At 42.9% G+C, this 67685-nt stretch overlaps 11 protein-coding genes, 1 non-coding gene and 2 pseudogenes across 15 annotated transcripts in view; 8 read left to right on the top strand and 6 right to left on the bottom strand.

The window, feature by feature from the left end:
* LOC127776714 (protein MODIFYING WALL LIGNIN-2) overlaps nucleotides 1-2262 on the top strand; it is a 2850-nt gene extending 588 nt beyond the window's left edge. Inside the window, exons 2-3 of the mRNA XM_052303237.1 lie at nucleotides 934-1136; nucleotides 1727-2262. Of these exons, the coding sequence (XP_052159197.1) occupies nucleotides 934-1136; nucleotides 1727-2045 (522 nt within the window). The 3' untranslated portion in view covers nucleotides 2046-2262. The remainder of the gene's footprint in view (nucleotides 1-933; nucleotides 1137-1726) is intronic.
* On the bottom strand, nucleotides 2182-4319 carry LOC127776715 (gluconokinase). The gene is made up of 4 exons (XM_052303238.1): nucleotides 3830-4319; nucleotides 3424-3466; nucleotides 2928-3007; nucleotides 2182-2808 (listed from the first exon to the last, which is right to left on the bottom strand). The coding sequence occupies exons 1-4, from the start codon at nucleotides 3858-3860 to the stop codon at nucleotides 2372-2374; spliced, it is 591 nt and encodes a 196-aa protein (XP_052159198.1). The 5' UTR covers nucleotides 3861-4319; the 3' UTR covers nucleotides 2182-2371.
* A 468-nt stretch (nucleotides 4320-4787) lies between these two features.
* On the bottom strand, nucleotides 4788-8025 carry LOC127776713 (uncharacterized). The gene is made up of 8 exons (XM_052303236.1): nucleotides 7727-8025; nucleotides 7072-7180; nucleotides 6634-6749; nucleotides 6405-6524; nucleotides 6204-6293; nucleotides 5829-5962; nucleotides 5341-5605; nucleotides 4788-5024 (listed from the first exon to the last, which is right to left on the bottom strand). Exons 1-8 carry the CDS (start codon nucleotides 7976-7978, stop codon nucleotides 4872-4874), a joined length of 1239 nt encoding a protein of 412 aa, XP_052159196.1. The 5' UTR covers nucleotides 7979-8025; the 3' UTR covers nucleotides 4788-4871.
* Nucleotides 8026-12774: 4749 nt separating this feature from the next.
* LOC127775795 (uncharacterized) lies at nucleotides 12775-14570 on the top strand. 3 transcript variants are annotated; one of them, XM_052302091.1, is made up of 3 exons: nucleotides 12775-12979; nucleotides 13195-13446; nucleotides 14061-14570. In XM_052302091.1, exons 2-3 carry the CDS (start codon nucleotides 13358-13360, stop codon nucleotides 14404-14406), a joined length of 435 nt encoding a protein of 144 aa, XP_052158051.1. In that variant the 5' UTR covers nucleotides 12775-12979; nucleotides 13195-13357; the 3' UTR covers nucleotides 14407-14570. The 3 variants fall into 3 exon arrangements, with proteins under 3 accessions (XP_052158051.1, XP_052158049.1, XP_052158050.1); XM_052302089.1 differs by having other exon boundaries at nucleotides 12783-12979; nucleotides 14025-14570; XM_052302090.1 differs by having other exon boundaries at nucleotides 12784-12979; nucleotides 13294-13446; nucleotides 14025-14570.
* A 13-nt stretch (nucleotides 14571-14583) lies between these two features.
* LOC127776229 (pentatricopeptide repeat-containing protein At1g08070, chloroplastic-like) lies at nucleotides 14584-16113 on the bottom strand. The gene has a single exon (XM_052302589.1). It carries the CDS (start codon nucleotides 16111-16113, stop codon nucleotides 14584-14586), a length of 1530 nt encoding a protein of 509 aa, XP_052158549.1.
* Nucleotides 16114-16751: 638 nt separating this feature from the next.
* On the bottom strand, nucleotides 16752-18091 carry LOC127777806 (uncharacterized). The gene has a single exon (XM_052304426.1). It carries the CDS (start codon nucleotides 18089-18091, stop codon nucleotides 17024-17026), a length of 1068 nt encoding a protein of 355 aa, XP_052160386.1. The 3' UTR covers nucleotides 16752-17023.
* Nucleotides 18092-24019: 5928 nt separating this feature from the next.
* On the bottom strand, nucleotides 24020-25311 carry LOC127775787 (ADP-ribosylation factor-like). The gene is made up of 5 exons (XM_052302082.1): nucleotides 25133-25311; nucleotides 24933-25023; nucleotides 24692-24807; nucleotides 24473-24598; nucleotides 24020-24385 (listed from the first exon to the last, which is right to left on the bottom strand). Exons 1-5 carry the CDS (start codon nucleotides 25184-25186, stop codon nucleotides 24203-24205), a joined length of 570 nt encoding a protein of 189 aa, XP_052158042.1. The 5' UTR covers nucleotides 25187-25311; the 3' UTR covers nucleotides 24020-24202.
* Nucleotides 25312-25781: 470 nt separating this feature from the next.
* Nucleotides 25782-25853, top strand: TRNAD-GUC (transfer RNA aspartic acid (anticodon GUC)). The gene has a single exon. It is a non-coding gene; the product is annotated as a tRNA-Asp (tRNA).
* Nucleotides 25854-28025: 2172 nt separating this feature from the next.
* Nucleotides 28026-33516, top strand: LOC127776653 (ruBisCO large subunit-binding protein subunit beta, chloroplastic). 2 transcript variants are annotated; one of them, XM_052303147.1, is made up of 15 exons: nucleotides 28026-28102; nucleotides 29100-29324; nucleotides 29420-29545; nucleotides 29978-30115; nucleotides 30222-30317; nucleotides 30487-30729; nucleotides 30820-31054; nucleotides 31182-31351; nucleotides 31628-31705; nucleotides 31830-31901; nucleotides 32048-32152; nucleotides 32326-32418; nucleotides 32496-32588; nucleotides 33041-33164; nucleotides 33266-33516. In XM_052303147.1, exons 2-15 carry the CDS (start codon nucleotides 29106-29108, stop codon nucleotides 33277-33279), a joined length of 1806 nt encoding a protein of 601 aa, XP_052159107.1. In that variant the 5' UTR covers nucleotides 28026-28102; nucleotides 29100-29105; the 3' UTR covers nucleotides 33280-33516. The 2 variants fall into 2 exon arrangements, with proteins under 2 accessions (XP_052159107.1, XP_052159106.1); XM_052303146.1 differs by having other exon boundaries at nucleotides 28026-28107.
* Nucleotides 33517-43507: 9991 nt separating this feature from the next.
* On the top strand, nucleotides 43508-48045 carry LOC127776655 (uncharacterized). The gene is made up of 2 exons (XM_052303148.1): nucleotides 43508-44416; nucleotides 46400-48045. Exons 1-2 carry the CDS (start codon nucleotides 43959-43961, stop codon nucleotides 47697-47699), a joined length of 1758 nt encoding a protein of 585 aa, XP_052159108.1. The 5' UTR covers nucleotides 43508-43958; the 3' UTR covers nucleotides 47700-48045.
* A 9200-nt stretch (nucleotides 48046-57245) lies between these two features.
* Nucleotides 57246-58167, top strand: LOC127777846 (SKP1-like protein 5). Its single transcript, XM_052304467.1, has one exon. It carries the CDS (start codon nucleotides 57416-57418, stop codon nucleotides 58034-58036), a length of 621 nt encoding a protein of 206 aa, XP_052160427.1. The 5' UTR covers nucleotides 57246-57415; the 3' UTR covers nucleotides 58037-58167.
* A 2777-nt stretch (nucleotides 58168-60944) lies between these two features.
* Nucleotides 60945-61802, top strand: LOC127775532 (SKP1-like protein 20; annotated as a pseudogene).
* Nucleotides 61803-61868: 66 nt separating this feature from the next.
* On the bottom strand, nucleotides 61869-64170 carry LOC127775531 (uncharacterized). Its single transcript, XM_052301782.1, has 2 exons — nucleotides 63995-64170; nucleotides 61869-63268 (listed from the first exon to the last, which is right to left on the bottom strand). The coding sequence occupies exons 1-2, from the start codon at nucleotides 64051-64053 to the stop codon at nucleotides 62098-62100; spliced, it is 1230 nt and encodes a 409-aa protein (XP_052157742.1). The 5' UTR covers nucleotides 64054-64170; the 3' UTR covers nucleotides 61869-62097.
* A 989-nt stretch (nucleotides 64171-65159) lies between these two features.
* Nucleotides 65160-66725, top strand: LOC127777684 (uncharacterized; annotated as a pseudogene).
* The last annotated feature ends 960 nt before the right edge of the window (nucleotides 66726-67685 follow it).

The raw sequence follows: 67685 nt of genomic DNA, 5'->3' as shown, positions 1-67685 counted from the left end.
TTGGTTGATTTTCGCTAGAGCTAGTGCTGCGATCATGTTAGGTGTAGAATGGATGTTTAGTTCAATCTGATTCGACTAGTGCGTGTAAAATTATATGGTTGAATCAGAATCTGTCCAAGTTATTTCCTTTTCTGGCAATGTTCATCTTGTTTGTCAGGATATAGCACTATTAGTCTACTATATATGGTGAAGCTTTACTTATTAGAAATCTTTAAACTCGTTATTCTACTGTTCTTTTACTCTTGACAATGCGGCTAGAACAGCTTAATTAAGGAGTTATCACTTATTCAGTGGCTAATCATTGTGAAACTCATTACAAACCCTAGTGCCTGTAAGCACATTGCAGATATTTTCCTCTTTGAGGCTTGAGGATAGACTAATTTTGCACTGAAATGCATGTAAAATCATGCCGCGATGTAGGAATATAAGGTGGTACATGTTTATAGCTTTACATAATGCAAATGCAAACCTCAAAAGTGTCAAGGATCTTATGCTACGCAGAAAGTTCTTCTGACTGCAAGTGAAACTTTACTATAGAATTACTTAAAAAACAAACAGACTGGACATATTAACTGCGGGGCTGTTTGGCAGCGCTTGCTGCAGCTGCGCTGCACGGACGGTTAGAAGAAATATGAGTTCGGTTCCTTTAGTAGCTGGCTGTGGTGCAGCCGCAGCCAGTGCTTCTGAACAGGCCCTGTAGTATTAACTGTTTCACTATGTATGATCTTAGATTTTACATATAGATTCTTGCAATAACAGTCATACCATCGCTAAAGCAATATATAATTATCATGTCCCTTACTCTTTTTAGAGTGCTAGATTGTAATAATTGGCTGTGGCTCTTCTAAGCAAAGGCTGGGATGTTCTATTTCATTATCTAAAAAAAATAATTATCATGTCCCAGTTATAATGCACATTGCTTAACTCATGCAGGTTTCAGATGTGCAAACTTCTTCTCCAGGTCAATGCATATACCCAAGAAGCCCAGCCTTAGCCCTAGGGTTAATATCTGCGGTTGCTCTTATGGTCGCCCAGTCTATTATAAATACAGTGGCTGGTTGCATCTGTTGTAAGAGGCATCCAGTTCCCTCAGACACTAACTGGAGCGTAGCTCTGATCTCATTCATCGTGTCTTGGTAAAACTCTACCCTTGATGTTTATTGTGTTATTTTACCTTTTTCCTCTATCTTGATGGGTTTCAACTTATCTTACCGATCTAAGAATTCTGAATATTATTATGTTATGTTGAACCTAACTTAGCCTTGACAGTTTGTTAAACAGTTTTTATGGAAACAAGGGATCTTGGTTGCCAAATGCGTTGGAGTTCTTGACTCTATCATTTTGGCACTACAAAGGTTCCTTGCAGTTGATGCCTTTTTTCAGTAGTCTTTATTAATGTGTGTTTTTCTGTGAGATAGCGTACTAGCATTAGGCTGCTGTTTGTTTTATTCTTTGCAAGGAATTCATATGAGTGGTTCACATGATGGCTAAATAGAATAACTTTTGCATAGATTTCAAGTGCAATTAGTAATGTGAAGTGCAATTCTACCTTTTTCTTGGAACATCTTTGGGGGGTTAGCTGTGCTTTATTCTAAGGTAGGGTTCAGATCAGAATGTTGTGGCTTATTTTGCGGAAGTCCTGATTCCTGAATGCTATATTTTAGCAAAATACTCTGCTATTTGTTATTTGCCATAACGTCGTCCTGGATATTGTTACATTCTGCAGGGCCACTTTCATAATCGCGTTCCTTCTCCTACTGACCGGAGCTGCACTTAACGATCAACGGGGTGAGGAGAACATGTACTTTGGCAGCTTCTGCTACGTTGTCAAGCCAGGGGTCTTTTCTGGAGGGGCAGTGCTCTCACTTGCCAGCGTGGCACTGGCAATAGTTTACTATGTTGCCCTATCATCGGCGAAAAGTCCACCAAATTGGGGTCCCCAGCAGAACCAAGGCATCGCCATGGGCCAACCTGTGATCCCTCCACAGAGCAGCGAACCGGTGTTTGTCCACGAGGACACCTACAATCGGCAGCAATTCCCATAAATCATGATCTGTGCAAGCTGTTTCGAGGGCCATTCTGATACATTATGTTTGGTTTGTATAGGCCTCCAGGTTAGAACAGTAGCAGTAACAATTGTTGTTAGGTAGAGTCATGTTTTTTGCTTTCTTCTTCCCCCTCTTTCTTGAGCGCTACTGTCGCATGTTCTGCTTCATCACAGCGGATATTCGATTTTACATGAACTGGGCAATGTTGAAGAAAGCTTGAGTTTCTTGCTGTTTGCAAATTCTGAAGGTTTTACATGATAATTGGATCATGGATGTGGAATTACAATCTGTCTTACACCTGTGGGAACTTGATGAGCAGTCATTCAGCACACAGTGGATGCTAGCTGCTCCCTGAACCGAGCAATGGTGTCGTGGACGATGGCGTTGGGGTGCACCATGGCATCGACCACGGTGATCCCCTCCGCCTCATCGATCTGCAGCAGGTCGAGCTGGCTCTGGAGCAAGCTCGCCGGCATGAAGTGCTCCCCTTCCATTGATCTCCTCCTGATCCTGTCAGCAATCACCTCTGCTGATGCCTCCAGGCACACAAACTTCACCCTGCAGCTGGAGTAGCTCCCTGAACCTGACCTGAAGCTGCAGTCTCCTTCCCTGAGGATCTCCCTGTACTTCTGCTGCAATGCTGAGCAGCTGACGGCGACGTCCTCGCCATGATCCAGCCGCTCCCTGACGGCGTCGCGGAGGGCCTCCAGCCACGGGATGCGGTCGCCGTCGGTGAGAGGGATGCCCTTGCTCATCTTGGCTGTTGTCAGGGACAGGGAAGAGCAGAGAAGTTCAGAAACGAAAAAGGGAAATGTAGGTTGGTTGGTTGTGAGATGATGAATTCTTCAGAGAAGTATATTGATCTTGATCATGCCAGACCTTTGTTTGCCTGAGAATGGTAGTCGTCTGCTTCGATGAAGCTGCAACCTAAGGTTTCAGCAAGCAGTGCTGCTACTGTCCTGCGAATTCACAGTGAAATGCTAAATTCATAAGAAAATGTCATAAATTTTGCTGAGGACAAAAAAAAAATGAAGTAAATTCAAGATTTAAAGCTGAACAGTACTATTACAAAATCTGAATGTAGGTTTGAAAGTCACATCCTAAAACCAAATCTTCAGCAAATGCAGAGGTTTTCTCCGAGGAAAAGACACAGCAACATCCATTTGACATCACAATGTTGAATTGTTGACAAAATGCATATCAGTGTACTGATAATGTCTCTTTCTGCTTGCTTCTATTTAATGTGCCTAAAATTGACCAACTTGACCATAATATTAAGCATGAACTGAGCTGAGGACTTGAGGTTGGTCTAAAACAACACAATCAGTTTGAATACTTGACAGGGTAATCAGAAAGAAAGAAGTAATAATCTTACGATTTACCGCAGCCACTGACTCCCATGATCACGATTGCCAAACCTGCAACCCCAGATGTTGAACAAAGATGAATTAGCAGACACCCAAGCTCTGCTGATTACGATTAGTACTTGTAATGATAATCCCATTCCAAGCAATTCCTTGAATTAAGCATTAACACTTCAAAAAGAAAACATCAATTCAGAAATCAACACAGCACCTATTCTGTCAGACCAAAATCACAGGTATGGTCGCAATACATGTTTGGGATCCATCACTTCAGTTCGCAAGAACAAGAACATGGTGAACATGCACATGAATAACAGGAAATCTGAACCAATTCGGTGCAGCGAAATTGCGAGAAGAAACTAAACAGATCAAAAGAGTTAAAAACGAAACAAGCACGCACTGATCCTGGTCACTGACCTGGTCGGTGCGTGAGATCGGAGGCAGCCATAGATGAGCTTGGTGGTTCGTCTCGATCTGTTCCTACGACAAGGAGTACGACAAGAGCGTACTAAACCTGCGAGTAAACGAGGAAGAAGACGACAGCGGCGGCGGCAACAACTCTACCTTGGCTTGATTGCTCTTCCTTTATTTTATATCTCGAGATTGAAGAACAAAATCTATCATTTTTTGGGAGAAATTTATTTAGTCTAGTCTAGAAATTGACTTGCATGAACACTGCAATTTGGCATTTTTGACGTAGTGAGTACTATGGTCATCCTCATAAAAATAAGGAGAATTTTTCACGAATCCAAACATAGAAAGATAAGATTGTTTTAGGATTGGACGGCGAAGAAAGAGACTTGAAGCGAATTGTCGTCTGATGACTAAAACTAACAAAGATGAGACGTAGACGAAAGCGTCTTCAGTTCAAAGCAAGACCACCTGACATTTCAACTTTCAGTTCACCGTCACTTTAGACTGGGACCTGGTGTTTCCAAAGACTCTTTTACAGTTCATTCATGTCCATGCTGTCGCATTGTTGTTGCTGCTGACTCAGAGCTTATCACACATCCTTATCCAAGAGGAACATTTGTAGTATCAACAGAAATCATCTTTCAAAGGATATTGTTGTTATACAGGATCCTCCCAAGAAAATGACAACTTTCTATAGAGAAAAACAAGTTAGGACGAGAGTTGGTGATGATGGAAATACCAACTTCTCTCAAGTCTTGGTTGATTGGATTCAAGTTGATGCTTTCATGTTCCTCTAGCTCAGCAAAGACCTTGGTGGTTTCTACTGAACTTGTTTCTGGTCTCTGAATCTTTCAGCATTGCTTCTGGTTTCTGAAGCAAGGAAGAAAAAAGCTGTTGCTACCGGTGAGAACAAAGATGTTAAGATGAACTCAAAAGATGGGGGCAAAAACAGAATCCGAGATATACATAATCACATACAGTACCAAATTCATCTGATCTAGTAATGTAGTCACGTAAGAACATGCAAACAGCTAGGTAACTATGGCTAATTTCTGAAAACCCCTGAATCCTGAAGTGTTTTGCAATATTCTGAGATGACAGGAGATTTCTTCACCATGTCCCAGATCTTCGCTGAGCTCCTCAACCAGTCACGCTCGGTGAGATTCTTCGAGAATGACCTCGATGGCCTTGATAAGATCTGCACCCACAGTAATATCCACAACTAAGTGAATTGTGTCCAGAGTAAACGTAGTACTCTGAAAAGAATCGTTTATTCTGCCTTTACATCAGAATCAGGACAAGAGTCATCATTGTGTTCAGGGTCAGTTCTGCACCATATTATTTTTATTTTTCCATATACCATGATATGCATCTATCGATTAATAAGGATATGCAGAACTATTCCTTTTCGTTACTTGGGAAAAAAAAGAATGCGAAGTGCTAATTCTGTTAAAATATGAAAGAGCTCAACCTGCTGAGCGCCAACAACCAGTTAGGTAAAGCTGCAAGCATACCTGATCACGAAGCATCCCTAACATGGATGGACATGTCCGATACTCAAAATTTGTTGAGTTATCAGGTGTTCTTAATGGAAGAAGATATATGTCCTGCTGATTGGAGCTCAGATCCTCAATCTTCATGCTTGAAGGAACTGAGGAGTCAGAAACTTGAGGTGTTGCTCCAGAGCTTCCAATGCTAAAGGAGGAGGACTTGAAGTGTTTTTCAAGAACCCTCTTCAGAACCATGAGCTTTGAAGGAGAAAAGTCTTGTTCCCGCAATCTGTTCAGTTAGAAAACCACACCATTCTAAGATTATCAAATTAATTGGTATAAAAGATTGGATTGTAGAATTAAATGCAAAAGTGTTGTGTTCATATCACAACAACTAACTTCACTGCCAAGATACCGGAAACAACAAAAGGATCTCTTTGTTCATCAAAAAAGAAATGAGCATATGATAACATAAGAAAATGCAAACAAGCATGAAACTGAGCAGTGTTCACCTAGCATGCACAAAACAGAGATCAGCTATGTAATCTTCAATGCCTGATTGGTTATCATTTTTGTTTTCCTTGTCTTGGGTAGTTGAGGAGGTCAATAATGATGGATCAGGTATGTTGTGCTTCAGTAAATCAACCTGCAAAAATTGTATTAAATCACCCTTTCAACTTTCTGCCATTGGCAGAAACTAAATTCATCAACACAGCATAACCACAAATTTTCATAAGTACAATATACTAATACGGAGTTTCAGGTCTGAGCTCTCTAATACGCTGGAGGATATAAATGTGTTCTTAACTATTCACTGTAAGAAAATGTGATCAAGTGGTATGGATGATAAAAACAAAGGCATAAACAAATATAGACAGACAACTTACCGTAAGAATGAGGTCCCACATGGACAGGTCATTAATCCCCTCCGATACAACCAACAAAATATTGCAAACAGATGCCAAGAAAACACCAAGCTACAGCAATTCCTTGCAGAACAACATAAAACACTGATCAACTATTCGGTACTGTCAAGCTCAGTTAGCAGTGGGTACAACCCAGTGCGAGAATTGAAGTATAGCATTTACCTGGATTCCCATTAACTCATGAGCCAGGTCTCCTGATAATGGATCACCACTGAGGATAGGAATTGCGGATGAACCATCTGGCTTCATCATATCAATTAGTACGGAGGGACTGAATACTGGCTGCAAGACAAAAGGTGATTGTTTTTTAGAACGTTACCAGCAATATGTTTAACAGCTCTGGCATTTGGAACATTGCATAGCAGAAACTGAGTTAAATAACTCTTATCACCTGAGTGTCTAGAAGTATAACCCGTTCATTAGAGATCCTGATATCAATGCCAGCAGTACAGTGCTTAGCCATTGCTTTGATTTCCTCAGTTTGTGTAGCAAAAGGAGGAAGCATTCCTACAGGCAATACTCAACTAAATGAGCTTCGGTTTGATCTAGGTGTCCACATGGAACAAATTGCTAGCCAAATTACAACTCTTCACTACGCTTTTTCAGCAAGCCAAAAGACACAAAAGAGGTTAGGGGAAAATTGATGTATGGAAGAAAAACAGAAGCTTAAGGACTTAATAGAGTGCATATTATCAACAGCAGAGTGCATCTACAAAATAATTCTGACAAGCGCATGTTTTGTTTGACACATGAAAGTAACAACAATGAATTGAACTGAAACTATTGGAAGACTGAATGCTGAAACTATTGGAAGAATGGATGATTGTACCAGGTGAGCTTCCATCATATCCATAAAGCTCGTTCATGATGGTTGACTTGCCCACACCAGTTGGACCAATTACTCCAATCACCATGAAATCATTGTTCTCAGTCAAATACTGAAAAATATAGGCCCCAAAAGAAACATGAAGATCTCGATCAATCACCGGTTTGACATTTCAAGAACTCTAGAAGTTATGTTATACACAAATACTTTCATCAAAATGTCGCAAAATATCTGAATGTTTTGAGGGATATATCTACAGATACTTTTAAATAATCTTGTCATCATTCAAATCCAGTTTCATGCACAAACTGTAACTTTTGACGTGCTAGACAAAGGTCGCATTAGCATATATCATATTACTGCAAGATTTAAGCTTTATCATCAGGGATAGTATTAGAATGCATCTCAAGAGAACCTAGGAAACCATGAACTAAACTGTATAAGAGCTACGAGCCTACAACTAACAACTGCATTGAACAATGGATTATTGCATTAACCAGACACAAAAAAAAATTGTCAACTGAATCTACTTATAGGATCTCACACAATTTTATCACAATGCTTGCATCGAACCAGTAAGTAAACCCTGAACAGCAAAAGGAAATGAAAGAAACAAGAAGCATATCCTCGTAGCAAAGCCACTTGAGGACGCACGCACCGGGAGGATCTTGTCGGTGTGGACCTCCCACGCGTCGGAGACGAGGCTGAGCGAGCCAGGCTGCGTGGCCTGCCGCGAGCGGCCCGCGCCTCCTCCGCCGCCGCCGTCGTCGTCGGCGCCGGAGGACGAGGGGGGCGGAAGCGGGGGCTTGGCGAGAAGGATCTTGGGAGGGGGAGGCGGAGGCGGGTGCGAGGAGGAGGAGGAGGAGCCCCGGTCTCCGACGCCGGCGAGCGGCGGCGCTCCGGCGGCCATCGCGCGCGGCGTGCTGCTGCTGCTGTGGGCGTCTCTAGTTGAGGAGGAAGCCGTCGCTTAATTAATCGGAATAAGTTCACTTGAGGTCCCTTAACTTGTCAGCGAAATCCGGTTTTGTGTGGGCCCAACTGTCAGACGCGGTACTAGGAGGCCCGGCCCAGGTAAGCGTACTCTTTGGGCCATCCTACTGGGCCAGATTTTTTTTCTATACTCTTCTGTTTATTTGTACCGTGGTAGACCAAGAAATAAACAGAGAAATTTTTACTACGGTCATGAATATCCCGTCCGTTCCTCCGGAGCATTTTATGTTTTGCAAGTACTTAAAATTAATTTTTATTCTTTTTTAAAGTTATTTTATTAGTTAAATTTTGAATTTTGATTACGTGGATTCTCCTCCTCAGCAGCCCATTGGCTGAAAACGCTTGATTTCCATGTATGAGAATCGGTCTCATAGGAATGTTTATTTTGGGTATAAAATTTGAATACTTAAAAATGCTTAGTATTTAACATTTCGATAAAGATTCACTCGGTCTTTCAAATTTTGGTCATAATAATTTCTAAAATGCTCTTGTAGCACAGTAATAACACTGTTAACAGTAGTAGTGCAGGTTCAGCCATGTTGCTCCACGTAGGAGTATGTTGGTGTAGTAGGGTGCTGGGACCGAGACAGCTCATCGTTCCCCTACCTCTCTGCTGCATTCTGGAACCCTCTCTCTCTCTTCCTGTGACCCACAACACTCCAACCAGAAAGGCAGAAAGCAAGCAAAAGGATAGGAAGGAGCCAAGAACACCAAGAACTTGTTGGAGCTGAGACAGCAGCACCAAGCAAGAAACCGGATCCAATCCATCCATCCATCCATAGGTAATGATCGTCCCTTATTACCTTCCCTACTTCTTTGAAATCTTACTGTCTTCAATTGCTCTTTTGCCCGTGAAGTTGTAGCAGTTCGCAGTTTGTCTGTTTCTTGGGGAGTGAGTGTGTCGATCCCTAAAAAGTTCATCTTTTTTTGCCCCCTTTCCCACGCAATTTAGATGAACTGGTCAAGGAGAGCGCGATGATACAGCCACTGGTTGTACAAATCTGTCCCGATTCGTTCTTATGTTCGTGGTCTGTGCTGTACTAGCGCTCGTTTTGTTCAAGCGATTCAGAAAGTGACAAAACTTTGGGGCATTCTCTTCGGCCAAATCTTTTGTTTGCACCATGCGGTAGAATCTATCCTAGCTTGACGATTCTGGAGCCCTGACCACGAACTTGTAAGCGAACAACCTAGAGGGAAAAGGAAATAGGTGGTTCCGCATTGTTGAATTTTGAGTGAAAGAGTGTACCTGAGGCTCCACAATTCACTGCTGACAGCCGTGTTCAATCCCCAACATGCTAACAATTTCTTTTTTAAAAAAATGTTTGGAGAGACGTCTCTCCCTCCAAATCTCGTTTTTTTTTTTAATTCATTGCTGAAAGATAAACTGAAATGCTGCTCACATGGCCCGGCTTCTCTGATGTTCAAAATACAAAATGTGATTCTAAGTGTTCTGAGGTGGATCCCATATTCAGAAAAGATTAAGATTTGTTAACGTGGGTTGGTTTGACATGCATATTGCATTTGCTTCTTACTAGGGGGTTGGATTGTGTGAGCTTCTCTTGTTTTAGCCTTTTAGCTTAACTCACTACATGTGGTGTCCTCAAGTAAGCATCACAGTTGGGGTTAACAGTCAGATAACTAAACCGTTTTGCAGATGAATTATTTGCTAAACCAGTGGTTGTAGAGATGAACCCGATAAATTCTTTTGTAACTGAAACCGGATTGCTACTCATTTGACAACAGCTTTTTGCAACTGTAAAGGGCAGCCAGAAACAATAAACAGAGTGTGTGCAGACTTAAAACCATATTCCCTCCACTTCACATTATAAAACGTTTTGGTCTCTCCATCCCTCGTCTAGATTCACTAGCATCCATATGAATTTGGACACATATATGAAACACATACATGGATTCATGCAGAATCTGTTTAAAACCCAAAAAACGTCTTATAATGTGAAACAAAGCAAGTGGCTTAGATCAGGTTTGTTGTCTTGTGTTCAATTTTTTCAACTGAATAATAGTACTTGGTAGAAAATCTTTTAAAAAAACAATAGTACCAGGAAAGATATTATGAATGTAGGCACGGTTTTGCTTTGCCTTGTGCAAATGATAGTCTACTAATAATTCTTCCACGTAGACCATACCTAACATGGCTATTTTTTACCATGTAATTCCCTTTTTGTTGTTACAAGTAAAGCATTAGAGTGATGATATTTCATCGTTCGTGTCCGTAATCTATAGAACTTTTCAGTCTTCCCCTGATAACTAGTGTGTACTTAATTTTGTAGTTTCCAATGGCTGGCAAGTACATCGCCGCTGGTCTTGTTGGTTCCTTTGCCATCTCATATGTTTGTGATCATTTTATCGCTGAGAAGAAGATATTTGGAGGTATGGAATCTGATCCCAAGTACCCGTTTGTAAATTGACAGCACGCTTAACATACACCGTTGGCAAATCTGTCTGTATAGAGAATATGTGCAAAACAATCATCTTACTTCTTGATCAGGCACCACACCACATACCGTGTCCGACAAGGAATGGTGGCAAGCAACTGACAAGAAGTTTCAAGCCTGGCCTCGCACTGCTGGGCCACCGGTTGTCATGAACCCCATCAGTCGCCAGAACTTCATCGTCAAGGATCTCGAGTCCTAAGGTAGCACTAATCGCGCAATATGCGCCGTTGCACCCCTCAATCAAAACAAGAGCCCATTTGAAGCCACGTTTCATCTTTCATTTGAGGTGCTGATGCTAAAGCTCCTTTGCTTGTTCAGATTGTAGTGGGAGCATATATGCTGAAGGTTGCGCCGTGACTAAGATGGCGATGGCTGTGGCTACAAACTACCTACCTATGCCGTACTCCCGAACCAGTACGTGAGTACTTGGTCTCAATAAAACAGAACTATTTTGCCTAGTGCAGCCTGAACAGAACCTGAAGCATATCTGCTTTAGACATTGTCATCTTGGTGATTGTTCTTATGCAGTAACAACCTCTACTTTGTGCTTGTGCTATTGTGAGTGAATGGAACTATCTGTCTGTCACACTGGAATATGTGCCTTGTCTACTGATGCAAGAGATTTTAGGCCACTTGTGTCAACTCCAGAATCCAGGTGGCCTCTCTAATCTCAGTGTAGGTAGCAACAGACAGCATCTCGCCGTTTTCGTGAGGCTTCTTCAGTGATTCTGAAGCTTATGTGTTTTCTTGCACACAAAAGTAGATCAGCTAGCAGAAACGTGTTGCTAGTTTGGTCAAGATTTATGTGCGAAACATTTGACCCTGCTGCCAGTATTTGTCAGATGAAAACGCTGAGATCTCCTCTATCTTGGGAGATTTTGCACGCCTGATTTAACTCTGGGTCGTTTTCGTTTTCGCATCAACATTTCATCAAATACCCATCTGGGAATTTTCCCGAGCTTTGAGCTGCTTTAGAACAAGGTTCAGATGCTGATCATCAGCAGTTCAGGATGTGATCTGAAGCACGGACAGAAATTAAGAAACGAAATCATTGGAAACGTGTCAAACTGTGGGCAATACACGTCACTCACCCTGCATCGTAGTCCGTACACGATGTTTATGTACAAACTCCCAGGTAGTCATACGTGGTGCTTGCAAAATCACTGAAAAAAATCGTGACTTTCCAGGTGGCCGTCTGAATCAACAGATACTAGTTGACGTACGGAAAATAATAAAATTGAAACTGGTACGAAAACACGTCCTTGATATACCACTATTATAGCCCCATCGTTTGGCCTAAACAGCTAAATAATAAGCCAAAATTTGAATTTTTAAACTTGATTTTGAACTTGATTTTGAAATGCTTTTAACGTAATTTTTGTTAATATTGGCTTTTAAGTCATTACGAACAAACAAAAGTTTTACTTATAAATTAATTTTAATTTTTTAATAAGCCAAATAAGCTATTTTGGCTAAATGGACAACCGATGGGAGCTTTATATTCTACTAGTACAAAATTAAGGATCACTTTCGTAGGTGGTACCTTTTTCATTTTTGACTGGGAGAAAAGAGGAACAAATAAACAATACTATGTGCCTTTCAAATATAAACATTTGAGGGCATGATAGTTACAAATGAACAAAAACACACTAAATAATACTGCTCTATATAAGTATTTATGTGATCAAAATTTATAGTACCCATCTCATAATGTATAATGTTGGTTAGTTCAATGTCAACAAGTAGTAGAGGAAGTACTACACAATAAGAAGTTTTAATTTTGAGCAACGGCGTCGTACATTAAAATATGGAGGTAATATATTTTATGAAAAACTTTATGTATAAATGTTGGTTTAAAATATTAGATGAATCTATTTTTTAAGTTTATAATAACTAAAACTTAATTAATGACATTATCATTTTACATGCCATCTCCATCAGATTCCATCAGCCATTGGGACAAAAATATTAGAACGAGTATAATACTCTCTCTGTCCTAAAAAAACTTAACCTATGATGTGTCCTCTCCTAGGCTAAGTTTTTTTTAGGACAAAGGGAGTATTACACTTGTTCTAATATTTTAGTCTCGATGGCCAATGAAATCTAGACAAATGATAGTTTAGATTCGTTATCTTAGGAGGGGTCATACCTCTTTCCAGGTTTTTTTTTTTGAGGGGAGGGGGGGGAGGGACGGAGGAGTATTTGTCATTAGATTTTGTGATGGTGATAGGATGATGGCAAGAAGGGGGTGGCACCATGCAGCAGCATTCCCTAGGTCGGTCGGTCCTTCTGCCGCACCGACCATTCGACCCCCCGTCGCCACTACAAATCCACCACGCTCCCCTCCCGCGTGTCACCACGCCATTACTTGATCCTTCTTCCCCTTCATCACAGTCTAGTACGTCTTGCACCTGCATCATCTGCATTGGCAGCAGTAAACTAAGGGTGCGTTCGTTCTGAGGGATTGGGTGAGAAATGGACATCGTTTTTCCCGCATATGCTTTCTAAACTATTAAACGATGTATTTTTTATAAAAATCTTCTATAAAAAAGTTGCTTTAAAAAATTATATTAATCTATTTTTAAAATTTAAAATAGTTAATACTCAATTAATTATGTACTAATGACTCGCCTCATTTTACATATCTTCCTAATCTTTTCTATCTCTTTCTCCTCGAACGCAGCCTAACTGTGTAGTGGTAGTAACTAGTACTGATCTGAGGATAAGCTCCAGCCATTCTGAAACTCTCTGCTCTGTCTGTCCGTGCATCTTCTTCCTGCAGCCGACGACATCATTGCAAGCTCGGTAGGAGTAGCAGTAGCTCTGTTGTTCGGTTGTTCTGCTCAATGGCCGCTCGAGCACTGTCTGCTGCTGCCGCCGCCGCCGGTCGCCGGATGGCCGGACAGACTGGCTTCCCTCTTCTTGCCTCCTGCAGGTAACTGGCTATAACTGAAAGAATGGGAGCTCTGTTTCATGTATTTCTCCTGTTTTTTTTTTTCTTCTTCATTGGATTGTTTCTGCTATGGTTTATCAGTGTCCAGTACGTCAGTTTAGTGTAGGCCGTGAATCGTGATGAGCTGATGGCGACGCCAGTATCTTGCCTTCGATCCTCTCTTTGTACTATTTTTTTTTCCTCTTTGGTTTGCAACCCTCAATCGATGATAAACATGCAACCTTTTTATGTGGAACTCTGAATGAACGTTCATTTGGGCTGATGAACTCTGATAAACTCTGATGGAGAAAGAAATGAGCCAAGCAAGTTCAAGTTCCTTTGGAGATGTTTCTCTCTTCTGTTTTTTTACTGTTCATTTTCCAGACAGATCCTGATCCTTCTAGCTGTTATTTAGTTACTGCTCCATCTCTAAATCATTTGGGCTGTGTTTATGGTTTAGCTGTTGATTGAGATGTCATGTTCTTTTTAGATGGATTGAGAGTGTTGTTGTCTTGTAGAGTAGATGCCATATTTTGAGAGAAAAAGAATGTTCATTTTCTGATGAAAGTCTGTGTGAGCAGGAGAGGAGATCAAGCTCATCAGAATTACTCGATTAGCGCACAGGCCCAGCCGGAGGAGGAGCAGAAGGCCATCCACGACGGCGGCGGCGCCGCCGGAGCGCAGGTGGAGGCGGCGCTGAACCGCAAGAACGTGGAGGTGCACCCGGAGGAGGAGACGGTGGAGGACGCATGGGTGCCCGACCACGAGACCGGCGTCTTTGTCCCCGCCGACGAGGCCGCCGTCTCCGGCACCGAAAACCACGACCACTGCGGAGCGGCGGCGGCGGCGGCCGGCGGCTCGCCGTCGGTGCTTGACCAGGCGGTGTTCGTCCGCGAGGAGGACATGGAGGACGTCGAGAGGCCGGCCGTCGACATGGCCGCTGCCAATCACAAGCCCAAATGAGCATCAACTCAGCAGTAGCAGCAATAACCAATAAAGCCAAATAATGCCTTCTGAAATCTCATGTACAACTAGTACTAGAAAATTTCCAGTGAAAATCTTGCGTCGTTGGTTGTATGAATCTTGTTATCTACAGTGATCAATCGGATAATCTGTTCTTTGATGAATCTTGTTGTGGTTTTATCGGATGGAATTTGCTGGGATTGCTTTGAATTCGTGCACGACGCCGTCGATCTCGATGAGGCTGCAGCCGGGGACCTTGTCGATCTCGTTCCTCCTCATCTGCCCCCTCACCTTCACCGCCTCGCCGTGCCGGCCATTCGACGCGTACGTGTTCGACATGAGCACGTAGTCGCCGGCGTCCGCGTCGGCCACGCGCCGTCGCATCACCCGCTCGGCGCGCTCGACGTCGCCGTGCGCGCGGCATGCGGCGAGCAGCGAGCTCCAGATGAGCGCGTCGGAGTGTACTGGCATTGCCGCGATGAACTCCTCTGCCTCGTCTAGTCTCCCGGCGCGGCCGAGCATGTCGACGACGCAGCCGTAGTGCTCGATGCGAGGTTCCGGCATGGCGTTGAGTTGCTGGAGCCCCTCCTCGACAAGTCCGGCGTGACAGCACGCCGTGAGGACGCCGAGGAGGGTCACCTCGTTCGGCGTCACGCCGGCTCGTTGCATGCCGGCGAATAGAGACAGGGCGTCCTCGCCGCGGCCGTGCATTGCGAGCCCCAGGATCATGGATGTGTAGGTGTACACGTCTCGCCGCGCCATGCCGTCGAACACCTCCGTGGCCTGGTCGACCGCGCCGCACTTGGCGTACATGTCGAGCAGCGCGTTGCCGACGACGCCGTCGGCGCTGTGCCCCATCCTCCCCATGTATGCGTGCAACCACCTGCCGGTGTCCAGCGCGCCGAGCTGCGCGCACGCGCCGAGGGCGGCGACGAACGTCGCGTCGTCCGGGCGCACCGCCGCGGCCTGCATCTCCTGGAACAGCGCGAGCGCCTCCTCGAGCTCACCGGCGCGCGCGAACGCGGACATCATCGTGTTCCAGGAGACGACGTTCTTCTTCACGGGCATCCTCCTGAACCACCGGTGCGCCGCCGCCGCGTCGCCGCACTTGGCGTACATGTCAACCAGCGCGTTCCACGCGACGACATCCATAGCAACCTTCCTCTCCGCGACGCGCCGGTGCGCCTCCCGACCCAGCGCGAGGTCCCCGATCTGCGCGCACGCCGAGAACGCCGCGGCGGCGGCGACGGCGTCGATGGCCACGCCGCGGTCATCCGCCATGGCGAAGAACAGCACCACGGCCTCGTCCAAGAACCCGTGCCTCGCGTGGCCGGTCACCATGGCCGTGCAAGAGACGACGTCCCGGCCGTCGGGGAACCCGTCGACGAGCGCCCGCACGGAGGCGAGCTCGCCGCGCGCGAGGTAGAGCTCGACGAGTCCGTCACGGACGGCGCGGCGGCGGTCGAGGCCGAGCTTGGCCGCGTGGGCGTGCACGGCCGGCGCGGCCTCGCCGTGCTCCGCGGCCAAGGCCTTGATGAGAGCCCGGAGGCCTCGGGCGTCGTGAGGGGCGCCGGAATCCACGGAGACGGTGCCGTTCTTGTAGCCGCCATGGGAGCGATGAGGCGGTGGCCTCCTCGGCTTGCTGCTGCTCGCCGGAGGAAGCTGCTGCTGCGGCGGCGACGGCGGCGGTAATGGATAAGGCGCCATGGCCGGTGCCCGGTGATGAGGTGAGAATGAGTTTGGGTGGGTCAAAAAGTCAAAACATAAGTACTGACAGGTGGGGACGGATACAGGTTGGGACTTATGGGCCGCATAAGAAACTAAGGCCCATAAATCAACCGGCCCAATACATATGGGCCTCACGTGAGACGAAATCCATGAGCTACGAGCCGACTAACATGGGTCGGACTCAGGACTTCATCAAGATTCAGATGAACAGCATCGCGTTTGATTTCATCTTGATTTTCAGATAAACAGCGTCATGCTGAATTTTTACCTTCATCATCCATCTGATCCTGGAAAGCCTCAGGGCCATCGAAATCATCTTCATGTATCCAGGAATACAAAAGCATGTGCCTCTGGACATGCATATTTTCAGCAAGCTGGAAGAGCTGAAAGCCTGAAAATGCTTTTTCCCTTTGGAAGAACCAAGCTGTAAATGCATCGATCACATCCAAAAAAACATCGTTGCACACATCTCATGCATAATAAACATGTTGGAAGGAAAATCAAATTGAACGCACAAGTAATACTGCATTTAACACGGCACAGGATGCAATACCATTTTTCCCCTTCACAACAAGGTAAATATTATTTCTTGTAGAGAGATAAAACAAGGTTCAGACATTCAGAGTAACAGGCACAACAGTTTGCCTCCAGAAAACTAACCCAAATAACAAAACTACCATTACTATTATTTCTAACAGACGATAATTAAAACGAACATGGCAGTTCACCAAAAACATAAACATCCTGCAAGCCATCCCTTGCAGCCTGTTCAGAATTCAGATGCCATCATAGATATAGTAGCTTGAGTTGCAAAAGCCCTTCTGCTCTGCAGCACTTGAGGAGAGAATTTCAGCAGAAGATAAACCCAAACAAAGCTTCCTTGTAGCAGCTAATGATCGAAAGAGAGTAGCATCCTGGGCTTCACCCAGTTGGGCAGCAACCCTCTGCGATTGCCTTGATTTGGCGCCAAGGATGACACACAGTATGAATCATAGCCGATCCCTCCCCATCTCTGCGGGTTCTTGCAAGACAATGGTGGCCGTGGCCTGAAAGCCTCCCTCTTCTCATCGAAGAAGAAGGCCCATTCCTTCAACTCTTCCTCTTCCATCTTCACCCACATTGCAGGCTGGGATGACAGGTCAAGGCGGAAGGCCTCGCCGATGGAGGCGGCGAGCAAGATGAGCATGTCATCACACACCACCAGCGATGGCTCGCAGAGGTCAGGCTCCGACATCTCGACGCTCCAGACAACTTGTACTTCTTCCAGGCTGAGCTGGGGTTCCAGCTTGACGGTGTAAAGCTGCTGATACTCGAGGGCATAGAGCTGGCCTTTGAAGGGCACAAACTGCTCAAGAGCTTTAGAATTGGGCGGGCAACTGCACTGCGACCAATGGTCGCTTCCAACTCGCCATGCGAACAGGGAGTGCTTGGCCTCGACAAGGAAATGCGAGTTGTGATAATCAAGGGGAGCTGTGAGGGCACAAGAGTTGACAAAAGTAAAGAATGGGCAGGGTGGAGGTGAAACACTAGTGCCGGTGAACACGTCGACGATGGCGAAGGTTGTGTCCTTCAGCGAGGGGGCATTGCCGGAGAAGATGGCATGGCCATAAGAACAGCATTCATAATCCATCCCCGCCAGAAAATCTGGCGGAGTCACGCGGTGTATGCAGATGGTTGGCTTGGCTGGATCAAAGAGCTCCCATACTACTGGATCATCGCCAGAGGAAGCGCAGCTGCGGATGGCAAGAGGACGGAAGAGGGTGGTGCGTAAGGTAGATTTTGCAGACCTGAAGGCAGCATGCCAATTGGGGCAGGTGGCAATGAAGGCAGCAAGGTCACTGGATGAACTCAACAGAGCAAGGACACACTGCAGTAGGTCATCTGGGAGGTCTGCCCATCCTTGGAGCACTGGCATGGAGTTGGGGGTGTTGGAGATCCTCTTGCAGGTGTTTTCCATGATAGCAGGCTCTGCAAGTCAATAATGAAGTCAATGGGAGCAATCAGAACAAAGAAGTTCTGGTCAAGGACAAGCAACATAGTCCACTAATTCACTACGTCATGTGGGCGCATGAAAAAATGAGTATTAGAAATCCTAGCCACTAGAGTGACAAATAAGAAGTGGAGTACAGTGGTGCTACAATATTTTGCAATGTTATGAATGCAGTATGTAGTTACAAGACTCAACAATTGAATTCATTCACATTTCAAATAACATTGAAGAAAACGGATAGTTAATGCTTTATATCATTCTATAATATGCATGAATTTAGTATCGACACGTTGCATGTGTGTCATGTTGGTAGCAATACATCCTTGACTTTTTTATATCGTTTATAACTTAAAATATTACACACAACATATAAGTAATAAAAACCTGTATCGTTATAAAATAACTCATGTGTTTTAGCCATCAACATACATACTAAGAAAGTATGGGGTATCCCCTTCTACCTTGCTTGATCCTCAACCACAATAACTGGTCCTTTCTTTGTTCCAATCATACCAAATATCATGGTAAAAAAAAAACATATTTGATAGGATGTTAGTATTTATTATGAGAACCTAAAACATTGACAATTTGTGATACAAAATAGCCTAATCCAAAGATCACACTTTTGGTGGAGACGTATTAAGTATTAACTGCTGAAAAACATAACTCTATAAGTATCTTCAGTATTTCTAAAAAAAATCTTCAATACCAAGACATCAGTGGAAGTTCTCTTATTTGGGATTTGATTAATAGAAAATTAATGAACAAAAATTGCGTACATATTATTTTGTTGATAATCAAATATTGTCTCACCACCACCCGAGTCAGTATAGATTTTGAAGACTTATGATGTACTCATAGTCCTTAAGAATTCCCCTATCCTCCAAGATTTGAACGTACATCTTAGAGGAGTTAGCAGACTAATAAATAGAAACAACGAGACAACACAAAATGGGTGGACAAAGTACGTGGAAGAAGAAGTTTACCGATGAATGAAGATAACAACGATAGCGAGGGCAACAAAGAAGCCCCAAAATGGTTGCCGTCGATGTTAATGAGGACGTATCAAGGGTCTGCAATGGTTACGACTAGCGAGTAGGGAAGACGAAGCGGCGGCAGAACTAGCTAATGATTAGGGTATGGGGGGAACGAGGAGAGGGGATTCAATGGGTTTTATATGGTATGACATGTTAAGAGATAAGATGCATATGTCCCTCCTCGGAACCAGTTCACACACACACACACCTCCTGGTACCAGTTCACACATAGACCCTTTTCATTATTAATTTGGTAGTAAACCCTAGGCTTTGCTATTCCGGAAATTTCTTTGGTACCAGTTCACACATAGACCCTTTTCATTATTAGTTTAGTAGTATACCCTAGGATTTGCTATTCCGGAAATTTCCTTGGTACCAGTTCACACATAGACCTTTATCATTATTAGTTTGGCAGTGAACCCTAGGATTTGCTATTCTGGAAATTTCCTTGGAACCAGTTCACACATAGACCCTTTTCATTCGAAATTTCGTTTTATCTGTGGGTACCGGTAGGGAGTTCTTCCGATCGAAATTTTCAATTCATTTGAAATTTCGTTTTATCCGTGGGTACCAATAGGGAGTTCTTTCAATAAAAATTTTCAATATGATTTGAATTTAGAAAAAAAAATAGCCGTGTCAGAGTATAGAACTCCTGTAACGGGGAAGCTAAGTACTCCCCCTTTGTGAGTTCGGCCGAGGTGCAAGTTTTGAGATCGAGTGTTTGATCGCACGGTAAAGATAAACACAAGCACATATACAGGTTTAGGCCGCGGTGGACTATGGATGATTGGAGGAATTATAAGGTGACGTAGGAGGAGAAACTCAACTCCTTGCTTGCTGAATTCTCAGTGGCATGAATTCTACTTATATACATGAAGGAGAGTCCACAATACCGTTGCATGCATGGAGTGGAGCCTACTCCTCTAAACTTGATATGCTTAGTCTTGTAGGTCTTGACACTCTTCTTAAAACCTTGAAGATGTAGATATTGTAGATCTCGATAATCTTCTTGAAACCTTGAATATGTAGATCTTGTAGGTCTCAAACTCTCAATACTCTTCTTGAAACCTTGAAGATGTAGATGTTGTACATCTCTATACTCTTCTTGAAACCTTAAGTGCTTGGTGGGGCTCGCAGTGCCCCAAGCCCCCCTACGCCTTGAGCTCTCCAGGGTAAAGGGAACCCCTGCTCCCACTTCTCCGACAAGCAGAATTCCTAAAATTTTGCCAACACCGCCCCTCCCCCTAGGTTTATGCTTTTTGAAATAGTGAACCCTAGTACACCTTGTTAATGCTTTTTTTTTGTCACATCACCAACACGATTGGAGATCCACCTAAAGCCTTGTGGTGTGATAGGAGTCACCAACCACCTTGACCTTGAGAATCTCCTTGATATCCCCAACGAGCTGCTCAGCGGCCTTAAACTTGTGCTCAAATATTCTTCCATTCCGCTCTTTTCAAATGAGCCAACAAACCATCAGGAAGAAAGAATCAAAAGCGTTCCTATAGCTTGGCTGAAAAAAGCTTCGCGCTTGCTGCGAACACTCTGCTAGCTGCAAACCGCTGTGGCCCAGCGGGTCAAAAGCCGCATTAGGACTAGAGATGGCAATGGGGACCCGATCACCGATTCCCCGCGGTGAATTCACACATTAGGGGATGGGGATGGTTGATATCTACTCCCCATGGGGGAACTAATGGTCCAAAACCCATCACCATCGGGGATGGCGGGGCGGGGACGGTGCACCATTCACCGTCCCCGTCCCCCGTGGTGACCCGCATCCATAGTAGCTAGGGACCTATTTTAGACTTTATAGTCGTTTTGGCCCATAAAATTGAAGCCTAATAACCATGTATATATATATATTCTAACCCTAATCCTTCCTTTCCCCTCTCCACCGCATAGCACAAGCCATCTCCCTCTCCACTCTACAGCGCCGCCGCCGCTCGAGACGCGTGCGCGCCGCCGCGGCATCTCCTCGCGCGGGCGAGGTCCCGACGCCTCCGGCCGTCGTCACGACGTCCGCCGTCTCCAGCCGTCCTCAGCTCCTCGCGCCCACGGCCGCCTCCAGCCCTCATCGCGCCGCCCAACACCTCTAGCCCACATCGCGCCGCCTGCCGCCTTTAGTCGTCGTCGCGCCTCCCGCCATCTGCCAACCATGGCTTCGGCGTCACTGCGAGATCGATCGATCGATGGAAACATGGCCTGAGCCGTCTCTCGCAGCGTGTGCCGCCTCCTGCTGTCCTCACGCTGCACACGCCGTCGCCACTCGCCACTCGCCAATACGTCGTCCGCCGTCCCTTCTGGCCTTCTCTGATTCTTTATACGGGGGTAACCACGGGGATTAATTCACCGCGTAGTGACGGGGGTGGGTGAAATGTTGCCCCGTGGTGATTAACGGGGACGGGGATGGTAAAATTTTTAACACCGCGGGGACGGGGACGCGGACGGGAGCCCCGACGGTGAATTCCCCGTTGCCATCTCTAATTAGGACAATGGTATTCTTTGTCATGCACAGCAGATCTTGCAAATAACGTCAGGTTTAGTTTAGTTTCAAGGATTTCTGAACCAGCACAGTTACAACAATTGGTTTCTACTCTGTATCCGCTAAAAACTTATGGGCAGCTGCTTCCAAGCGTAAATGGGGGAAAAAACTTTTTGTGTGTCTTGCAATTCAGAGATTGAATGTCTACATCTGAAAATCTAAGCAAAGAGTGGTCGATTTGGTCAAGTTCTGGTGGCTACAAAACAACCAGATGTGTGTCATCAAACAAGAAAGGTGCAGAAGAACATCTCAAAATGTTAATCATATGTTCCTAAGGACATAAGAAATCTGCTTTTGATAGGTGCAACAGCTTTTTGTTGGTCCATTTGGCTAAACAGAAACGGGGTAATTTTTGACAACAAGATGGTGACTTCTCCTTTGCAGGTTATTGTTTTAGTCACCCGGTGGCTATGCATCTGGTCTATCCACCACAAACCAGGTCTTTAGGATACTATTGTGGTGGTATCACGTCGTTTGGATTAAGTGGCACGGGAGTTTTTTTACCCTGGAGCATGGGTGGTGATCTAGTCTACGGCTTGATAGTCACTAATTTCTTTGTTTTGTGTTGAGGGTCTAGTTAGATCATGTTTTGTAGCTGTGTGCATTTCATGCAGAGGCCGGGAGTGAGCTCAGTTAGAATGTATCATCTTGTTGTATTTGACTGAGTTTTAATAAAGCTTCCATTATCGAAAAAGAAGAATATCTCGAAATTAAGATGATCATGCATTCCACATAGAAGGCGATGGTCGAAAAATCAATGGAATAGTTCAGAGAAATCACCTTTTGCTCAACCACATCAAAGCTTTTTGATTATATCCTGATTGCAGGTGCATTCCCTTCGTCCATGTGAGCAATTGAGCATATATCGACACGACATGGCCGTTTTCTGTCGAAATAATGATCTGAGAGCAATCTATTAGTGAGAAACATAAAGCACGCAACCGATGAACGCACTGATCTTCAGCAAAGTGTATAGTTGAAGAGCTTTTCACAACTAAAAGAGCACAGCTGATTCACAAACATACTGAAATCAACTCAACTGGATATATTGCAGAACAGTATATGTTGAGTTGGGATAATACCTCCCCTCATTGAAGAAGAAGAAGAAGGTGCATTTCTCCAGTTTGGGATTCCTTCTCCACCTTCACTCGCGTTGCAGGTTCAGCTGATAAAGAACGGCGGAAGGATCCCGCGAGATTCTTCGACGAGGACCCGGCCACACTGCCGAGGAAGAAAGATCTTGCGCCATGGCTGACGCATCCAAGAACCAGTGGTGCCTGACTGCCTGGAATGGCCGGTGGTCACCATCCCATCCCATAATGCCCTTGTGCTCAACAAACAGCGCACTCGCGGCGGAGCGCCTCGGCGGCTCGGCGCCCTCAGGATGCCGTAGTGGACGGACGGCCGCGGTGGCCGGCGAGGCGGCGGAGCTTTGGCTGTGGGGTTGAGAAGCGGCGGGTGGACAGGTGGGGGCCAGAGGCAGGGCGGTTGACCTAGTGCGAGGGATTCGGAAACGAAGGTGGTACAAGCGGACGGAGGTGCCCCATGGCGTCCCTGAGGCTGAGGGTGGTGGCCGTCGCCGGCCAGGACGCCGTCGCCGGTGAACGCGGAAGCCCGGAATCTCGGCCCGGTCCAAGCCAAAAAAATATATGGGCCGTACGTAGGCCGGAGTCACATAAATGGGCCGCACGTAGGCGGCACTAGAGATGAAAACTGTTGGAATTGTTAGCATATCTTTCGAAATTATGCTAGATTGATCGATAATTAACCATATTTACTATTTAAACTACTCAGTGTTGATATTTATATGATGGAAAAGAAATTAAAAAAAATTATAAATAATCAAAAACAGCACGGTCGGAAACAGTGTTAAGTCGAACGGGAATTTTCGTGACCGTTTTCACCCGCGCCACTCTTCCGTCCGCGCTGCTGTCTCCATTTTCCAACTCCGCGCGCTGGTTGTTCACAATTGCTAACTATTTCTTTATGAAAGACATACCTGAAATTCTCGATAGATCGAGCGTCATTTCTGTATAAGCGGTGAGACGTCATGGTACTGTTTTTCGATTCCATTCATGTACAAAAATTGAATTTTCTATTTTTTTAAGCATCATATTTTTATGCACACTAAATTGGTAAATGTGGTTAATTTCATATCAACCAAGAATCTCTTTTTTAAAAAAAGATGCTCAACATGAATCTTTTTTCTACCGATCTGGACCATTCTGCTAGCCGATGTACAAGTAGGTTGCTGATGCGACGACGGCATGGATGCAGCATCACATCACAAAGCTTGAGACGAATCATGGTGCAAAATCCCACTCAGCAAATTAATGGAATAGTTCTCTTACATTGGATGTGAGGATCCTCTCAAATTCCCCACAGGCACTGATTTTTCTCAATTATACTTCTGAACAAGCACAAAAAATTGGAATTGGGTTGCAGCTAGCGATCATCGATTCTTGAGAAACTAATCTCAAGACGTGAAGAATCAAGTTGCTAGAAGCGGACGGAGGTGCCCCACGTCTGGACGTCGCGGAGGGTGGAGGCCAGCCAGTCGAGGCCGCCGTGGAGGCCGTCGCCGGTGAGCGCGGAGGCTCCCTGACAGTGCCACCTCCGGTTCTTGAGCTCCTCGTACGCCCCCAGCCGCTGGCACACCTCCGACGAGCTCATCGCCCCTTTCTGCATCATGCATCCACATGTCAATTGTTGTATAACTAATCGCCATTGGCAAATTGTTCATTGATTCGTCAAGCTTTTAGCAATTACCAGGTCCTGCTTGTTGGCGAGGAGGAGGATGACGCTGTTGAGCATGAGGGGGTCGCGGATGATGGCCTGGAACTCCTCCTTGGCTACTCCTATCCTTTCCCTGTCCATCGAATCAACCACGTAGATCTGCAACTCCCCACACATTCAGTTTCAGACATTCAGATTTCAGAAGCAAAGCAATGATCGATCGAGAGAGAGATTCAGAAGATGAGATTTAACCAGGGCGTCGGCGTTTCTGAAGTATTGTCTCCAGAGAGGTCGGAGCTTGTCCTGGCCTCCCACGTCCCACACCGTGAAGGCCACGTTCTTGTACTCCACCTTCTCCACGTTGAACCCTGATGGAATTCGTTCATTTCACAGGATGAAAGAATGTATGTCTGTCAATGCAGGTCCAGGAATGGATTATGTCATGCCCATTTCGGCGATGAAATAAATGACAATGAACACGATGTATCACTACCGATTGTGGGTATGGAGGACAGAACTTCGCCAATGTGCAGCCTGTACAGAATCGTCGTCTTCCCAGCAGCATCCAGCCCAAGCATCAGAACCTGATTAAGCATCCATCAGAAGAGAAAAAAATTCTGAACCTGGTTAAGCATCAGAAAGGATGAAAAACTGAGAATGGTGAACGATTTCAGAATGCTGACATGATGTTACCTTCATCTCCTTTGTGCAGAAACTGTCGAACAGCTTCCTCAGGGACTGCCCCATGCCTGAATATGATATATGATTATGATCTATCTACCATTAGTTCTTTCCTCTTGATTAATCTCTGCTTCTTCTTCTTCTTCTTCTGATTCAGGCTGCCTTTTATTGCTTTGAGAATAGGAGGTAGTTCTCATCGTGCAAATCAGCAGATGACACCCCATTACTCCGATTGTTTTTGCAATGCGCGCGTTGCCGTTTGACTTGCACCTACCGACGAACTGAATAATAATAATAATACTTGCTTTGTGTTGCTGGGATGCTGGTCGATCTGGAGATGATGGAACCACCAGACAGCCACAACCGACAGTGTTTAATCTAATTTATTTATTGCCGGATTCTACAACATTACAACGTACCCTGTTTCAACTAGACATAGTAAACTTTTGTTTGGATCTAAGCATGGTGATTGATCATACCTCTTAGTGAAACCTTGGAATAAATTACACTCCATGCCGGTCGAACTATTAGTATTTTTACCTTCATCCTGTACAAAACTGCAATTTACTATTCGTAATCATCTGTTTATGAAGTATAAACTACACTGTGAATAAATGATTAACCGTTAATTAAAAATTGATATATTACATGATCAAGCATGGTCGTTGTAGTATAGTGGTGAGTATTCCCGCCTGTCACGCGGGTGACCCGGGTTCGATCCCCGGCAACGGCGATTTTACTCCTTTTTTTAATTTGGGCCATATTAGATTGGAGCCCATATCGATCAGCCCACGGGCCGAACCGCTATATGGCGCCCATGTTGGCCCATATTAGATTGGGGCCCATACTCCTATCGGCCCACGGCCCGAAGAGCCTTATAGCGCCCACGACAAAGCGTTGGGTCGTCGCTTGCTGCTTCTAGACAGTTCTACAACGGTCGAGGCTGCTCCGTGCTCTCCTCCGCTCTGCTTTCATTCTACTCCCCGGAAAAATGTCCTATTCACTTTGGTGCCCCTGAGTCCGAGATGCTTGCTGATTCTCCCTCTTTTTGTTTCCACAGTTTGGCTTTATTTTGTTGCTTTTGTGTTGTTATGAAAAGGATCTACTATACTTCTTTTTCTTTCCACAGTTTGGCTTTACTTTCCTGCACATTGAGTAGGATTAAAAGAAGAGCTAGTAATGATGCAATACACGTTTATGTATATTATCATATTGGGTTTATTCAAAAGAGCTAGCTGCTGCAGCGCTGCAGCAATAGCTACAATGGCTATATTAGTCAGCCAGCAATGGGCTGCAACCAACACTAACCATATGCATATGTAAAAGTATTGTATTTAATTTTATTCAAAATGCAGCCTAGCCTAAATCGCTGCCACTGAACGGTTGGCTGTGCAACACAGTCTAGACAACTGCTATTAAGAGCTACCGAACAATCATTAAGGCCCTGTTCGGCTGCACATGCTTTAACTGTGGTACAGCCAATTCGAACAATACTATGTGTCTGTAGCTGCAGCAGTAAGGGCTGCATTGTAGTGCAGCCGAGCAGAACCTAAGTGATTTTGTACCTATATACTTTTATAACTTTTGCTCTATAGTTTTTCATCGAGAGTATAAAACCTTAATAGTAGTTCCATGTAAGGTATTGAACAAGTTTAAAGATCTAGTAGAAACATTCTTAATTTAACCATACTATGAAATGAAAACCAACCGCTGGGTGTACATGTTACATAATTGAAGCTTCATACTACGAGATTTTGTACTTCTACACCTTTACGATTTAGTACGTTCTATAGTTTTTCGTTGAAAAATATTTAAACTTTATTAGTTTTGTGTACGTATGACAGAGTTTTAAGATCTTATAGAATAACTCTTGTTTTAAATAAACCCCAAACCAAACGTTGAGTGCACATGTTACATATATAGTCAAAAACAAAAATAATAAATTGAATACGATTTACAAGTAAACATAGTGTATAGAGAGTTACTAGCTCAGCTGTGTTTGCTGCGGCTGCAAAGCAATGACAACTACGGTATCAACATGAGCACAACCAATGCTAAGTAATGCAGCTGTTGCGTTTGTGTAAAAGTAGCTAGCAGAACCTAGCCATGTCGTGGGAGCTTTTGGCAGACGTACTGCTATAGCTTCTTTCAAAGTATCAAATTTCTTGTACGGTCTAAATTATCACCTGAACTTTAATAATTCATATTTTTAGATTTTATAAAATAAACTACAAGACAAAAGATAGGAAAAACAAACTTTCGAAATTCTCATTGTATGCTTCTCGGAATTTGAGCTGCTACAAACATTCCATTTTTTTGCCTATAATCGATTATCATTTCAGACTTGGAAAGGTATTATAACGGCCCATCGTCTCTCCTGCTTATTTAACAACCATTATTTTTAAATCTTATATACATATATGTGTTTGTGTGTTTTTAGCAACTTTATTAACTTTTATGTTTTTTAATTCAAATTTAAATTATGGTTAACACGCTAAAAAGAAAATGATGAACTTGTATTGTGTATCACTTTCTTCGTTTCAAATTATGAGGTGTTCGTTCAAATTTATATGGGTGTCAATAAATCTAGACGAGAGATAAATAAACCAAAATATCTTATAATTTAGAACGAAGGAAGTAGTTCACAATCAATTCTCCCAATAAGAAAAGAAGTCAATACTCATGTTTTGCATGCACGAGAGACTGACAACATGATCACACTTAGACTATGTTTAATTTCTAATATAATGCACACTTCTTAAACGGTTTAACGGTGCATATTTTTGTAATTTTTTAAATGCAATTAAACCCTTATTCAGGGGGTCAGACAGAAAGGTAGCAAGCGCTTTTGCAAAACCCTGGCGTGTATTTAAGACCTCATCCCTTCCCCTCTCCCTTCCCCCAAACCCCTCCACACCCGCAGCGCCCCAACCCAACCCTCCCCGAGGTCGCAGCCTTATCCTCTCCTCTCCCCTCCGCGAGGTCAGGTGAGCTCAAACCCTATCCCCTCCTCCTCCTCCACCTCCGCCGCTCCTCCCCGCCCCGGGGCGCTGGGTTCTCCCTCTTCCGGTGGCGACGTGGTGGGGTGTGGTGTGTTGACCCCCGCACGATTCGGTTGCCGCGTGGTTGGAGGATTCGGTGGATAGTTCTCGCCGCGCGATTCGTGGGGGGCGGAGAGCTCGAGGTCGCGCCCCCCGCTTGGTTTTGAGGGGGGCCTTTTGATGGTTGCTCGTGCGGGCTAATTTTGCGCTAGAACTGTTATATCAGTGGAAATTGTTGGTTTAGTTAGCACGGGGACTACAGAATGTATCAGTGGAAATTGTTGGTTTAGTTAGCACGGGGACTACAGAATGTTGTTGGCTCCAGCGTTCTGTTCGTCTGGTTGTGATTTTTGGCATGGGGTGTTCTAATTCAGCCAAGTAGAGTGGAGTAGGAGGGTGCATGCGATATTCTGTTTGGCAGTTGGAATGCTAGTGTTTTCATGTATGCTAGTGATGGCCAGCCATTTGAAGCTGACGTAACTGTTAGGGTGGTTGAATGGCAAACATTTAAATTTGAAGGTGTAGTTTCAAGTGCTAGAATGTATTGTTTGGCCATTCATGATATTCGAGAAGGAATCCTGGCAGCAGAGATGCTTTAGTTGGTCTCTTTTTCGTTCAGTTTTAGCTATCTCATACATATGCAGGTTATCAACTCACTGTAATATACCCTGAAGTCCAGCTGTTAATTAATCTTCTACCTTGACACTGTAAGAGATGTAGTCAATGATAATATGTGGTAATATGCAGAGAGAACACAAAACTATGTTTAGCTTGGAAAATACATTTGCACAGAATGCACAACAATTTTAAGCTCTTAGCTTTGGTTGGCAATACATGAACTTTCATGTGGGACCTCCACCTCAGCTTCCATTTTCTGAATAGAAGCTTAAGCATGCTTATGATTGTTGCTCCATGTTAATGTTGTCATTGCTGAACAGGAAATCATGGCTTCAACATTCGGTGCCACTTCTACGGTTGGCCTCATGGCTGCGCCAACCGGAATTGTATCAGACAAGAAGCCATCTTCTCTATCTTCGGTGTCATCTGTTTCTGTTGCCAGCCGACCACGCAATGCACGCCTTCAGAGGAAGTGCAACTTCAGGGTAAAAGCTGCCAAGGAGTTGTACTTCAACAAGGATGGCTCGGCTATCAAGAAGCTTCAGGTGAGCTCCAAAGTTCTTGGACACATCTTATCAAATTTTGGTCACTATGATTCTTAGCCTTGACCAGGCACTCATTAGTTATTTCTACATGTCAGACTGGAGTAAACAAGCTTGCTGACCTTGTTGGAGTTACACTGGGACCAAAGGGAAGGAATGTTGTTTTGGAGAGCAAGTATGGGTCCCCTAAGATTGTCAATGATGGTGTTACAGTTGCAAGAGAGGTATATTACAGTGTTTATTGCGTCAAATAGCATTGAATTTCCTTACAATTTGCTTGTTTGCTGTATGCTATACTTCCACAGAAAAAAAAATGTTTGTTTTGAAAAGTAAAACAGTCTGCACATTTGCTCACAAGTTTCATGCGCAAGTGTATTTCTGTTTACTATTGCTGGTTGCATTTTTGCACACCATGTTCTGTCATAATTATCTTTGTGGGTTCTAATATATGATCCTCTGACAAGATGAACTAAAGTTTGATAGCTGGTCATTGACTTAACTATAGTGATTGTGCACCATTTGTTTTAGTCATGATATAAAGAATTTTTCAATTTTATTTTCTTATTGAACAAGTCAACTGGAGGTTTCTGGATTATCTGTGTAACCTAGTTCCAGAATATGAGCAGAATTTTCAAGTAACGATCTCTATACTGCAGGTTGAACTGGAGGATCCTGTTGAAAATATTGGAGCTAAGTTGGTTAGGCAAGCAGCAGCAAAGACCAATGATTTAGCTGGAGATGGCACAACTACTTCTGTTGTGCTTGCTCAGGGGCTGATTGCTGAGGGTGTTAAGGTATGCTATTAGTTGAGACATGAGACCTCTATTACTTGTATGGTCAATCTGTTAAGAGTCGTTAATTTGTGAACTAAGTGAAAATAATTCATTTGCTCTTTTTCAGGTCGTTGCAGCTGGTGCCAATCCTGTGCAAATTACACGTGGTATCGAGAAAACTGCGAAAGCACTAGTTGAAGAGCTAAAGAAATTGTCAAAGGAGGTAAAATAATCGTCAGGCTCTAATGCTTTCAGAATGTTTTAGTTGTGGTTGTGGCAACCTGGTGTTTGTTGCAACAATGCTTAGCTAGACTGAGTCAAATCAGATGATTTATCTATGTAGTATATGCTTTTTTTTTGTTCTACTTATAAAAAACATTTTCTTGCTTTAGGTTGAAGACAGTGAGCTTGCGGATGTTGCTGCAGTCAGTGCTGGCAACAATTATGAAATCGGTAATATGATAGCAGAGGCTATGAGCAAGGTTGGCAGGAAGGGTGTGGTTACCCTTGAAGAAGGGAGAAGTTCTGAGAATAATCTCTATGTTGTGGAGGGAATGCAGTTTGAACGTGGTTATATCTCCCCGTATTTTGTAACTGACAGCGAGAAAATGTCTGCAGAATATGAGAACTGCAAGGTAGCTTCAGCCTGAGCACACATACCCCTGCTGTATGCTGCTTTAATCTGTTTCAGTTTCTTATTGCACTATGTTTCCACTATTTTTCAGCTTCTTTTGGTGGACAAAAAAATCACCAACGCAAGGGATCTTATCAATGTTTTGGAGGAGGCCATAAGAGGTGCATACCCAATTCTGATAATTGCTGAGGATATTGAGCAGGAGGCTCTTGCTACTCTTGTTGTCAACAAGCTTAGAGGGTCATTGAAAATTGCCGCTATCAAAGCCCCTGGTTTTGGTGAGCGCAAGACCCAGTACTTGGATGATATTGCCATTCTAACTGGAGGTGAGGTGGACTTGCGATCTGGTGCATTTGGTTGGGTGATCATTAATGCTGCTTATTTATGATGATTCTGGAGCATCTGGCTGGATGATTAATGCTGCTTATTTATAATGATTTTTTTTCTCTGCAGCAACTGTAATCAGGGATGAAGTTGGGCTGTCACTTGACAAGGCAGACAAATCAGTTTTAGGAACGGCTGCAAAGGTGGTCCTTAACAAAGAGTCAACAACAATTGTTGGTGATGGCAGTACACAGGAAGAAGTGACTAAGAGGGTTGCACAAATAAAAAATCTCATCGAGGTATGTTATATCTGTTTACCATGGCTAATTTGGCACAATAGTGCCTCGCAAATTTTTTTTTTTTGGCACAATAGTGGTTCTATATTCCACCATTTCTTTAATCTAGTTATAGACTGTACATATCTGGAAATGTAGCTTGATTGGTTACATGCTTCATCTGGTTTCAAACTGAAAGCTTTCTCTATTATGAGGCTGTATATTGAATGTGTTGTTTGTACAAGAAAAGAAAAGCATCAGTCCTGCTCCTGAATGCTTTTTTATCTATCCAATTTGCAGGCTGCCGAACAAGAATACGAGAAGGAAAAGCTCAATGAGAGGATTGCAAAGCTTGCTGGTGGTGTTGCAGTCATTCAGGTATAATAAGAAATGGACAGAATGCCATGTTATCTGTATCTGTTCTTTTTCTTGGTTCTTTGTTTGGAAAGATAGATAGATGTGGTTATGTGGGTCGTAATCCAAGTTTTGTTACTTTTGATAGGTGGGAGCACAAACAGAGACCGAACTAAAAGAGAAGAAGTTGAGAGTTGAGGATGCCCTAAATGCTACCAAGGTTAGTCTGTTGATATAACTGCTTTGAGATAGAAATAGATTAATGTTTGCTTCTTAAGGAAGAAAAATTGAGGTAGTTTGTTGCTCACTGAGTTGATATCAACGTTCTTCTGGCTTTGGATCTTTAAACCGCTTCCTCTTTGTCAGGCTGCTGTTGAGGAAGGTATTGTTGTTGGTGGAGGGTGCACTCTTCTGAGACTGGCAGCTAGAGTTGACGCCATCAAGGACAACCTGGAGAATGATGAGCAGAAGGTTTACAACCATGATCTACTTTATTCATTGTTTTTGTTCGAGTGTTTTATAAACCTCATCTCTCAAAAGTTCTGTTTTTGTGCCTGCTACTATGTATATGGGTTAGAAATGACTATCTCGAATTTGTTGTCCTTTCTAATTGACTTGTTGTATGTATTGCTTGAACTTTTTAGGTTGGAGCTGAAATTGTAAGGAGGGCGCTGAGCTACCCGCTTAAATTGATTGCTAAGAATGCTGGTGTTAATGGAAGCGTTGTTACCGAGAAGGTTAGATCTTGTTCACTAACAGAAAATCATATGTTCACATGTACATCTGAATAACATACAAGATGATGTTTTACCAGGTTCTCTCTAACGATAACTTCAAGTTTGGTTACAATGCTGCAACTGGACAGTACGAGGATTTGATGGCTGCTGGTATCATTGACCCCACTAAGGTCTGTTGCTCCCTATTGATTTCCGATATTTTTGCATAAAAATTTAGATTGGTGGATTCCCTATATTTTAGCTGAAATAATTATAGCAGTGTGGACTGTGCAGTTACTTTTGTGTTCACCCTTCAGTTCTTACACATACAGCCATTGTTTTGTGTTGATGTTAGTAGTTTCTAATGAAGGTTCTAGATCCAAGGCTTAGTGTTGTGGTCCTAGAAAGATTGAATTGGATGCACCATACAATTTGCTAGGTTTGATTTAGTTACTGCAAGAGAGTGAAATTAACTTTGGGAAACGCTAAAGGAAAAGCATGAACACAAGTAAAAGAACATAGAATTAGACTGTAGCCCTTGCACATGGTTGACACACTACGATTGTTGATTCCCTTTTCCCTACCATGCTTCATGAGAACTGCGATGAGCTAAAGGCTATGCTTTCCTGATGATGGGCAACAGGTGGTGAGATGTTGTCTTGAGCATGCTGCGTCGGTGGCTAAGACATTCCTCACATCGGATGTCGTCGTCGTCGAGATCAAGGAGCCTGAGCCTGCGCCCGTCACCAACCCGATGGACAACTCCGGTAAATGATATTGGCCAAACGCACTACACTTCAATTTCATGTGATCAAACACTCCCTGAACTGTTGCTAACTTTAAATCTGCTCCGTCTCTTTCTGTCCAGGCTACGGGTACTGATGACTAAGTTACAGTTACTTGTTCTCCGGGAAGGTCACTGGCCGTCAATTTTTGGGTAGTAGGCTTGAATCTGAATTTTGGTGAGATTTGAGTAGTTTCGAGACAATTTGATTTGTTCCCATGGGAAGTGAAATAAACAGGGTCACTATAGCAAAATTTGTGGTGTAACTGGAACGGCTGTCAAATTACGAAGGAAGATATTTGAAAGATTTCATGCTCTCTGGGGTTTACCGTTTACATTCATCCATTTCTGGCGTAATTTCCTACAGCATTTTCTTGGCAGGCAGGCAAAGCAGCGCAGCATGGGCAAGTCTTCAACTCTTCATGCTTTGTCTGGTGACTCGTGTGCATCACCAAATCCGTTTTCTCTAATGCTGTAAGAACACACGCAAATTAATTTTAGTTCAGTAGAAAAACTATTGCGCTCCATCAGTTCTCGTCGAGAGAGAGGTTAAAAGGCAGTCACTGAACATGGGGCCCACATGTCAGTTAGAACCCAAGAGGAGAGCTCGTCGATCGATTCCCCCGCGAAACAGAAATCTCGCTCTCGCCGCCGCCGCCGCCCCGCGTCTCCTCCTCCTCCTCCCTGGCCGGCGGCGTGAATTTGAACTACTCCGTCCGGCCAGCCTCCGCCGCTCCATGCCATATTCATCCCCTCCTTAAATCCTAGCACCCTGACACCTCCAGTCGCCTTCCCTAGCCCTATCAACCCTTGTGTTTGTGGATGGTTGGACGGATTCCATCTCGGTGAATGATCTCGCGGGATTTTTTTTTGGCACAATTGCGATCCGATCCGGGTATCCCACCGATCGACCGAAGCCGGGAGGGCACGGGCGATCAACTGGTTGGTTTATTCCGCGACCTCCACTTCATTCCATTCCACTTAATTCCTGTACGGAATTGCTTCGTTTTACTCAGTCTGGCCGATCCTAAGCATCTTTCAGTTTGTTGATCTTGATTTGTCTATGTCTACTCTATTTCGGGTTATATAAGCTGCAGTTTACCTCCCAGGATTTTTAACTGCGGCTTATGCTTTCTAGCACCCTCCGCTGTTAGCATTTGGATGTGTATGTCGTACGTGTAGCCAGTATCTACAATTAATTTCTGAGGAGATGGATTTTGGTGCTATTTTTCTAGTTAAGAGATGGATTTTGGTGCTATTTTTCTAGTTAAGCCGTCACTAGTAGGTTGTCCTTGCTTCCTGAAAAGCACCGGTAGATTGTTTGATACTTCTGATGACTTCTCCTGGTCAGTGTCTCTGAACATTGTACATGGTAGTCATACGTCTGAACTTTTTGACACAGCACATGTATTTGCTACTTGGTTTTGTTTGTTTCATTCTCCATTGCGTTATCTGCTGTCTATTGCATCTCCTGCATAATCTCACTTAATATATTACTCTACTGTTTCTCCTCTGTAGTCAACAGTATAGGCTATAGCTGTATTAACATGGTCTGTCTATCTTACGTAAGTGATATGTCGTGTTAAACATTTGTTCTTGGCGGTGACAGAACATCATCTTTGACACTTCATTGTGATCCCAATTAGAGACTAAAGGAATGCTTTCCAATGCAAAAGGTTGAGCTTACGAACGATCTTGTTTTTGCCACTAAGGAGATTCAGCTATGCTTGCCTACAAGATGATTTCTGACGGCGTTGATGTACAAGGCATTACATCAAATACTATTCTGTTTACAAAATAAAATGAAATTGATTTTCAGTAGGCGGATACTGCTGGAGTTAATTCAGTAGACTACTTGTGATATCACCAAACTGCAGAAGCACTAGTCACTAAACACAGAAAGATGTCCGATCATGTAGATTCTTATTTATGGTAAACCAATAAATCTGTACCTCTAGTTAAAGGTATATTTTTATGCCAATCGTCTAACTTTTGCTGCCCAGGTACTCCCTTAATTCCGCGAGGCAAATGTGACTACTTCCGGCATACTTGATGCCAGCCTGGTTTTAGGTCTAGTATGAGGCTTACACTATGTGCTGCATCAGCACTTAATTTAAGTCTATCTGTTCCAGATGGCTTTATGCCTCTTCTGTTATCCTGTGAACTTATGAATGATTCTGTTATCCTGCTCTAGTACTCGTATCTACTTTGTAGAAACAAAAAATTGTATTCAGTTTATCGGAATCTGGTGGTGTTGCAGGTCCGAAACAATGTGCTTGCTGATGTCACAATGTATATAGGATTGGCAACATGATCAGAGGCTATGAGCATGGTTATGTGCTGAAAATAACCTCTGTTGGTGATGGTAGGCAGTTTGATTGGGTTATTCTCCATAGTTTGTAATAGTTAGTGAAAAATAGATCAGTTGAGCATGAAAACTACGATATTATCGTCTAACTGGTATTATCTTCCAATTGCTTAGTCGCAGATATCAGTATTCTGGAAAATGGCATAAAATGTGGGCATCCAGTTCTGTTAATTGCTGGTAATATTGATCAGGACACTGTTTCAATCCAGTCCTTGTGGCCAATAAGATTGGAAGTGTATCGGAGTATGGAGACTGCAAGAATCAAAAACCTGGATGATATCACTTTCCAATTGGAGGTGATATGAGCTTCAACATCTATATACTGTTTTTTTCTTTCAAGAATACAACTCTATGTAATGTGAATAGTCAAGTGAGATACACTCTAACCCCCCCCCCCCCCCCCCCCCCACACTCTTTCAGTCAGATTCTGTATCTATATTTCTCAATTTCTGATCTTCCTGCTTGCACTTATTACTACGATTGGCATGCAGGCTGAAAGTGAGCTCAAAGGAGAAGAAATTTTGGGTGGAAGATGCTTTGAATGCAATGGAAGTGTTATGGTTGGTACCCACTATAGTCCATATCAGAAGGTGAATGTTCTTTTTAGATCTTCAATCCATCACTCGTGGTGCATGTATTGTTCATCAGCCGTCAAATTCCCTGTGTCAGCATTTAGCAGTGTCAGTTCATATACTTCTGGCACTTTTATGAACTGCATTATTGTCTTAGTTGCACTACTTTCTTTTGTAATCCACTGCTAATTCAGTTAGTTGTTTGCTTTCTTGCTAGGATGCAGTGGAGAAAGCTATTGCTGTTGCTGGTGTCTATACTCTTTTGAGGCTGGCATCTAAAGTTGACTTCATCATAGAATCTCGAGAATGATTAGCAGAAGGTGGGTGAATGAAGCTATCATTTTTGCGACACATCGAAAGTGATTATTTATGGGTTCATCTTATTTTCTTTGGTGGAGATTATTTTCATGGTGGCATATTGTAGAACCTTTTTGGTCAATTAACAACAGATCGTATCGCCCTTCCTGTAGGTTGAGGTTGAAATTGTAAGGAAGGCCTTCAGTATAATCCCTGAAAAGGTTTGAAGTTTGAACACCATTTTAGTTACTCCAAGCATTATTAATGCATGATTCAATATTATGCGGCTGCGTAGTACTGAAAATAATACTATTAGATCTCTACAGTCAGGTTCTTGCTAATGACAACTTAATGCTGCTACTGGCAAGTACGAGGACTTAATGGCTGCTGGGACTATTGACCCCACTAAGAGCAAGTTTTATAGTATAGTCCATTGCTAGCTCTAATTCATATATAGTCAATCTAATAGCCAATTCATATAATATTTGTTTACTATACTATTAATATCTGGTCCCACCTACCATACGCACATTACGTTTTGGAGTTCGTGCTGCAGCTGGCTACAAATCTGTAGCCTGCTGCTTTTCTCTATCTTCTTTTATCTCTTTAAAATATGTTTACAGCTAGTTTATAGCCTTCTATTGTACCTGCTCTAAGGCATGCCATTATTTGATGAATTCTAGTTCCTGGTTACTGTATGGATCTTATCATTTCATTTAAGCCATGCTCAAATACTCACAATAATTTTTGTTAACTATTTTTCTCCTTTTTCTTTTATTAGTCATTTTATTTTTCATTCTGATGAGCTCATTACTCATTAGCCCCGTAGTAGTGTTTTCTTGGTCAGTTTAAGATGTTTGATAGTACGAAACATTAACCTTTCACTTACATATCCATACCCTAAATCTTTTTACTTATTATTTGTGCTAAGAGAGTTACTTTTGCAAAAGGAACATAATAGGCGGTGAGTTGAGGTGTCGCTTGGAGCATTCTGCATTGGTGACAAATTAAGACATTCCTGGCTTGAGAGTTGAGACGTGGTTGTCGACGCCATAGAGAGCGAGAACGTACACCTGGTCTTCTGCAACCTGAAAACCAATGGCAGCTAGCTCTGGTAATCTCTGCACCTGATCCCATGCACGCCTTTGACTGTGCTATCTTGCAAATCTAGCATAGGAATACCACGTTGCAGAATATGGATTCTGATTGAGCAACGGCACTTGGCTTTTCTGTGAAACTGTGGCAACTAAATCTTTTGCTTACATACAGATAGGACGGCTGCACTTAGCAACACTACACCCGTAGCTAAGTGAAGTGATTTCATGAATGGGTGTAGCGTTTTCTTTAACCTTCAGTAAAAGAATACTTGATGCCAAATAGGAGTAGTTTTCAACTTAACATAGGGATAGAAAGTAAAGTAAAATGGGGGTGAGGGGTTCATTGGATACTCAAGAGAAGTCTGTGATTATGTAAGGCCCGGAATTTTAAACAGGTGCGTGCGCATTTGGCTTGTCACACACACATAGGATGCCCCCCTCTGCTTGGCTGCGTGTTCGCTTGTTTCTGCGTGCGCCTGCACAGCTGCAAATTTTCACCAGTGCCAGCAGTTGGGAGGTAGCAGTAGCAGTGGTAAACTAGCAAAGGCAAATTCACAGTGGGGGGCCTGGCTATCCATCCATCTCCTTGACCTTTTTTACCTGGAGCATGGAAGGAAATTCCAAAAACCCTCTTGAGCTCTTTCGTGCTTAGACAAAAAGAAAATACCGTTTGCTCCAAGTCCAAACCATTGTACTTTTACTGTAAGGCAACCCAAGCACACATATAGATACTGCTACATTATGTCTGCGTATGCATATAGTGACCGTTGTTTTGGGTCTTTGTGGTTGGTAACCACTCCTTGCACTGACAGTATGACTCTACTTATTAGACCTGTGCTGCCGTGCATTAGATGTAGTAGTAGTATAACGTTACTGCTAGTAGTATTTTGTTTGTGAAGGTTAGTAAAATAATTGATGGATTGTAAACAAAGTCTACCACTATAGTAGCAGTAGTAATACAAGAATAGTAAAAAAAACACAAGATCCGGGTCGGCCGGCCTAGGGGTGGAAGGTGGCCGTCCACGCTCCGTGCAAATGTGATCTTCTTCTTCTTCATCCTAGAGAAGAGGAGAGGCCAACGGCCGGCCATTAATATTCCCTCTTCGATGCCTGCATAAAAAGCTGTGTACTGTACTACTACCCTTCTCTCTCTCTCTGCCTCACTGGCACCTGTAGTTTAGCGCCGTTGCACGCTGCCTCTGTGTGTGTGACCTGGCTGGCTGGGGCTGTATGACTTTGCCTATTTGGTGCCTCGCTGTACTCTTGGGCCCGGGGTCTACTTGCGAAATTTTTTTTTAACCAAACAAGATGGAGGAAAAAGGGCAAGGATTGAGGAATATCTCTGTGGTGGAGATGGGTAATTATACTTGAATTTGCTGGTGTTTTTTTTTTCTCATTACTTTTGCACCTCCAATCTTTGCAACTTTCCTACCTTTTGGGGAAGAATTAAATGTCTGTTCAAGTCTACAGGGGAATTTAGGCCCTGTTTAGTTCACACCAAACTTTCCCTAAACTTCTAACTTTCCATTACATCACATCCAAAACTTTCCTACTCACATAAACTCCCAACTTTTTTTCTAAACTACCAACTTTCCCCAAACTTCTCTCCAATTTCAGAAACTAAACACACAGTTAGTTTTTTTTTCTATGCACAGAGTTGAATAGAAATTTCAGTTACCCCAAGATATACTATTTTACCAGCCATGATTTTTGAATCAGTAGTGCATTAGACATATCCCACCAACAAATGAATGTAGTTGTAGATTATCCCCCAACTAATAATGTGCGTGTGCAATGATTCTGTCATTTGCAAATTGCAATTGCCGCCTCAAAACGCAAATGCCAATATGTGACACCTGTGAAGTGAAAATGTTGTTGGCATCATAAAATATTTAACCAACCCCAAAGCATGGGTACCTTCTAAGTTAGCCACACAACTAATTTAACAGTGTACTGCTATCACACAGCTGTACAACTGGCATATCATTGCTATACACCAGTACAAAGTGCTCGTGCCCACCGTTTATGCTGTAATCTCTCTCAACAACTGAATAGAAAATCAACCACAAAACTCCAGCTGGTCAATTCTTAGGGATATTCTTGATGCGGCGAAAATCTCTGAAAGCCAATCTTTGGTGCCACCTGGGTATTGTGCACTTTGTACTTTGAGCTGGAATGAACGGCTTGTGTCAGTTTTGGCCGTTGGTAAGGGACAAACAATACTGGAGAAGAGTATTCATTTCCCTCCTGCAATATCTTCTCACAGTGTAGTAGTATGGTCTAATGCGATCCATACGGAATTGTACACAGGAGTACATCCACATACATAGAATTGGGTGGTGGCCCCAAAAGTACTCTCCATCTACTTGTAGTAGCCTAGTATAATACTGGAATGTGATGTTTTACTAACTTTGTAAGCAAATCATGCATGTAGCCATGTAACTTAGGCTCCTTTGGCACATGGTAATTTTCAGAAAGTTGTTACATTCATCCATTCATGTAAAATCCATGCATTTCTAGTATCTTCAAAAGGAATATATAGGAGTATATTTCACACCATTGATGTGTTTATCTTGTGTCTTACAATACTCCTACCTAAACTAGTTCAGTTGGTTCCAGCGGGGGATGTTAATACATGCCGCATGAGCTATCGGTCATGATTGCAGCCAACATGTAATTGTAATGCTTCTCCAACTGAAATTGTCGAGTTGGGAGGTGACCCTGACCTGCACAAAAAGGTGAAAAAAAAGAAAAACAATCTTGCAGAGAAAGTTCTGCAATATTATCCATCGAGCAAACCAAAGCACAGGTAGGAGAAAAACTCCCACATGTACATTACCTACTCACTACCGGCCAGATATACATATATACAGAGTAGTGTGTAGCCTGGCTAATCAATTACTAAGAGAAAAAAAAAACCTCCAATGTTGCTGCTAGCAATCTTCTACCCATGCTCATGCAAAGGACAGCTACTGAGAGCGAGTTTAGTAGTACAACCCACTACTTACTATAAGCCAATATTAAAGCTAACATGTATAATAGGTTAGCTATAAGGTTAGCTTTTTTTTTTCATCCTCTCTCTTTATCTCTCTATGAATTTAATGCTTATTTCTTGGAGCTTGTGTGGAGCTAGCTCTTGCATGAGAGCCATCACTTCCCACTTTTCTTTATCTCTCTTCCACATAAGCATTTAGCTTGTTTATAGCTCACCATTATCCTTGCTCTGAGACGATGGTTGCAAGGGAGGAGGATATGCATTGTTTTTTATCTTTAGTTTTTTCTTTAAGCAAATAGGGTAGTGTAGTACTTTGGGTCATGGGGAACAGCAAAAACAGCTGTCTGGGGTTGCATATGATTAGTAGGGCAAAAGCTAGTGAGTGTGTGTGTGAGAGAGAGAGTGTGTGTGCAAGAGGGAGGAGGGGCCTTTTGTGAAAATAATGATAAGTTTTGGGGAGCAAAAGGTGAGAGGGGAGAGGGTTTTCCAATCCAGCTTCCAAGTCAAAAGGGTCGCCCGGGAACGAAGAAGAAAGCTCAAAGCTAAGCTGGGCTGGCTGCTGCGGGCATGCCAGCATCATTGCCGCTCTTTTCTGCTCTGTTGGCATCCGAGACGCCTCCTCTGTAAAGGCACACCAAAGCTCTCTTCTTGGACCCTCAACAAAAATTCAGCAACTGCAAATACTATTAGTTATTATAGTTATGTCAGTTAGTAGTATTAGATACAGGGATCAATTATCCCTTATTTAATTCTCCCTAATGATCCTTTTCTGTGTTTTGTTTACTTTCTCTCTGGATATATGGTGTGCCATTCACAAAGTGATTGAGCTTTATTTCATTGAGGATTCTTTCCAACCTTGTTTAGGCTCTGGCTTGTTTCCCCGTTGATTGAGTTGGTCCAAGAATCAGGATATATGATATTCATGACTTACTGGAAAGCTGTTAAGCAACAGCACTAACACTGGTACTAAGCTAGGCATGTTCTTTTACCAGATCAGATAATTTTCATCTGTTTACTTTCTGTTATGTGAAAATGATCCGAGATTTATTGCTGTGGAGAGCACACAAGCTGGAAGGAAAAGATGAGTATGGGTGCCATTTTTGGGCTTGGAGGGTGGTCCTTTTCTCTGCTGTACATTTTTTTTCTACAGGATCCCTGCTGTACAATGGTAGTAGCTTCTTGCTTCAATCAGGGCAAATGGAGGACAGATTTTAGCTTGAGCTAACATGTGAGCAGGCTGCTGGCCACAGTGCATGTTTGCACACATGGTAGGCCCTTAACTGAGTGGACTGAATGGGGGTAAGGTAAGGTGAAAACCAGACTCAAATTCACTTTCATTTTTTCCAGTTCCATTGGAAGATGTTTCACATGAAATCCAACTGCATGATCCTAAAAGGCACTTATTACTCCTGTAGTACATTGCTTGTAACATCTCTAATAATGCGCGGGTCATTGTCGCCGAAATCTTAACCCGATTCCCTTTTATGTGTCTGTACTCCTATTAGTATATACTAAAACATCCATGTTGTTCATGAAAATGGCTCATTGCTGGTGACATGCTGATGATCGCATCACGGGCGTATCGCTGTCCGCAGCAATACGTTTTGATGCGAACTGAAAACATTTTATCTGTACTCGCATGCCTGCTTCGTAATGTAATGTAATGCTTGTGATGTTATGCAAGCGATGTTTGATATAATTGCTTGGTTTTATGTCATGACAGGGAAGAGAGGGAGGTGGTCGCCGTCATGGACTGATGAGGGCCGTGCGTGTTCGTTCGCCAGGCCAGGACAACCCAGCAAGCATGCTAACTGGTAAGCATCCATCAAAGCTTTTCTCTGGAAAACAAAACTTGGCCTCAGAAAGTGGGTTCTGATGAAGAAAATGGGTAGGAAAAACAGAAAAAAAAATGGGTAGGAAAATGAAAGGGGAGATGGTTGTAAAGCCCTTATCCTCCCATGGCTCCATGCCAGGGAGGCATGGAGTGATGGACACAGGTCAAGAGGAGAGGGGCAAGTGCAAGAAGGCTGTTTTCTTTGTAAACCAGCTAGTAGTAAAAACTTGCAATTCTCTAATCAGTGAGCCAGTGACCCCTCCTGGGTGCAGGTCTCCTAGGAGATAGGGCAAGGGAAATGAGGCCAGGTATCCAAAGGCCCATGTCTCTATTTACCAGGAAATGCTATGGGTCCCCATCCATGCCCCCCTAAAACAATCACTGCTTTCCTCCTGGAACAAAACATACTATTATAACTTTATAAGGGATGTAAACATGTTGTATGGTAAATTTAGCTAGCCAGACATGATTAATAAGGATATGCGCTTTACAATACAAAGGGGTGTTGTGTAGTATGAAAGATGACTATATTGTATTATAATTTGATGACATCTTTAATGCAATAGGTTTATATTTAATCATTAACAAGCACAAGTGATTATATCTATGTTAAAATGACTAGTTTTATGATCTTCTATAATCGACACGAGAAGACAGGGCAGATGTCCCTTTTGCCAACCATTCAAACTCATCTCGTTTGATAACTACAAGATTGACCAACTCTACTCTTGAACTTGTGCATATGATCCATAAAAACCCAAGCATATGTGGTGGTCACTATTCTAGAAGATACCAACCTTGTGAACTTTTTCGTCTCATGTGCTGCTAATATGCTATATACGAGCTACGTGTTGAGTACCTGGTATATTTTCACAGCACACCAATATCTCTAGTATTTCACCTCACTGCATAAAATCGCAAAACCACCAAAGAACACCCTAATACGGCTGCAGCTACCACCATAAACATTTGGCCATATGTAAAAACAAACGTCACCAAATCACAAGGGATGAAGTCACAACTCACAAGTCATAACCTCCCAGCCCAACCAAGGAGGAAGGAGGGACTTAGGCCAACTCATCAACACCAAACAGTGTCCACCCTCTCTTGGTCCCCCTAGCAGATCCCACCCCCATAAAACTGCCCCTCCATTGGTTGGCTCCATTGGCACAAGCACAAGGCCCTCCACTTCTCTCTTCACTCCCTTCCAGCTCCCCCCAAAACCCCATTTCATTCCAACCTTTCAAATCCGCCATCACCACCTTTCCCCCCCCCCCCCCCCCCCCCACCCACACACACACATACACATTGACACATAGCAGTAGTGTGTGTAGTACTAGTACAAACACACACAACACAAGCTTCTCTCTTCCCTTTCTCTCTTCCCTTCTCTCTCTATACCTTCACCATTCCATTGTGTTTGTGTAGCTTTGGTTTTGCCCAAGAAACGAAAACCAAAACCAAACCCAAGAACTCTCCTCAAAAGAACCACCTCACTTCATAGCTCTCACAAGGCTCACGCACACATAGAGCTTGTGAGAGCTTCTTCTTTCTCTCTCTCTCGTCCTTGTGGTTGCTGGTGCTTAAAGGAGGAGGAGGTGAGGAGGAGGCGCAATGTCGGAGCAGCCATTGCCGCAGCCTCGGAGCAGCATGCGGGAGGCGCTGGAGAAGGAGGACAAGGAGAAGGCGGCGGCGGCCAAGGAGAAGGCCGCCGTCCCCAAGAACGGCGGCAACGGGGGAGGAGGCAAGAACGGCGGCGGTAACGGCGGCGGCAACGGTGGCGCCGGCGCCCAGCCCGGGGAGGAGACGACGAGGGAGATTCAGGTGGTGAGGGAGGCGTACCGGAGGGAGCCGGCGGCGCCGGCGTACGTGATGCCGGAGGAGCCGCCGGCCATGGTGGAGCTCGTCGGGTGGTACCTCTACGGCTTCTGCTCCTACTTCATCACCCACCTGCTGCTCCCCGTGCTGTTCCCGGCCATCATCACCCAGGTCGCCTTCCCCGCCTCCGACTTCACCCCGGACACCAAGTACATCGTCAAGGGCGCCACCTGCTCCATCCATGAGATGTCCATGTAAGAGAGACTCAGCTCCCTTCCCTCCACTGTTTGTTCAAATCTTTTCACTTCTTCTTGGCTGTTTTCTCTTTGTTTTTTTGAGGGGGTTTGGTGGGGTTTTTTGGTTTGAGTTTTGAAGGGGTTTTCAGTTTGTTTCCTTGGTGATTTGTTTTGTTTTCTTCTGGGTGTATTTTTCTCACTCCTTTTTTTTCCTCTCTTCAAAATGGTTGAGAAAAATACTTGCATCTGTGTGAGCTAAGCTAGATTTACCAAGTTACTATCATTTTTCCCCCTTGTGTTTGCACTGGAAGTAGTACTATTAGTATTTATTCTTTCCTTTTTAGTAGAACTTTGAGCAACTTGACTAGTGATGACTCTTGCAGTGAGGTTTTTCTTCTTTCCTAGTGTTTCCCCTCTCTAGCTCCTCTTGTTTAAGACCTCTACAAGCTTATGTCTCCGCTTTTTGAAGTTTCCACCTGATGTCTTCCTAAAATATGCTTCTTGTTTTGTACATCAAACGAACAGGCATAGTGCACTTAGGAAAAAAAAACTTACTCTTTTTTCTCTGTAGTTTTCTTGCTAGTCTCTTCTCTGCTCTTGTTCTTGGTTTGAAAGTTTTGAGCTTGTTTTAACTTTACATCGTCCTTCATCTTGTGATCTGTACTCGTAGTTCTCTACTCCACCTTTTTTTAACCTCTTTTACCCACACATCTTCAAGGTACCCCAAATGTGAAAATAAACTGGTGTATAGTACTTCAAAGATTGGATTTTTCCGGGCTGCACTTTATATGTGGCGTATATGCAAAATCCTAAAAAGAAATAGCCCGTGATTCCTGAGATTCCATGTTTCTTTGCTCTCCATTATTAGCAGATAAGAGATTCTTGTGCAAAGCTCCAAAAGATGCTACTGTTTGGTCCTAGATATTGTTCAGTGAGGCTATTTCCCACATTCCACATTTCTCTTTTATTAATATATTTTCGTTTTTCCTGAGATTTTCTCTACCTAGACGCGTAATGAACTGCATCTTTTTTTGTCAGTTTCTTTTTGTTGTACTACTACTAGCTGTGCTCTTGTGACTGTGAGAGACAAGATTTCTTTGGAGGAGGATAAGGTCAAACAAGAAATCCCTAGGGGTGCCTTTGTAAATTTGTTTTAAAAATCTTCCGAACGTTGAGAAACATTAGGTGGTGAGATCGAAAATGTAGTACTGAATGGACAGTGGAAGCCATAAGTATGAAATTTATGAGGTACCCCAAGCCGAGGCCTGTGTGTCTCATTAAATATGGCCTGTGAAACTTGCTTCCATGCTTCAGATAACTAGCCATATTTCATTTCAACTACTAGTAGTACTGCAAAATTTCTTTTGTGATCCATGCAGTGCCATATACCCCTGGAGATGGTAGTAGCTCATTTCCTTGGCTGATAGATCTAGTTTGTGTAGCTGAGGGTTACATTGCTTTTGTCTCACTTTTGATAGAACCAAGAAAAAGAGTGCGCAAAAGCAGGGCCATGCTTTTGCCTATTCTCTTTGGCCTGCCCTCCTCCCTCCCTTTTATTTTTTTTCTCTTTTGAACAGGAAAAGAGGCCCCTAAACCGTTGCAATTTTGCCTTTAACCCCAAATGCTGTTGAGGGCTAACCGCATGACCAGCCAACTGGTAGGTGCACCACAGTATGGCATGCTTAAATTGCATCAGGCCAACTAACTGCCCTTGATTGCAAGGGAGATTGTTGATGCTACTTAAATGTGTCAACGTTGACACCTCAATACACAAAAGTTACCATCTTTTAACGGGTTAATCTGGTATGAACCCCTGGAATTCTAGCACGGTGACTTTCAGCAGGCAATGCATGTGCTTCTTGCAGTTTATGTTCACGCATTGTTTGTACACCCTGGAAGCTTTTACTGCATAAATTTCATAGCATGCAATGTTTACCTGTACATGTTCATGTGATGCAACCAAACCATCATGGTCACACCAAGTTTGTGAAATGTTGGCAGGTACCAGAGGCTGACCAAGCATTCGATTGCCATTGATGGATCCCGGCTGTCCCCGTTGGGCTGGAGTGGCCTATCATGGGCGATTGGAATCCTCATTGCGGCTCCGATCCTCACCCAGGCTGCACACCACCTTGACCGTGGCCAGTATCAGTCGCTCATCCTCATCGCCGCGACATCGTTTGGCTCATTCTTCTGCCTCCTCACTGGCTTCTTCAAGACAGTCTGGGTGTTCCTCTTCTACATCCTGTTCATTGGTGCATCCATCATTGTTGCTGAGGCTGTGCATACACGCAATCTTGGACTCATGATCCGTGGCCTTGCAGCACATGACTCTGGCAAGCACCTTGTCCTTCGCCGTCGTGCTGCTGCCAGTCAGCTCACCCTGTATTGCACTGCCATTGGTGGCATTGGGGCTGCGCTCATGGCTGCTTTCATGTACCACATGCTTCGGCGCACTGACCAGCTCACAGGCCTTTGGGTCGTCTCCATCTTCAGTGGCCTTATCTGGTTCATTGGTATCTGCCATGGTCTCTTCACAAACCGACCCAGCAGCTCATCGCCCACCACAGCATTTGAGCCTAACTTCTTCACCAAGCTCAGCTACAGCATGACCCTTGTGCGTTACCCACAGGCCATCGGAAGCTTGGTTGCAGTGTTCCTTTCATCTTTCGCCACAATGTGCATCTTCACCAGTGGCACATTGTATGCTATTGGTGGTGTTTGCATCAAGCCAGTCCTTGTGCTCGTGCTCTGGATACTCTACTTCCTGTTCCCGTTGATCTCACTTCCGCTGCTGCACCCAATCCAGATCATCATCCGTGCTGATGCTGTTCGCATGCAGCTGCTTGGGTTCATCATCTGCCTATTTGTGTCTGGTGCTGGTTTCTACTTCAAGAGCCACAGGTGGAGAGCCGCTCACATCATTGTGATCGCTCTTGTCCAGAGCACAGCCAATGGTGTGCTGTACTCATTTGGTCGCATTCTGCTGCTCGATGCCTCGCCACCAGGGAAGGAGGGTGCTTTTGCGGTGTGGTATGCATTTGTACGCTGCATTGGTGCTATGATTGGCTTCGCTGCTGCATCCGCTGGGCCTGGACGTGCTGGAGGATCGTTTGCTGCTGCGTTCCTAGGCAGCTTCCTCGGCATCATTGTTCTGATCTTTGGTAATGTGAGCAACATCGGGGCGCTGAAGGCTGCTGGGCATCTGAAGGGAATGGAAGACGAGAAGAGGCTGGGCATGGAGAAAGGGGAAGGCATGAGTGCGGTTGCCGATTCCGGCGAGGGAAGGGGGAGGGTATGATGATGATTAAATGGGCTTGTGGGAAGGAAAGATTGGAAAATTGCTGTGGAGGTTGTGTTTGTGAGAGGGATTTGTTCTTCTTTCTTGTTTCTTTCTTGTTCATGTTTCAGTGACACTGTTAATTCGGTGCTTTGCCCCCTGGGATGCATGATGATGATGACATAGTGGTAGAGGAAGTGTGCTAGTTGTTAATGTGTTATTCTTTGCTTGGAAGACAATTGTAACTGATGATATGGTTCTTTGTTCATCGCCACCGAAATTCTCTCTGGCAGTCATGCTTCGTGGTTGCTTTTCTGTTGAAAATGTGATTGTCAAAGTGAAATAAAACCCTTCTATAATATTTCTATTGCATTGTGCAAACAAATTTGCGCAATCTTGTCACCTGATTTCTGGAGGGTGAAATGCAAGATACTATTGTCACTATTTCCTGTCAAAACAAGAATTATTAAAAATAAGTCCGGGAGCTGGAAACTGACCTGTGTACCAGGCAAAATTGTTATTCCGGGTCAAATTCTATTATTTTTTTTCCCTGTACTCTATTTGAAGTTACCTTTGAATTTTCAAATTTGCCCAGCAGGTTCTTTAGGGTTGGGGTTTAGGGTTAAACTGAAAGAGCACTGAGGCTTAAACTGATTTCGTGTTCTTGAAACCTGGATAAGGGCTCTTTTAGAACGCAAGAGCAAGAATTTACAAGAAAACATAAAATCCCTATATAATTTCTCTATATCAAATAAAACATTAAAAAAAAACTTATGCTAGGTATGCTGGATAGGTCATGTTATATCATCCTATGTATTTTTTCTTTTTCAGTAATTATATCATCCTATGTATTTTTTTCTTTTTCAGTAAATCTCTATTCTGAATTTTTATTTGCACGTTTCCCAAGCTCTTAAACGTCATGTTTTTTAATCTCTATATCAAACGTCATGTTTTGTGTAAAATTTTCTATATAATTTTTTTAGAATATTTTTCTAAAGCAACTTTCCAACTTTGCAACTAGCTAATTCATTACTTCATATCCTCAAATAGCTATCACAGGAGTCGGATTATCCATAAATTTTAGCTATTTTATTGTTCGGATGAAAATATAGATATTATCAACTGTTAGAGACACATGGATTTTGGCATCATTTGTGATGCCATCCTAATGACTTTTCTGCCAAATGATAAGGTTTGCAGTAGCCGTTGTAAACTGTCGAACCCTTGAGGATACCCTCCATACCTTTGTCGAAGGATGCATCCGGGCTTATTTCCAGACAAATGTGATGTAATCCTTCTGACTTTATCAGCTGATCATTGCACAAAACATTGTACTTCCAACCATTTGTTTAGTGTAAACATCAGCACAAATAGTTGAACACAAGCAGTTACTAGTTCTTACTTAAAAGCTCTGGATAATTTTTTCTATGTGCATTACGAATGATGATCACCTGACACATCCCCTTTGCATGACAGGTTAATGAAGGGTTTAAGAGAACAACCTCATGGCAAAATGAAGCCTTAATTTCTCTTTCAGAGTTTGTTGGGATGAAATCAGCTTTGTACATTAAATAGTTTGTATTATTTTTTTTCTCTAAAATCATAAAAGAGTTTGTTTTTGTGTTGTGTTCTTCTACCTCTTGCAATTAAAGAAAATGTACCTGCTCAAAGAATCTCTCACCTCATCAAGACATCAACAGCAGCAAACACATCACAAACCAGGAGACGACTTATCCAAATCAACAACCAAATGGGACTGCAATTTAGCTCAAGTTGCAGTCCATCTACGGCAGAATTAACAATAAAAACAACAACAAAAAAAGAGAAAAATTTAAATAATGGTGATTAGGTCAAGAAGCATACGTACAATGAGGTTTACGGAGCCGTCCATATCAAGCCGTCTCGACGTACACATCGGGTCATGAGCATAGTAGAAAAACCCGGACCGGTCATCGAACCGCTTGGACCCTTGGTTCATCGGTTCACCGGTTGGACCGCTGGGTCAACCGGTCTAATGCTGAACCGGAACCATCATATATTATACATAACTACCTTCAAACAGGGAGCTTATGTTAGCCTAGTGGTGAGGATCACATTCTAGCTCCTTGCCAGCTAGAGTTCAAACCCCCAAAGCAGCACTTTTTCTCATTTTTAGGCAATAAAACGAACATGGGCCGCCGGAAGTGAAGTGGGCCTTAGAAGGCCGGCCCATCTACTAGCTGACCTGCCGGTTTAGTATAGCCCGGTCGCCGGTTTTAAGCAAAAACCGTCCGGTTCACCGGGTTTATACCGGTTCAATTGCATGGACGGTCTTTAGAGCAAACCGAGCCGGTGAGAGTGCTGGTTCCGGTTTTTTCCGGTTCAACCGCCGGTCCGGTCCGGTTTTTTGTACTATGGTCATGAGTAATTAGTCTCGTCGGCTGCATTAATATACTACCAGTACTACTACTAATGACTTCATTATTCTCATTGCGCATGAAGGGTGTGATGGTCAACTCGGTTAATTAATTACTATTTGGACAGATCATTTGGAGAATTTAGAAAAAAAAGTACACTATGATTTATGGGAGTTCATAAATAGTCCAAAAGTTGCTTATGAAAATACTCTATTTGACAATTTGTGCCAATTCCATAGTCCAAAAGCCATCAATAAAGTGGACTATTGTGCAAGCTCTAGATGCTTGAGTGGCCATGAAATCATCCATGCATTTTTATAATTTTATTTAGTGGTAGACTTTGGATGCGTGAAGAGCAAAGTTTATGGGGGCGTATTAGAGAAGATTAATTGTGATTTTGGGGGTCCATAACTGTGACTTTTTCCTACCCAATAAAACAATTATTGATGGCAAAGACTAAACTATAAGCCAGGGAGGCAAGTTGATCTTCCCCCCTATTATCAGGATTTGTTTTTTTTTTTTGAAAATAGAATTTGAATTTAATCTTTTTACATATATACACCCAGCTACATATGTACTAACTACAAGTAAAGTAAAGATATATACAAAGAATTTGTATTATTCGAAGCTGAAATCATGCTTGAAAATTTCTAAGTTCCAAACAAAGCCTTGGACTAAAACTCATATTAATTGTCACTTCAACTTAAAACAAAGTAGTCAAGCATTAGCTTTACAGAAGAAACATGGTTAGCCATGTGTTGATGGACCACTTGTTGAGTTGAGAATAATTATACTAGTTTATGATGGTAAGGTTGGTTAACCTACTCAAGGAGTAGATATTTATGTGGTGTTGGCATGACATATTTAGAGGCAGGGAGACAGGGAGGCAAGCAGCATGGGTTGGGCATGATGATGAGCCCCTGTTTCCTAATGTGCCTGCCCTGGTCCTGCCAGTGGCCAGTAGTAGGTAACCCATGATTTCTGTGGGTTGCACACCATTGCTTGTTTTCCTCTCATCACCTCAAGAATGGAGTATTCTTGTTTTTAAAATATCACCCTAAGTTCTTTATTATTTTCTTTGAAAAAAAGAATAAAATGGCCATGAGTTATTTTCCAATGGAGTAGTGTTTTTTTCTACTGACTCCATTTCATAATAGTGCTTGGCAATATTAACTAACTAACAAACAAATGGTTTAATTGACCACTGATATCTTTTAAACCGTTCGATCAAGTTGGATGGGACTAATATATTTAAATTTACCGTGTAACATACTTTAGTAATATGATATATTTTTAGTACTTGTAGATTTATTTATAAAACAAGAGTAGTCGAGCTAAAACAATGACAAGTTAAATTTTAAGAATTGTTACTATGAAACAGAGAAATTAGAAGAAATTCAGAAAGAGAAAGAGGGAGAAGGAGAGCATGTAGTATGATGATTGCACATGTGCAGTGCAGGTGCAGGGCCCCAGTGTCATCTCCTGCACTTCACTTGTGCCATCCTCTTCACTTGTGCAGTCTTTACTGTAAGAATTTTCTTGCAAGTTGAGAAGAAACAGACAAGGGGAGCTCTTCTTTCTTACCGTTGCCAGCACGGCTATTCAAGCAAAGTCTCTTTGACTTTGACCTCCACGCTGGCACTTGCCCTACGCTTTGCTATCCCGTCCCAAACGTTTTTCTCCTGTTTCTACATCACTCCATCAAACCGGCCGTCTAACCCTCCGAAGTACATAATCCGTACTTCACGTCGATGCCTAAAAACGTACTACTCCCCCACATTCCAATATTAATATACAACGGACTATAGGATTAGGTTTTTTTTTTTAACAGAGCAGTAATATACAAGGTTGCACTTATATTAATATGGTGGGATTAAGTATTTATAACCATGACTTAAATTGAGATGTACATAAATCATTTTCTTATAGATAATGGATTGTTTCATTAGTCAATAAAAACATCCTACACCTTTACATCAACTCATCAAGGATGCACACATGCAGTAAAAATAAAAGTAAAAGAAAGATGAAAAACCGTAGTAGGTAACATGAACATGTCATGTTGTCTAGCGATATTTTGCTCTATTACAATCATGAAGAGAATATCGGGATTATATGCTATACTTTGGAACAACGCCTTCAGAAATAAAGATCTTTTGATGATGTCAATTTCTAAAATGTATTTGAATTTAATGGCATTGCCTTCTAAAATCAAAGTGACCAAAGAATTTTTAAACTTAATTTTGATTTATTGTATTTCACCGTAGTTTATTTTTTTAGCATTGACTTTTAAACCATGAATATAAATATAAAAGCTTTATCTATAAATTATTTTTAATATCTTTGTTTGTTTTTCTATGACATACCAGCCTAGCTTAACTGCTTAAGTGCTCAACCGATCAGACACTTCGTATCCGGCTTTCTATAACAAGCAATTGTCCTTTTACCGTTTTATCTGTTCTTGCTTGTTATAGCCGTTACGCTGAATTTACCACAGGTCACTCACGTATAGATACTAATACTGTAGAGTGAGCTGTAGTAGCAGTAAACGTCGCTTAAAAGGCGGGAAAAGCTACCGTTGCAGGCAACAACACTGAACTACATGCCGGCAATTGCCTGTCTTCTTCTTGTTTTAATCATTCAATCACCTCGTCTTTTCTTGCTTAATCCATCCCTCTGGCCTCTTCTCTTCTTCACCTGCCATCCTCATTACTTTACTCCATTGCATTCTTGTTTACAAGCTTAATCACCATAGGTTATTACTAGTCAGTGTTAACTAATGCAAGTTGATAATAGCCGTTCTCTGATCGCCGGTTGGAAGGTAAAGATATGAAATTAAGGAGTTGACCGGCGCAATTTCTGCACTAGACAACAAACTGATGTTTTGGAGTCATTCATACATCAGATTATAACTAATCAAGATGCCTCTAACCCAACCAAAGCCTGCGTGTTCTCTTATCTGCATTAAGCTCTGCTTGCTTTGTTGTTTCTTTCAGGAAGAATGACGAAACTTGAGCCGGCAAGATTCCTTCCTGCATCATGTTCAGTTCAGAATTGTAGTTTAAGAACAAGTTTCAGTTGATCAGCAGCAGCATCAGCTGAGGCCAAATTCTCCTGTTTGTCAATGCTCTGGCCAACAGTTTCAGATCATGATATTATTATCTAAAAAAGATAGTTTCAGATCATGGTCAGATTTCAGAGGGTAAGAAAAAAAAAGTAAGTGATAATAATAATACAATTGGTTAAGGACAGTTTTAACAAGTAAGCTCACACCTGACCTTGAGAGCAAAAGTTCTAGAGCTGCTCTGATTCAAAAGGCCAGCCATGCTCAGATTGCTTTATGATGTCCTTTTGATTAATCAATCCAAACTAAACTGATACTAGTACTGCAAAGTCATCACCAACACGAACAAAATAAAATAAGAAACAAGAAAGCAAATTAAAGGACAGAACAGTCAAAGCGAGCGCGCCAACTCTTTTTGAACGGCGGAAAAAAGAAACAAAAACCAGCACAAAAGGTGAAGGTGGAAGATGAACTCATTCCTCAATCCTCCAGCGTTTACCTGTCGCTGAAATTGGGGCGACCCTGCAAATCTCTGAAGACCAGGATGATATTCAGATTTGTCCATACAAACTATTATATTGTTTTTGTAAAAAAAAATCAGATTAACTGTTGAATTAGATTGTGGTGGTTTCAACTTTCAGGTGTGGAGTCAAGAACAAGTCATGTGAATGCAAAGTGCCCAAAAAGCCTAGATTTGAAGTCACATAGGACACCTATCCTGAGCACTAACTGAAATCTGTTGTCACTTGATGCATAAGATTTGTGTACCCATGACAGCCAACAATGGCTGGATAATGTTAGACATATTGGTTGACATCACACCAGGCCACGAATTCCTAATCCCTAATCCTTCTTCCTTTTAGTGCCAAAGTTGGTGTAGGAGCAGTAAACAGCAACATGAGTATGTCCTAAGAATTCAGAGGTACTGTAGAAATGATTAACATATCTTCATTTATTTTACTGTTCTACTAACTTGTATTAGCTCAAATTAATGCCTAGCAATCCTTTGATGGGTTTTGCAAAAATTAAAAAAAAAACGTACTTTTTTTCTGTCCAAACTATAGTTGTTGTAGGACAATAGTTTATAAACTTTTCCTATGTGCGACATGATTATTATTTTGGAGGTGATTGGAGGTTACAAAAAAGACTTTCTCATGCAGTAGCTTTCAGTGTGAACAGTAAGAGAACTTACACATGACATCTTCCATCTAGAAGTGCAGGTATCATGAAGAAAAAAAAGGACATGGCAACAAATCCATTTATTTCAGCCAAAATAGATTATGTAAGCAGCAGCCAGCCATCTCTCTGCAATCTAGATAAGAAAAGAGAAAAAGAAAGAAAATTAAAGTTGAGGTGACAAGTGCACATAAAAGTCTTTTAAACGTCTAGATATGAAATTATGTGATCCTTTCGCATCTTCCAAACTCCAATCCGTCTCATCTGCTCCTCCTCACATCATTTTCGGTTTTCCTGTGAGCGATGCAAAGTCTACTCTTGTGTGTGCATGTGTGGAGACTCAGAGACCACGATTCTCACTGCAAATATATCATTTTCTTTCTCTCTTTTTTTTGTCACCACCGTTCAACTCTCTCTTTTTGACACAACAGCGATCTCCCTGTCGTGTTGTCAACTTGTCATTTAGGAATATGTGTGTGTGTTTTTCTTACTGGATTTCACCTATATATTTTGTTCATTATGATCTGTACTTTTTCCATGTTATCAATTTGAAGGTAGCCAGGGTTTTTGGGATTCACTGATCTTACTTACCATCTGAGTGCACACTCACAAGAACCATAAAAAGGCCCTTGCATGATGCGTCTTCCATGTAATCGAAAAAAATAGCTCCTGCAAGACGACAAACCATTTAGTTACCCATACTCTTTTCCTACATGGTATCTCCAAACCTTGTCACATAATATTTAATTCAGTTCTAGAACCGGTTGACCCCAAAACATAAAAGCGGCACCCTCCATTTCCATCTAGTGGTAGTCAAATACGATGAAAAATCTGGGTGCAGGCTAGACTTGAATTTGGACCCGGCGTACATATCTACATACAATTTGGTCAATACTCTCAATCTTTTCCATGAAAAAATCAAAACTTGTCCAACTCGTGACGACATAGAAGCTGCATCTGATGGTCACATTCAGCTGGCTGGGTCTGGAAGTACAACTGCTGGGCCAGTGTTGATTTCTTGGCACACCAAAGCCAAAGAAGGCCACAAGGTTATCTTCAAAGTCTCAAGTCTAGTCTTGTTCCATATGAACACTTGCCCTGTTTGTCATTTCTCTTTTTTTTTTCTCACTTGATGCAAATGTTGCAACATCATCAAGATGTTGAGGCCTCACAGGGCTCCAAATGATGGGGCATGCTGGAGAGAAATTAAAAGGTAAAAAAAAAAGAGAGGACAAAAGATGATGCTGATGAGCTTTATTCCAGTCATTGTTAAACAGCAACTGGCCGGCTAGGTGTGCCGTTTGGTTTTCCATATTGGCAACTAGGTGAGCATCAAGCCATTTTTGACCCAAAAAAGGGATCAAAGTGATCACATCTACATGTAAAAGAAGATAAGAGTTGTAGATTCTTACGGAGTACATTTTACTTTGGATGTATAATTGGAGTGATCTTTTTTAAAAGCATGCCTTTGAAAAAAATCTTGCTGATGAACTAGGCATGTGGTTGGTCTGAGAAACCACACATGTTTGGCTGCAAGAATACCTTTTTTTCTCTCAGTGAGATTTTTTTGTCCACATGAACTGTAAACATTGATAGTGAACCATCATTTTGAGGTCATGTTGGTTACAGGTAATACTGTAGCAAATTTTAGTTGGGCTTGCAAGAACAGGTGGTGAACATCAAATGATTAGCTTTATGAAGCTGTCTGGATGGTGAGATTAAAAATAGTTAGTAAAAGAGACAAACTTGTCTATTGTAGAGTGGATATGCATGTACTATTGATTACTGCCAATAAAAAGGACAGGACAGCCATCATAGTGGGTTAATTTAGAAGACTAGCACAAGTGCTCAGTGATTTGTTTGTGATTTTTTTTATTTAAAAAAGAAGCTGAAAGTGAAAGGATGGACACAGGACAGGAGAATTGTCTGCTACTTGAAGCCTGATAACTACAGATGCTACAAACATAGATCTTTTGGCCCAGCCCAACATAACCAACACATATGAGCTTTAGGCCCAGCCCATGTAGCCAAATAGCCCAGATGGAATAACCAGAAACTGGCTAGGCTGCACCAGTGGTCTACTCTGCTGCCAACGATTTGTCTTGTAAATTTCAATAAGAAATCTTTTACTAGACAATATTTTCTCTTGTAATCTAAATTGTAAAACAACTGAAGCTCAGCTAAGTACAAGGAGCAGCAGAGCACCTATACATTCTGCATTTATATACATGATCAGTGTGACATACCATTGCAAGAATTTTCACTGGAAATGGGTTTCAGATATGTGAACTGATGACCCACAGATAGCATAAACCCCCAGAGAAGATCTCCTAGCGTATATATTCTTCCCTAATGCGTCTGAAAATTTGATCAGAGATGCATAAAAGCATAAGAGATGCATAAGTCATGAATTTTATTTAGGCCATCTGATAATTCAGAAGGAGCATGTAGAGTTGGAGATAACTAATAGTGAAATCGAGACTAAACATATCAACAAAATAATACCTAACCCAAACTGCATGCATAAACAATATAATGGCCTGTGGAAATTAAATTCGATAACTGTATCTCACGAGATAGGTAGGTACCTGAGTGCCTGAATTTCAAATCTGTCGAAATTAAAAAAAGGAATACCCACTGATGAACACACACCTGAATGTCATATGCTCGTCAGAAATATATTTTTCCACTGCATATCTGCATTCGTCATACTGCTCGATCAGGTGGCCGGCTTACGTCATCGTGGATGCAGGATGCATATGCAGACATTGCCGGAGAAGGCAGCGACGGAGGCTGCTCGTCGCCGGAGATCCAAGAAGGCGGGGGTTCCCCTTGCGGGACTAAATAATACAATAGGAGATAATTGTAGGGACTTTTAAGAAAATAGACCAACTCCCGGTTTGATAGTGGATTTATGCATAAACACCCCTGTTCCCGTTCGAATTTACATAAGGAAACCTCCACTGAACTGCACGCAAAGTTTCAGAAACGAATTCAACTTAACAGTTGGATTCCGTTTCGAATTAACAAGGAAGCAATCGGTTCGGAATAACAGTTCAAATTAGATCCGGATTCAATTCAATTCATCATGCAATAAATATATGAGCTCATGGCCCCTGATCGGCAATCAATCACCAAACGTGGGTCGTCTCAGAGATCGATCAGCTTCAGAATTCGCCGTCGATCAATTTAGACATCTATCAGCTCGCGTGACATCATCAATGGCGGCGGCGGCAGAAGAGAAGAACAAGAAGATGATCAAGGTGATCAGCTCCGACGGGGAGGCCTTCGAGATGACGGAGGCGGCGGCGAGCATGTCGCGGATACTCCTCCACATGATCGAGGACGGCTGCACCGGCGCCGGCGGCGCCGGGATCACTCTCCCCAACGTCGCCGGCAGCGCCCTCGCCAAGGTCATCGAGTACTGCACCAAGCACGCCATCGCCGCCGCCGAAGGTAGCAGCAGCAGCCGCAAGGCGAAGGAGGAGCTGAAGAAGTTCGACGTGGAGTTCATGGAGGTGGGCATCGACATGCTGTACGACCTGATCATGGCGGCCAACTTCATGGGCGTGGAGGGCCTTCTCAGCCTGGCGGCGCAGCGCACGGCGGAGCTGATCAAGGGCAAGTCGCCGGAGCAGATCAGGGAGATGTTCGGGATCAAGAACGACCACACGCCGGAGGAGGAGGAGCAGATCCGCAAGGAGTATGAATGGGCCTTCTAGGCTATTAGGGTTCAAAATTCTGGAACGAAATTCCAGTTTTATCGGAGGGGACCCCTCCGATATAATATTATTTTAGCTGAAATTTTAATTCTTTTTCTTTTTCTTTATGTACTAGAAAAGATGTCCGTGCGTTATAACGGGTGAATGATATTTTAATCTTATTATTGTTATATGGTTTGGCTAGCGTGAAATTCACTGTAGAAATTTGCTTGGATATTTTTTTTAGAAAATTATGAGCTTTAGGAGTCTGACATTAATCTTAAGTTAGTATGTAAGTTTTTTTAAAAGATATTTTTTATACGACTTCTTTTATATTTTCAAAAGCAAACAAGCTTAAAATCCGACTCAAACACAAATATGTATTTTCAAAAGTGAACGAATTTAAAAACCGACTCAAACATGGATGACGTACTAAAATATCGGCAAAAACATTTTCAATTTTTATAATAGTAGAGATTTGGTAATATTTTATTCAAATTTGACCAAATTTTGTTCGAACTTTTGGAAATTTCGTTATATAGGCACCCTTTGCTAGAAACGCCGAAAACAAAAGATTGAACCCTGCTTTTACTATTACTTACTAACTATGTATTACTACACTCTTCATCCTAAAATATAAATATTTATAATTATGAATTTAGACATGTATTTGTTCAAATTTATTGCCAACATTATTATATTTTAGGATGAAGGTAGTACATCATACCAATTCGCAAACTACATTAGAGTTACTACCTCCGTCCCAAAATAGTGGTCGCTTTGACTTTTTTCTTGTGACATTTGACCATTCGTATTACTTGAAAAATTGGTGCAAATATATAAAAAAAGTCATACTTAAAGTGCTTTTGATAATAAGGAAAATCACAAATAAAATAGATAATAATTCTATAATTTTTTGAATAAGACGAATCATCAAAAGTTACAAACAAAAACTTAAACTTAAAGGGACAAGTATTTTGGGATGGAGGTAGTAGTTATTATTCAGAAGTAATCAGTAATTGATTTTGTGCAATTTATCACTCGCATGCATTGCCATTGCTTAATTACCTTGTCCTAATTTGTATTTGCAATGTACTTAGACTCGATATTCGATTGAATTCATGGGAAAAAAAGGATGCGCACGTAGCATCTGATCGGCAATCAATCACCAAATTAACATAGGTTATAGAGATCGGACAGCTTCTTCGCCTTCGTATCGATATTTTACGGTGCCGATCGAATAAATTATTTTAGTTAGGATTGAATAAATTATTCGGAGTCATGTGACCCCGGGTAATCGAACGTGGGAACACCACTACCCGTATCCGATGGGAAATGTAGCTCTTGATGTTTTTGGCGCCAAGATATTAATATATGGCCATTATATATCCCCCATAGAACAATCACATATACTCCCTCCGTTTCAAAATATTTGACACCGTTAACTTTTTAGCACATGTTTAACCATTCGTCTTATTCAAAAACTTTTGTGAAATATGTAAAATTATATGTCTACATAAAAATATATTTAGCAATGAATCAAATGATAGGAAAAGAATTAATAATTACTTAAATTTTTTAATAAGACGAACGATGGCGTCAAACATTTCGAAACGGAGGGAGTATAAGGAAAAAAAAATCTAATACACTTAATTGTCTCTATAGGAACTCCTAGGGGGAATTCAGTTCTAATAAATCGTCTTGGTTCCATCATAAGGCATTATTATGCTTCAGTAATAAATATCCATATAAGTCGCTGCCTTTCTTTCACTACACTGTGACAAAAATGCAAATGTTTTTTTTGCTTCTGGCAACTGTGCTTCTGTTCCGCAACTAAAGCTGTATCACTATGTGCTCTTTTATTCTGTTCTTGTCTGATGATTCTATTTTTATGGGGGAAATGAGCTGGACATGCTTGTTTCTATGGTTTACAACTGTTGTATGTCTATTTTGTTTATCTCTATTAGTATCAAGAGCAATTTGCCAATGGTCTATGTTATAATCATCATGGTTTATACATTATTTATTATTGGATTAAATTGAATGGTAATTTACTGACAGATATTTCCAACATTATAAACCCCAAGAAGATCTTCCCTGGCGCGTGTGGAAGTTTGATCAGATATTAAGCATTTTAGATAAAGAAATTAAATAATCTGGCCCTCTTCACCAACCGAATGTATCAGAGATTAGCATTTTTGGATAAATAATAAGGCGGCCGAGAAGAGGGCCGAGAAGAGGGCAGATTAGCTTACCAATCCGAACCGCACGCCTCTCATCTGACGGTCGCAGTTGAGTCGGTAACAAATTAACAAGGTGATAAGCGATCCAGATTTATGAAGAAACACCCATTCTTCTCTTCGAATTTACACAAGGAAACGAATTCATCTTAACGTACATTTGGATTCCGTTTCGATTTAACAAGCAAAGCAATCGTTTCGGAATAGCAGTTGAGATATTAGACTCGGATTCGATTCGATTCAATTCATGCAAATAAATAGATAAGCACAGATCACCTACTGATCATTGGCAATTAATCCAGGTCTCAGAGAGAGATCGATCGATCAGCTTCTTCAATAACAATTTCGGGGACGGCTAATGAGCGATCGATCGCTCCCATCCCCCCCTACACTCCTCCCCCCCCCCCCCCCTCCCTTCCCTTCTTCTCTTCCTACTGCACCATAAATTTTTAAAAAAATAAAAAAATAAGTTAGAAAAATTTATGTATAGAAATAATTAGATATATAAACTTTTGACTTATAAACATTCGCTCTACAAACTTTAGATGTGTAAACTTTAGGTGTATAAACTTAATAAAAAGAGGAAAAGAAAAAAAACATTGCCGGTAGCGATCAATAGCTCAGTAGGACTTTCGAACAATTTCTCCATGCAAATCGGTTGCTAGCTCGCTTGACAGTTAATGTCATCTATGGCGGCGGCAGAAGAGAAGAAGAAGAAGAAGATAATCAAGGTGATGAGCTCCGACGGGGAGACCTTCGAGATGACGGAGGCGGCGGCGAGCATGTCGCGGATACTCTCCTCCACATGATCGAGGACGGCTGCGCCGGCATCCCTCTCCCCAACGTCGCCGCCAAGCCCCTCGCCAAGATCATCGAGTACTGCACCAAGCACGCCGCCGTCGAAGGCGGCAGCACGGCGGCGGCGGCGGCGGAGCTGAAGAGGTTCGACGAGGAGTTGATCGACGTGGACACGGACACGCTGTACCACCTGCTGATGGCGGGGAACTTGATGGGCGTGGAGGGTGTCCTGGAGCTGGCCGTCCAGCGAACGGCGGAGCTGATCAGGGGCAAGTCGCCGGAGGAGATCAGGGACACCTTCAAGATCGCCAACGACTTCACGCCGGAGGAGGAGGAGGAGATCATCAACGAGAACGCGTGGGCCTTACAGTAAATCATAATAATTTGTTAGGCGTAGTAATAATAATTAGTAATAATAGATTTTTTTTGTTTATGCTTTTGCTTAATTATTGGTAGTATCTTTCGTAATTGAAATGTTCTCGAGTCCTAATCGATTTGATTAGTTACATTTTTGCAATATATTGTTCAATTTAACATGTGCATGTTTTGGCGCCAAGATATCTGAGACAAGGCCATTATTCCCCAGAGAACAATCATCAACAATCTAAGTCACCTTAATTAATCGTCTTGGTTGCATATATATGATGCTTCAGTAATGCAGGGAACATATGTTTCAGTACACTGCACTCAGCAGGCTGGTGTAGCAACATCAGGAGAAATTTTATGGACATGATCCTTGATCAGTATGTAAAAGAAAAAGGGCATAATCATTCATGAAACAACTCTCAGCGACATCCCTCCGGCGTCACACAACATAACCATTAACCAACGATAATATAATATTAAGGCAGCATTCACATGGTCACAGAACATAGACCAACCCTGCACAGTACATGCAAGAACCTGCATTTCTCATACTACAGATACAACTTCAGTGTACTCTTACAAGAATCCATACATATGCCACAGGTCAAGAAACCATTAAATCACACTAGCAAGTACGGATATGGCTTGTGCAACGCTGGCTAAAACTTGATGAGAACATCATTGGTTGACATCATAAATCAAACTGGGTACCACCCACATGTTGTCTACTTGAAAGTCTGGGACGCGGTCTATTCTACTAGGAACTGGCTGACCGAGCTCGACCGCAGTCCAAGGTTCACCAGAATCTCCAGATGGTTTCGCAACATAAATCCAGTTACTCTTTCCGCCCCATCTTTCAGGGCTCGTGCAACAGAATGTAGGGTCCCTCCCATCAAGGCTGACAAATAGAGCACTATTTTCCAACCTTTCCATCTTCACACACTCAACTGTTTCAGCAGAAAACTCAAGACGAAAGACTTGAAAGGTGCGAGGCAATTGGTCGCGGTCTGTTGACAAATCAACCATGAGAAGCATTTCACCACAGGCCACCAGCCATGGCCCAGAACGTGGGCCTGTAACCATTTCTTCTCGTCGCAGAACCGCTACTTCCTGTATGCTGAGCTCAGGTGCAAATTGCATGGTGTGAAGCCTGCCAAGAACATCCATCGCAAAAATCTCACCTTTGAAGAGCACAATCTGAAGAATGTGCTCACCGCCATAAACGTGCTTTGTCCAAGAGTTTGTTCCAACCTGCCAATAGAATATGGAAGACCTCGAACAAAGTATCAGATGTGAGTTGAGTGAATTAAGTGGAGCCGTAAGGATGCTGTAGTAGATATCCCTGTCGCCCATGAAGTTGAGTTTGGGAGACTTCAGCTTAGTGCCAGTGTAAGCATCAACAAAGAGGCAGTTCTTCTCATGATAGGAGAAGATGAGATATCCATATGAGCAGCCCAAATAGCGCATGCGATTTGGAGCATCTGGCGGAGCTGAACAACGAAGGGATATGTTTCTCTTGGATGGATCATCAAGCTGCCATTTGCAGTAAGATAAAAGATTGTCCTTCAAAAGGACGCGAAGGGGACAGATATTAGGTGTATTTAGTTTGAGGCAGAGAGGTGGGAAGTTGAAAGTATATACGGATGGAAAGGAAGATAGCGCAGCTCGCCAAGAGTGGCAGGTGGCACTAAAAGCAAGCAAGTCCTGGAATGAGCTAAGCAAAGCAATGATTTGGTGAAGGAGGCTTTCCAGGAGACCTGGCCAAACATGGGGTTCACACAAGGTAGAAGATGTAGGCACTGATGAGTGGCAGGTTTTCTTAAAGGGCCTTTCTGCAGCAGCAACTTCCCTGTCAAACAAAGAAAAATTCAGAGATTACTGGAGCAGAGAAAACATTCGAAGATAAAATTACTACTTCCTACTAGTAAAGATTGAGAGATAGAGTGGAGTGATATTGATCCAACTGTGTTGTTTCAGTGAAGCAATATAAAGCGGTAACTTCACCTACAGCTTCTTGAGTCATTACAGTGACCCTTATGAGTTATGACACATTGAGGCAAATAAAACTGACCATTTCATTGAACTGTAAGTCTGTAACGAACTAACGATTCCCAGAATAAGATGTGCATCAACGTCCTAGATGCCAACCAAAACAATATACGCCAGAACCACCTACAGCTTTGATATCTTAAACAATACCACAATTGTAATAATCTGTTTATATTGTGCCAAACCTATTTTTGTTTTTTTCCTCCCTTCCCTTCAAAATAAGACAAAATGGTACTTCGTATTCCACCCTCCCAAAATTAATGAAAATGTTTATTTTGACAGTATGAATATGCGGCAATACACCCTATTTATCTGGAAAAAAGATAGTGCATTTGATTAATAATTTATTAATAGATCTGGTTGGTTCCTTTGGCAGCCAACGCAGCTTCAGCCATCAGTGATTCAGTGTCAAATGCTACCATACAAGAATGTCAGGTACCATAAACTTCTTGGAACTATATACCTATAATCAACTAGAAATCTACAAAACTAAGCAAAATCGAAGCAAGAACGGAAACCAAATTACCTGTGGCCGAGAGCGCTCAGCTCCGTTGGCGGCGGCATCTCCTGGCGGCTCCCGTCCATGGCCGCTGCTGCTCCTACCACTCACTAATCCGTAGCTTCACCGGATCCGCCGGCCGGCGAGGAGACCGGGCAACCGGCGGCGGCGCGTCCGAGCCTCCGAGGCGAGGCGAAGCGAAGAAGCGGCGGATATGGATGCGTCGGCGAGGCCATGATCCATGGCCCATGGGAGGCCCAAATAATCCGCAGGCCCGTAGAACTTCGCAGTCCGGCCCAAATATTGAGTTGGGCCCATAATTTTCAGCCCACATGGAGAGACCAAACTGGCCCACGTTGAAGGCCATAAGACGAGCAGGAGAAGGGGAGAGAGAGGGCAAACCGACATCGCCGGAGAGGTCGCCGGCGGCATCGTCGTCCTCGCCGTCGCCGGAGATCGGACCTCCTCCACAAGGTCTGCGCTCTCTCTACCCTCCCGCCTTCTCGCGCCTAAACCCTGTTCCTCTTTTTTTTTTTTCTTGATACATTTCTCGATCTCTTGTGTCATCCAACCCTAACCAAGAAACGGGCGCGTTCGCTAGGGTTGGAATTTCCACTGGATTTTTGTTGTTAGATGTGCTTGCTAACAAAGTAACAACCCTAGATTGATATGGTTGATTAGGTGGGTTTATCAATCGTGTCATGTAAATCAACGTGCCTCTTCTACTTTTGGGGTTGATTTTTTTAATAGAAAAATAGTACTCTTTGGATGAGCGGTGTTGATTTTTTTAATAGAAATTTGGAAGCCAAGCATGAGTTGATTGATGTACAAATGGAGAGAGGAATCAGTACGCAAAAATACACTCAGATCATTTTTATGCGCGTTATTTGATTACACAGTACTGAAGTGCTCCATAGAAAAGCTCAAAACTGTACTATGCAGGAAAACATTTCGATTAGAGAAAAAAACTAGCCCTTTTCCTCTATGATATTGTATATTTGTATCTCCCTGAACATAAAAATGCACCTGGTTGAATTGAAATCTTCTTTCCCATTGTATAATGACTATTTAGATGTCTTCTGCATGTATTTTGTAGCTGAAATTCTAGCAGGCTTCCAGATTAGTCAGTTTCATCCTTCTAACTTGTGATCAAATTCGTTATGTGTTGCAGGGAGTTCGGCAATCTGCCATCATGCAAAGCCCCAGCAAGATCTCTGATGCCTCTGGCTCAATGCCCCCTGCCACGTCTGTGCGCAAAGGTTCCAAGAAGAACTGCTTCACTCCATTGTTCCTCTGTTGGGCTCCTTCGTCGACATTCTCGCCTTTGCTGGCACCTGCCATTCTTGGCGTGCTGCCTTCTCATCATACCCATCAAAATCTGCCTTTCGCACCTTACTCCCACCACTCCTCGTCCGACCCAATGTCCGCGTCAAATCCCCTTGTATCCCTTCTACCAGCAATGGTCCTCACAAGCTACTACGCTCATGTCAGGTCATTGATCTAGCCAACCGAAACACCCCGCTCCGCTGCCAGATTCCTCGAGAAACTCTGCAGAAGATGCTTTTTGCAGGCTCTTCTCATGGTCAACTCATATGCTGCCGCAGTGGTTACTGTCTCGTTGTTGATGTGTTCACCGGTGCTGAGGTTTCACCACCACGTCTTCCATTCAGCAAGGACCATGAGGAGATCTACTTTTGTGGCACTCTGACGGCTCCTATCACGTCACCCAACTCACATCTCCTTATCAGCAACCGGTCATCTCTGTTCGATTGGCCGGTTGGAAGTGACTCCTGGTCTGAGCTCAAGCTTCCTGTTAATCGGGTCGATCAGATTGTGGAATTCAATGGTCAGCTCATCGCCGTGATTGAATACAAGCTGTACACTTTGCAGTTGGCCCCCAAGCTTCGCCTGAAGAAGATGAAAACCCTGTGGTGGGATGACATGAGTGAATGTCCATATTTGAGACCATGGCTAGTGGTTTGCGATGGCATGCTTCTCATTGTTGACCACTACATAACTTTGTCATTTGGAGCACCAGTCAACTACAGACCGTACCGCCTGGACATGTCAGCCAAGCCTGCAAAATGGGTGGAGGTAAAGAAGCTGGAGAACTGGGCACTCTTTATCGGGGGTGATGCGAGAAGCCCGCCGTTTGCTTTCAAGAACCCGGAGCGCTGGGGAGGGAGGAGCAACTGCTTGTACTATGCTCACTACTCCCAGCCATGGAGCCTTCATGGGTTGGGTGATGATGCAGATGCTGTGTGGGATCCTACCACTGATGATAACCTTGTGTTCAAAAGAAACTGGTACAGTCAGCTGCAGGCCTTCTGGGTGTATCCAAGCATGTTCTATTCAGACGGAGACGGCCAGTGATTGGCACACGCACGAGTGCTCTGCTCTTATTAGCTTCTTCTGAAATTGCCCCCTTGTGATGTAGAGCAGAGACTTGTGCAACTTGGCCTAGAAATCTAGGAGATCCTCATGGTGGTCTTTATGTCTAGTTTAACACTTGCAGTCGTTTTGTAGTTCGGTTATTAGCTGCATTACCATCTGATAGTAGGGTGTGACTGCACTGGATGCAAGTGTAGTTAACTAGTTGTTGCTTTTCCACTGGTGATGGTAAGTAATGTTTCGTTCTGTAAGGGTTTGGAACTTTTGTTCTTCTTCGCAGCAATGGTTTGGAACACTAATGTAATGCTTGTGCACTTTGTCTTGTGATTTGGTGCTGCTCCAAATTTTCTTGCAGGACAAATAGATTTTCTTGTACTGGGATATTTTCTATGTACTTCTGAATCGGAATCACATTGGTAACTTTGATCTGTAATTTTGGTAACTTTGATCTGTAATTTTGGAGTTTCAGGAAGCAGAAAGAAGCCTCGTGTTCCGGTAATGGGTTGATAAACATATTGGGGCAATTGCAAATTTACTACAGTTTTAAATTGTTATTGTAAAACTACCACATCCGAATAGCATTCTTGCAAAATATCATAAAAACCAGAGTCTTAAGTTAGATTAAGAAAAACAATGGGCAAGTTTGCAAATGCCCCAAACGTATAAGATTTACATAAACCCCTCTCGATCAGATCAAATCCATTCCCCGAAAAAAAAAAAAAGATCAAATCCACTCAACTGCACGCGTGTGCATGTTTCAGAAACGGATTCATCGCAACAGTTCGCATTGAAATTAGACTCGGATTAGATCGGTTTCATGCAATTAATTGATTTCTCCGTGCAAACCGGTCGCTAGCTCGCTGGACAGTTGTCGTCATCAATGGCGGAAGAAGATATCAACAAGATGATGAGCTCCGACGGGGAGATATCATCAATGGCGGAGAGGGCGGCGAGCCTGTTGCGGCAACTGATCGAGGACGGCTGCGCCGCCGCCAAACCCCTCGCTGAGATGGTCGAGTACTGCGCCAAGCACGCCGCCGACGAAGCTCAAGGTAAGGAAGAGGAAGTATTAGACGGCGAGTCCAGCGACGAGGAGGAGACGGACATACTCAGGCTGGAGGCCAGCTTGATGGGCGTGGAGAACATGCTCAGCGCACGGCGGAGCTCATCAAGGACAAGGACAAGCCGCCGGAGCCGTCGCCGGAGAACGACCCCTTCCACGGCTCACAGTATACATTCATTTATTGAGCACTGCTACACAGACTAAATTTTCTTATTAACAATCATCTCAGCCATCTTATTATACAGTGAAAGCAGCAAGCTATAT

This window comes from Oryza glaberrima, chromosome 6, assembly GCF_000147395.1.
Source record: "Oryza glaberrima chromosome 6, OglaRS2, whole genome shotgun sequence".
Taxonomy (NCBI): domain Eukaryota; kingdom Viridiplantae; phylum Streptophyta; class Magnoliopsida; order Poales; family Poaceae; genus Oryza; species Oryza glaberrima.
Note: the sequence above shows the minus strand (reverse complement) of the source record. Positions and strands in the feature narration are given on the sequence as shown.

Bases quoted from the DNA above. Each gene is read 5' to 3' on its own strand.
- LOC127776715 (XM_052303238.1), bottom strand. From the start codon at position 3,860: ATGGCTGCCTCCGATCTCACGCACCGACCAG. The intron at 3,467-3,829 runs GTCAGTGACCAG...CTGGGGTTGCAG, and splicing joins CGATCTCACGCACCGACCAG to GTTTGGCAATCGTGATCATG. The intron at 2,809-2,927 runs GTCTGGCATGAT...CCCTGACAACAG, and splicing joins CCATTCTCAGGCAAACAAAG to CCAAGATGAGCAAGGGCATC.
- LOC127776713 (XM_052303236.1), bottom strand. From the start codon at position 7,978: ATGGCCGCCGGAGCGCCGCCGCTCGCCGGCGTCGGAGACCGGGGCTCC. The intron at 7,181-7,726 runs GTGCGTGCGTCC...TATATTTTTCAG, and splicing joins ACACCGACAAGATCCTCCCG to TATTTGACTGAGAACAATGA. The intron at 6,750-7,071 runs GTACAATCATCC...TATTGCCTGTAG, and splicing joins ATATGATGGAAGCTCACCTG to GAATGCTTCCTCCTTTTGCT.
- LOC127775795 (XM_052302089.1), top strand. From the start codon at position 13,358: ATGGCCGCTCGAGCACTGTCTGCTGCTGCCGCCGCCGCCGGTCGCCGG. The intron at 13,447-14,024 runs GTAACTGGCTAT...CTGTGTGAGCAG, and splicing joins CCTCTTCTTGCCTCCTGCAG to GAGAGGAGATCAAGCTCATC.
- LOC127776229 (XM_052302589.1), bottom strand. From the start codon at position 16,113: ATGGCGCCTTATCCATTACCGCCGCCGTCGCCGCCGCAGCAGCAGCTT.
- LOC127777806 (XM_052304426.1), bottom strand. From the start codon at position 18,091: ATGGAAAACACCTGCAAGAGGATCTCCAACACCCCCAACTCCATGCCA.
- LOC127775787 (XM_052302082.1), bottom strand. From the start codon at position 25,186: ATGGGGCAGTCCCTGAGGAAGCTGTTCGACAGTTTCTGCACAAAGGAG. The intron at 25,024-25,132 runs GTAACATCATGT...ATGCTTAATCAG, and splicing joins TCTGCACAAAGGAGATGAAG to GTTCTGATGCTTGGGCTGGA. The intron at 24,599-24,691 runs GTTAAATCTCAT...GGGGAGTTGCAG, and splicing joins TCAGAAACGCCGACGCCCTG to ATCTACGTGGTTGATTCGAT.
- LOC127776653 (XM_052303147.1), top strand. From the start codon at position 29,106: ATGGCTTCAACATTCGGTGCCACTTCTACGGTTGGCCTCATGGCTGCG. The intron at 31,706-31,829 runs GTATAATAAGAA...TACTTTTGATAG, and splicing joins GTGGTGTTGCAGTCATTCAG to GTGGGAGCACAAACAGAGAC. The intron at 31,902-32,047 runs GTTAGTCTGTTG...CCTCTTTGTCAG, and splicing joins ATGCCCTAAATGCTACCAAG to GCTGCTGTTGAGGAAGGTAT.
- LOC127776655 (XM_052303148.1), top strand. From the start codon at position 43,959: ATGTCGGAGCAGCCATTGCCGCAGCCTCGGAGCAGCATGCGGGAGGCG. The intron at 44,417-46,399 runs GTAAGAGAGACT...AAATGTTGGCAG, and splicing joins TCCATCCATGAGATGTCCAT to GTACCAGAGGCTGACCAAGC.
- LOC127777846 (XM_052304467.1), top strand. From the start codon at position 57,416: ATGAGCTCATGGCCCCTGATCGGCAATCAATCACCAAACGTGGGTCGT.
- LOC127775531 (XM_052301782.1), bottom strand. From the start codon at position 64,053: ATGGACGGGAGCCGCCAGGAGATGCCGCCGCCAACGGAGCTGAGCGCT. The intron at 63,269-63,994 runs GTAATTTGGTTT...TTTGTTTGACAG, and splicing joins CTGAGCGCTCTCGGCCACAG to GGAAGTTGCTGCTGCAGAAA.